The sequence below is a fragment of the Zonotrichia leucophrys genome, chromosome 2 (genome assembly GCF_028769735.1).
Source record: "Zonotrichia leucophrys gambelii isolate GWCS_2022_RI chromosome 2, RI_Zleu_2.0, whole genome shotgun sequence".
Lineage (NCBI taxonomy): Eukaryota > Metazoa > Chordata > Aves > Passeriformes > Passerellidae > Zonotrichia > Zonotrichia leucophrys.
In genome coordinates, this window is record NC_088171.1 from 42,200,800 (window position 1) to 42,270,507 (window position 69,708).

The 69,708-nt window shown below is 38.7% G+C and overlaps 1 long non-coding RNA gene across 2 annotated transcripts; it reads right to left on the bottom strand.

Moving 5' to 3' along the window:
* Positions 1–35,828: 35,828 nt before the first annotated feature.
* LOC135443108 (uncharacterized) lies at positions 35,829–58,947 on the bottom strand. 2 transcript variants are annotated; one of them, XR_010438821.1, is made up of 4 exons: positions 58,815–58,924; positions 44,180–44,259; positions 37,546–37,689; positions 35,829–35,938 (listed from the first exon to the last, which is right to left on the bottom strand). It is a non-coding gene; the product is annotated as an uncharacterized LOC135443108 (long non-coding RNA). The 2 variants fall into 2 exon arrangements; XR_010438820.1 differs by lacking the exons at positions 35,829–35,938; positions 37,546–37,689 and adding an exon at positions 42,871–43,216 and having other exon boundaries at positions 58,815–58,947.
* Positions 58,948–69,708: the final 10,761 nt, after the last annotated feature.

A 69,708-nucleotide genomic window follows, 5' to 3' on the forward strand; every position in this document is an offset into this window, starting at 1 on the left:
AGGAGGAAAGGGAAAAGATTCGAAGCATGGTTGTTTGTCTTCCCAGGTAACCTTTAGATGTGATGGACCCTGCTTTCCTGGGGATGGCTGAACCCCTACCTGCCCAGAGGAAGCAGTGGATTAATTCCTTGCTTTTCTTTGCTTGTGTGTGCACTTTTTCTTTACCTATTAAACTGTCTTCTTCTCAATCCATGAGTTTTCACACTCTTACTCTTCCAATTCTCTCCCCCATTCCACTGGGTGGGGGAAGAATTAGTAAGTGGCTGTGTGGCAGCAGGAACCACCTGAATCAATGGAGGATGAGCCATACAAGAAGTGCAAGTGCAGCAGTGACAGGACCCAGGCTGGCTCTGTTGCCCAATAACTCCATGCAACATTTCACTTCTCCTGTCCTGAATGACCACCATGAGCAGCAGACAACAGGAAAACAATGCTCACAGTCTACAGCATGCTACAGCAAGATATTGCTGTACTTACATGCAAGTGATAGGTAACAGACTATCTCTAACCCTCTAGTGCCTTGACAATCTCCAGCCCATCTCCTTTAGCTTTGGGATGGAAAAAGAACATGAAGGAATCTGCAATTAACAAGATTTTCCAAGTCTGGTGCTCTCTATCTTCTCCCCAAGACAGAAGAAGGGTGAAGATATTTTCCATAAGAAAGAACAAAGGTGAGGGAAGAGCCTCTCAAAAGTGCTGTTACAGGTGGATAATTCACCATGCACATTCTCTCCCACAATTTGTCTATGTTTTCAAATACATTGTATGTAGATATATAAAGATATTTCCTGACAACATAATGCAATACAAGATTTCGTACTAAGACCACATTAAGCAAGAGAGATACACAGGAATTTGCTACATTAAGTAATTCAGATGCCATGACTTCTCACAAATTTTAACAGAATATGAACTCAAGACACAAAGCAAAGATTTTTTGTTTGCTGCTTTTTTCAGTGCCAGGCCTGAAGGCCCACAGGACCTGTGGTTGTGGAGGCACTGGGCTCAGCAATGCAAAGGAGTATCTTCACTCATACTGTTCTTGCACTCCTTCATGGGAAGGGTTAAAACACAAGTTACTCACTACTGCCACAAAATCTGCCTCTGCAGGGCTGTGAAGCCAAAATGCAGCTGCCAAAGGTATACGAACAAGAATCAAAACTCAGTACAAGTCCTGGATGACACTGAAGCTCCTTTGTGTGAAAAAGTCATTCCTAGTTACCTTCTGCCTCCTTAGCAGTAGTTCCTATCTTCATACTTTAGTCAGCCTTAGCACTTTTCCCTATAACCTAAGGAAAACAGATCAGCTCCCCAAAGGGCCTAATCCCCTCAGCCACCAGCCTTCCTTCCTGCCTGTGCCTAAACACACTGGAGCTTCTGAGCCTTTTCTTCCATTGCCTTTCTAGATCTCAGATTTGCAAAGCTATCCACACAGCTTCTAAACAGATATTTTCCAGGCTTCCTCCTTCCATTAGAAATCATACCGGTCATGCACCTTCTCATAGCCCAGCAATCCTTTTTCAGCATCTCTTGTGACTGTATTTCCTTTATCCTCAGCTTTTCCATGTTCCATTAAAGATGCTAACTTCTTCCTGACTCTCCCTTTTCTCTTTTGCACTTATTGTAACTTACAATTTCATTTTCTTTTCATATATGGTTCAATATGCCCTTTTCTCCTCTCTCTCAGAGGCTGTGTATGCTTCTGTTCTCCAATCATCTACACTGTGATCTTTCTTTCTTACATTTGATTTTGAAGCTTCATTCCACAAAAACTAAACAAAAGGCAGAAAAGAGACCAAGCACTAGTAAAGCCCTGATCAGAGCTGCATACATCCTCCAGCAAAGTTCAGCCTCTAAGGAGGGCAAACAGAGCCCATTCAGGTAACACACCTGGAAGAGGAAATGACTGCACTCAGCTGTCTTGGCTCTCACATCACTGTCAGGCAGACACTGCTGTGCTCCACGAAGCCAGGCATTACTCTCAGTGTAGATTATAAACACCACATAAGCAGAAAAACCTTAACACGGGACAAAATGACTTACTTAATATTAGTAAAGCATCCTGGAAAATAAATTCCCAGGAGACTAATGCCCTTCCAGGTGTGTGGCCTGCAGCAGGAGCCCTTCAGGTATCCAGCTGAGGCAGTCAATAACCGCTTTGAAAGACGCTCCTGCCCATGGTGAATTATCGCTTAATTAGATGGAGCCACGATGTTCCATCACATGAGCAATGCCTCATGAATAAAATCAAGTATATCCTGCTTTCTAAGCATTCATCTCACTGCAGCACAAAACCTGGGAAGTGACAGTTTGCTACCAGGAGGAAATCTACCCAAAAGAGAGATATCTCTTATGTTTCAAAGAAGAGTGCAGCTATAAACAGCTCAAACAACTCAATAGTCTGCAGTGCTGTCAGTCATAAATGCTTATGTGGTGCAGGAGCAGAGAAAAGCTCCAGTCAATATCAGGGTCCCACTGTGATGGCTGTGTCAATGTGGGAAAACAACCTGGCCAGAGTTTCCCCACAACAGCAGCTCCATGGGCCCTCCCCTCCTGTGCTCACTTTAATGCCCCAGCAAGGAGACCTTTCTACTAATCCACTTCCAAACTAGCTCAAAGCAATTTCAGAAAGATCCTCTGTTTGGATTAAGAATGGCCACATGAGGAGCTGGTGCAAAAATAGCTGGCACGCTTCAAAGTCACATTCTAGATTGTTTTGAAACAGTTTTCACATACAAATGTATACTTTAAAATAAAATTTCTGCCTTGAAGGATTTATTATCCAAAAATCCAATCTTGCAAGCACTTATACACCTTCTCAGCTTGTGATATATAATTAAATCCTTCCTGTGTGTTTTAAGAAGCTTGCATAAAGTTTCATGATCAGAAATGCTATGAACAGTTTTTAATTTCTGAGTTAATTGGAGGTGATCTCCCTCATGTCAAACTCCTAACAACAGGTCAATAAATTCACTAGGAGGTCTTTTCAAGCAACATTTAAATTTCCAGTTCATAAGAGAAGACTCTAAAATCAGCATACACTTGAGTGAATATTGCACTTCTCAAGAGGATACTTCCCACATTTCAAATGCTTTGCTAGATCAAATACTATAAAGACACATGTTAACACTTTAATTATTTGGTTAGTCCAATAATTACTGAGAGCTTTCTATAAAAATTGGCACAACATTAATTCCCTGGATAATTTAACTCTTAAAAAGGTAGTGCAAAGGGTGAACAGGAGGATGAAGGAAGATTGTAACTAATACTACTGTTGAAAGGTTTAGTAACTTGTGCAACACAGGAAAAATCCTACAAATAACACGGATGGGATGGGATGGGAATCCCCATTCCTTGTCCTTCTGACCACACGTTTTTGGATGCAGGCCAGGATAGGATTGGCTTTCTGGGCAGCAAGCCCACATTCCCAGTTCATGTCCAGCCTCTCATCCACCAGCACATCCATGTCCTTCTCACTAGGGATATAGAATAAAGATGCTGATGGTGAAAAATTATGCCCACTTCATTCAGTACAGGGTTGAGAGCATCAAGTGCCACAAATGGGTGGCACCATCCACACAAGGAAGTAACCCAACTGAGAGCACAGATGGTGCACTAATTCCAGTGAGCAGCTCTATTGGTAGCTCTCTGCCAAAGATGCTGACTGGACAAAGCTGCTGTTCTCCAAAAGGAGGCCCTGAGCAAATGCAGTCAGAGGATCTCCAGGAATGAGTGGGAGATGGACTGTATGACAGGTACAGACACTAAAGGCAGATGTGGATGATGTGTACTGGACTATTTATCTTTCTATAGGAACTGTCACCACTGATGTGTCATGTGAAATCTCCTTTGAAAACTGGTAATATACTGGAGACCATGAATTTAGAGAACGCATGGTAATTCATCTCTTCTATAACACTAAATATGTGACATTAATAGCTCCCACAGGATGCTAAAATATAAATTCCTCAGCTCACCCTGGAGAAGAGAAGCTAGCCAGCCAGCTGCCCCCCCTGTCTGTCTCCAGATCCAGCCACCAAGCCCCCACATTTTTATTCCAAACCTCAATTCTCAATTATATAGACCATGGGGGATTGAAGACACTCAAGCCTTTGAAAAAGATGAGAGTAGATTAAGTTCCTGCAGGGAAGAGGATGAGAGTCCTATTTGCCAGTCAGTGCAAACTTTGAAGCTGAGGCAGTAAAAGTTAGTGCGGAGTGACAGTGGAGGGAGACTGTCCAGAACACAGACACATTTAGGCTCTGGTAGAGAAAAGACAAGTGTGGCTACCCACTTACTTAGACTAAGTGGATTGTCTGTGTGTCTGTTTATAACATTTCCTTCCATATTGGAAGAAAAATGTATGGCCTTAAGTTTTGCTTGGCCTTGTTTGGCTGTTTGAGTTTGTCTGAAGCTGTCTAAAGGTGGCATGGGGGAAACCCTCTGAACCGAGCAGATAGTAGAAATTTTAGTGTGACAATGACAATTGTGGACCTGAAGGCATTTTTAGGAGACCCAGTGCTGAAGGTACTTCTTGCTACACTGTTAATGACCCTGATTTGCAGTTGCTACCATTACTAGCAAGCCTTGGAAAATGTGTTCCCTGTGGCAAACACAAATCAGCATTTCTCTTGCAAAGAGCAGATGGATGAGCAGTATCCTGGGACTCTAGGCAAAGCCTGAGGCATTACATCTGGGAAATTTCCAGTTATTTTTCTTTTCCCTGCTTCTATAATTTAGGGACAACTTAAAAGAAGCCAGGCAAATACTGACATAACCTAAGTAACCTTTCTGAAAATCATGTGGTTACACTGCTTTACTAGTAACACTATAAACCAACCTTTTTTTGTTAATAGAAACAACTGTTGATACTTCTTGTTTCCCTTCAGTGGTGATAAATGCCTTTGTTTCTCAGCATACTAATTCATACTGAACCCTCCAGAGTACTGCAGATAAATCAGCTGAGATTGCAAGAAGAAAGAGGAGCAAGAGCTGCTGCTCTAGAGGCCACTGGATTTAGCATGGTAGTCTCTGTCCTGGTTTACATTGTGTGATCTTTCAACATTCCTATATACAGTGGGAGACACCCTGGACTAGCTGGTCATGAAAATAATTGAGGATTTTATCTCACAGTCTACAGCTGCTCATCTTGGATAGAGAGCCACCACTCTCCAAGTGAGCCTTACCTTAGAACAAGATTTTGTTATTTAGCATGTGTTGTTCCTCATCAGCTACCATCTAGGTTTCTTTGGGTTACAACAGCTCTGCCAGGCATGTGCTTTTCCTGGGAACTTTGTGCCAGCAGCCCCACAGAAACAGTCTGCATGAAAAATTCATTTGCATCAAATCTCTGCAGCATCTATTTTATCAAAGCAAGTGCTTGTATGCTCAACCAGCATAAGCCACAGATGGGAGGTTTTCGACAATCAGCTGCAAGATTAGGAAGAAAACCAAACACATATCTCCTGCTTATGCATTTCTGAATGAAAAAAAAAAATAAAATCCAGTAGCATAGGAATGGTAAGAAGCAGGTCACCAGTGTCCATCAACTATAATATCAACTTCAGGAACAGAATATGGATATTTATCTGGGATGAAAACACATTGCTATATAGTCTGCTTTGATTAATTCACCACATAAATCCTCTTTTACAGGAATTTTCAAGAGGTATTGAAAGCACTATTAGAAATGTCAAGGCTAGAACTGTCAGGAACTACAGTGTGGGGAACCTCAACTGAACAAGGCAGAGTGTAGCAAATTAAAAACCCACTGAATCAAAAGGTTTTTATTAATTTAACTTTCTTATAGGAAATCAGACCTCTAATTTGTTCCTAATCCCTCTCTTGCTGATCAGAAAAGCACCTTCCCTTTAGAACATTATTTTTATTTCATTTCTGGCTATGATTTCTCCAAGCACCTTTGCCAGTTGGATGTCTCAGGTCAGGTGGATTTTCAAGAATGACTGGACTGCTGATAAACTCATAGCTTCTTGTAGTGCTAATAGTATCTCAATAATTATATATCACTCACAGATCCAGAAATAAACATGATTTTTTCACAGAGGTGATAGCATACAAAAGATCCAAATCAATTTGCAGTCCTCTGGATTATGAAAGGATATCCCGCAGACTGAAGAAGCAGCAACAATGTTTTGGAGTTCCTAAGAAACCTACAAAGACTGTAGAAACACCAGGAATAGCCATTAGACCCTTGCAAGGAAAATTAATTTTATGTGTTGTTGCTACTAATAGACCAAAATAAAAATGAATAAAATTAGAAATAAAGTTTTGATAAGATGCTCTCAGTTTTTATTTCAAATTCCTTCCAGTTCCTAAACACAGTTTTTGTAAAGCTAATCTATATTTTAGCAGCTACACAGTGTTTTCATTAAACAATGTCCTGTCTTAAAAAATATTTACTTCATGTGCAAAATAAAACAAACATATCATAAAGCTGGAAAGGTCTCCATTTTTTGTTTATATATGAAAATATAACTCTTTTATGTGGTTGTTTTATTACAATACCCCATGGAAGCCATACACTGGTTGCTGAATGCTCTCATTCTCCCCCACACATTGTGCTCCCTAGCTGCATTTTCTCTTCCATCATTAAAGATCTTCTCTCACAAGGGATGAGACTGTCACAATCCCATTATGAGGAAAGGAAAATATGAGCCAACAGGGAAATATTTTTGAATCCAAAATATAACTGATTTGAATTAAATGTTCCATATTCAAGTGTTTTGACAAAACCTTTTTTTCAAGACAACATAAACAAACTAAAGCCTCCATAGAACTACACTCTAAAATTTTGTCAATAATGTATCTGGCAATGTATCAACAGTGTAAAGTATCTATAAACAAGGTGAAGTTTTGTCTGCCAGTATCTAAAGGTGGCTTGCCAAGAGGATGGAGCCAGGCTCTTCTTGGTGGTGCCAAGCAATAGGAAAAGAGGCAACAGCCAAAAAGTGATGCACAGAAAGTTCCACCTGAGCACAAGGAAGAACTCACTGCCTGCATGCACTGGAACAGGTTGCCCAGAAAGTTTGTGGAGTCTCCTCCACTGGAGATATTCCAGAACCACCTGGACACAATCCTGTTCCATGTGCTCTGGGATGGCCCTGCTCGACCCCACTTTGATCCTTTCCAACCTGACCCATCCTGTGACTCTGTGAATGGCAAACAATGAAACACCACCGTGTTTGCCCATATACATGTCATAAGCAAGCCAGAAATCCCCAAATTCAGTCATAATAGACCCAGATATTCCTGCAATATCAATGATACTACTGAAATTCTTACTGTTATAACCTAAATCATAGTAGTCATATTTAATTTATTCAAGATGAATTTGTTCTTCCCATAGGAACATCTGTGAGAGGGGCTGATGGAAAGAGACAAGTATCCCATTCCTTATTCTGTTTTCTTCTACTAAACCAAATGTATTTACCTAAGGTAGGTAAATATCAGCATAGTAAAATCAGAGAGCCACTGCAGCCAGGGAATGCTAAACTCTTTGCCTTCCCCAGAAAGAGAGCAAACAGGATCTGTGAAAAACAGCAAATGAATGACTCAGATTCTCCAGCATAAAGCAAATATGCCCCCTAAGTGTGTCCCACAAGTCTTTTGGGCACTAAAAGCTTTCTTCACCACAGCATTCCAATTGAGAAAAGGTGCAATACTGCAAAGAGGTAGAAGAATGGTAAATTTTGAAGGAATAATGTCATAATAACCCTACTAAAATTCCTTTCCTCTGTTAGTGCTACAACCACATGTTCTTAAAAAGAGGCATTTTTTATTCTCTTATGGTTTTTTAACATACATACTGCTTGTTTCTCTCTTCCCACACAGTTTGGCAGGTAGTTTCTTTTCCTCATTTTGTTTCTCTTTCATCTGTCGGCTTTCAGGAACAAGAACTGTGTTTGTGTTTTGAATTTATAGCACAGTAAGAACGTATTGAATTTAAAGCCATAATCTAAGGTAAAGACATTAAATCACCACAAAAAATAAAAGGCTGATATAAATTGTCCTAGACTACATAGCTGTAAATGCAAGAAATATGAGTCACGATTAAGTTGTAGTGGCATTTTGGCTGTCTCAATATAGACTAAAGAGAGATGGAACACCTGCTCTGATCTTCACAAATTGAATTTCAGCTCCTCTGAAGATTTTGAGCTCTCATCTGCATTAGCAAAGGACATCATAGTTAATGTAAACTGGACATTTATTCACATAGCAGAGTAGAAAATGTGCAATATGCCTGCACACAATTAGTGCAAGCAACTGTGCTACCAACAAGAAAACACAAAAGATACCCTAATTACAAGAAACTACTACTAAGTAACTTCCACATCAATGTTATATTTCTCATGGTTTGCATGCATTCAATGACACTACTTCAACACTTTTTTTCAGAAATTACCAATAATCCAGTAAGGGGGAAATACTAATTTTTCAAGTACAGAACAGTAGTGAGATGACAGTCATATCTCTCACACTGAGACAGTGGGAAAAGCAGAGATTGTTTGACCCTGTATTTCTGAAAGTAGCTCAGAGAGCCCTTGCACTCCAGCAGACCTAAACTGAAATCTTTTCACCGTCACAGATTGCTCACTATTCCCTGGCCACAGCAAATCCTTGTCCAACATCTGTACATGTACATATATGTCGTTGTGAACAGGTAGATAAGCCAATGTGAAATATATTAAAATTCCTGCAAAGCAATTCATCCAAAAGTAACAAATGCATACAGACTTCAAACACATCATGCAGGTTAGAATTGGCAGGGAGGCTCCGATGAGTGAGTGAAACAGTGAAAAAAATCTTTTCCAGAACAAAAACTTACCTTAAGATAACTTCAGAAGTATCTTTCATATCATCTTGAGATGAGACACGTTTCTTTACTCTCAATTTATTTCCCTGTGGTGGGTCCATTCTGAAGCTCAAGCAAAATAGCAGCCCCACCGAGAGAAAAGGAAAAAGAAAGGAAAAGTAAGTGTCTTATTCAAGGAACAGAGATACTTTAACAATGACCAGAGCATCTCTGAATGAATGTTGAAGGCGCTTTTTTGATCCAAGTTATTTAATCTTATTTAAGAAAGATTGATACAGCTATCAAAGTTATCATATATAATAACTGCCATTTTCATGGAAATAGTGTTCATCAAGTCATTTGACTCTGCCAGTCCTTCTTTACTCACAGTTAAAATGAGTAAGAACATGGTTTAACAAAGAAGAGAAGCCTCTCCCCACCTGCACCAGACTATTCTTCTCAAGCACCCCGACAGGTCTACACACACTTTTGTCTTTACACTTCAGCAATAACACAGCTGTTCCCCAAATGTGTTCAACAACTGTTCTCTAATGCCATCAGTTTCATAGTGTCAATGGATCCTAAAATAGCTGGAACATTATGTCCTTTACCATTCTATCTTCCCGCCTGGCTGCCGGATTGTTCTATTTCCCTTTTTTTTGATGGATTAAGTAGAATCACAGCTATTTGTTGATTTGAAAACTAAGCAACTGCTTTAAACTGTCTCTGTGCTCATGCACTGCTATCTCTGACTCTACCTGAATTCATTTTGGAGCCTGCACTACAAAAGCTTTATTCATGAGGGATTTGCATATGCAAGCAGTGTTGATGAATCCAATAAAATAGACTGATTTCACATCCAGAGACAACTTTGCAGATTTACTTTTGGTTTCAGCCGCTGACACTGACCCTCTTCACTTTTCTTCTTGCCTGTCTTTTTAGGGGCATGGACTGATTCTGCAAACATTTTATTTGTAAGGGATGTCCTTTCACACGTGGCCCTCTCGGTGGACTGTGCAGGAATGCCAGTAATTGCTCTAGCTTTGCACTCTTCCAAGCTCTGTCAGCAGCAATGGGGCTCTACTCAAGCTCCAGTGTGATTTCTCTTGAAATCAGCAAAGAAAATGGACCCTATTCCATTGCCAGAAACCAGGACAAAATTATTTAACAAGAGATTTGACACTAGAAAATCATTCTTCTCTGTGACTTACAAGCTCCCTTCTGCTCCATTGAGAGGTGTGTGGGACAACAAGCCAGCTGTTAAGATTTGTCTATGACAGTTTTCCAGTCAGGGGGCATAACTACAGTCGTGTTGCACTCTCTCGCACAGAAAGTTGAAGAAAACACAGGTTGGTTACCCCAGAACTGAAAATGAAATAAATATTGCACTGGGTACAGAAGGGAACATCAGCAAGGTCAGCTCACTCTGCCTCTTCCCCTCATTCACCAATAGATGGTGGCAAAGGCCCCCTCCGAAGCTGCCACTGGACTTGCACAGTTGCTTTTCAGTTCTTCTCATAACATAGAAAATGGGGAAGGCAGACAACTCCTTTGCAACAATCACCTATAAAGAAGTTAACAATTCTGCCTAACATACCTGTAATAATTACTCTGTTAATGCCAGCTTTCTTTATCTTCAGATAGGAACATATTTGTTTCTTCTTTTGCAAAGTAACAGCAGGGTTTCACTTTAATTTCATGCAACAGAGCATTGAGAGGAACATCAAAACAAGCTCTTCTAAAACAGGTTAAGAAATGGTGCTTGCTCCTAGGAACTCAGCACATATCTGCCTGAAAGGGAGGAGGGACTAGAGAAGAAAGAAAATTATTTCAAACTCTTGTTGCAGAATGCAGCATTTTGAAGAGCAGGGTGCTCTTTTCTAAACTGCCAACAGTCAAGGCAACTTCACATCACTTCAAGAGACTCCACAGAGCTGCCTGACACTTTTGGCCACCCGTGTCAGGCTCCACAGAGCTCTGATGGCTCAGGGGAGCCAAGTATCAGAGCCTTGCAAAGCAGTACTTGGTGGTAAAAGTAGCAAACACTATTTTATTTTGATTGCAAGGCTTTTTAATTACCATGCTTATGCTTCAGGCATTTGTGCAAGAAACCTTTCTCCACCTGACCCAGGAAGAGAGCAGGACAGGCAGAGCACTAAGGGTGGCTGCAGAGCACACATGTTACAGAGAGCAGGAGCTCTTGATGCCTGTAAAGCACCTGTCATGATACAACCTGAAGTAAACCAGGTGTGCTGGCCCAGTTATGTATCACACAATAATATCCTGCCTATCCCAGCATGACACTGTTTGCACTTCATGATGATATTCACCACCTCATCTCATGATCCTGTGTGAGCTTGCCAGCAAATGACTGTCACATTCCACATCAGCTCTTGAGAGATGGCCAAGGTTTTTTAATCTTTAATGTGAGAACAAAGACCTTTGAGTTCCTTGGGTTCAAATGAGTTTAAAAATTTAAAAAAAGTGATTTTAGTCTATTTGCTGTCAGGTTCACCTCTGAAAACCCTGTGCTAGTTTCTTTTATCACATACCTTTGTAGAGCACTTCACAAAGATTTTTCTGTATTTATATAATTCACAAAGATTCTTTTTAGTTTTTTGCTTATTTGCAGTAACTCATCTCCAAGCTGGAGATCTCTGATCAGCTTATTTGTTTAAGTACCAGTCTGTAAGTATAAATAACCCCTTGTGCATCAAGTTTTCCATCTTGAAAATAACAGCAAAAAAGATATTCACATATCATTTTCCTCCTTGCAAGCACAGTGTAACTTTCCCCAATATTTTGCCCAGTTAATAATATTTTGATTTTTGTATGGAGGCTCTAAACCAGTGTTTCTAAATTATAAAACTTTCCCTCCTGAGTTTGAAATATAGGTATACAGAGAATCCAAAAAGACATTCCTAGTGACCCATGAGGCTCTACTTCTTACCAAGAGATAAAAAAAGCAGATAAACCAGATATCTTTTGTATTGGATTAGAAAAGCTTCAGACATCCCTTAGAATCTAAGTTATTCTCCAAATCTATGACTCTGTAATTCATTCATTTATTAGTTTACACCTCTGGATTATTTATGAGAGAAGGATTATATTCCTAAGAAAGAGTAAATTCAAAACCGAACAGGTGGATAAGTAGTTCAATTGCAGTTCTTATCAGTCCTGAGCTGATATAAACATACCAACTTGTAAAATACTCAGGTTCCCAAAAGGCAGTACTGTGCAGGTACTAATATTTTGCCAGGAGATCATCACAGATAGCACACAAATCTCCCAACACTGAAAGCCTGGACAGATCCTTTTTCACCTCAGTAAGCTACTCCTGTCTTACTGAGTCTTCAGGGTGAGTTTTTCATTGTCTACATGAGATAAGGTGGCATCTCTACTAACTTAGAAAGTGGATGCTTAGCTGTAGGATACATTGCAGTGGCTTCATTCCTGCCCTCCAGAACCAGCTTATGCTCTTTGATATCATCATGCCTTTATCTGAGACAAGAGGATGCCAAGAATTGGAAGCAGGATTTTTCTATTGCTGTTAATATTGTCACTAGTGCTAGTAGCAGAAGTAGCACAGCAGGTTGGAGGGAATCCAGTTATGTTCCCAGCCACCATCTTATTTATTCTTCATAAGCTATTATTACAGATTTTTGAACAGATTTCTGATGATAAAATGTATTGCTGAGGGTTTCAATACATATCAAAATGGACAACAGTAGCAAAGAAAACTAACAATGGCCCGACCACTAGGGAAAAAAATCAAGTAAGGGTTCAAACAGTTGAGAAAAAAAAAAGACAGATTTGGGGCAGTGCACTGAATGCTGGTCACACTTTTTGCCACTGTAATTAAAAGAGATTCCTTGGGAAGTGTGGATTAGGGCAGTTTTGGGGACAAATAACAACAGCCTGAGGGCAAGAAGTGAAAACACACCTTCAGAAGTCCCATGGTTTCCAAAGCCACCAACTGTAATCCAGTAAGATGATTTGCAACAAAGACATCCTTTACACATGGTTTTCCCACCAGCAATGTTTTCTGGGTCCAGACTACTGCTTCAATCTAAAAAACTTCAACATCTGCCAGCTGGCTTGAGAGTAGTGGTGGGAGCACCCGGGCTTCAGTTCGTGTAGGTAGGAAGAAGGGATGCATTTTTTTTTTTTTGAAGTCAGGGCACACAACATTATTCTCACAGCATTCAGCCTGAAGAGAAATACTGGTAACTTCAGTACAGTGAGTATAATTATTTGTAAAAGCTCAGCATTCGAACCAATGCCTATTTAAGTCAATGGGCGTTTTTCATTGACTTGGGATGATAGATAAAATGGGCAATTAGTGCACTTTTTAAAAGCTCTGCTGAGCAAATACATCACTAGGTGTTTCAGGACTTTTTTATGCCTTGCTTTTTTTATGTCTTTAATGCCTTGCCTTCTCTCTCAAATAATGCATTTATTTCTAGTCTTGTCCTTTACTGCAGCTTGTATTGTCACACTTTCACCTGCACACAGGAGGAGAAGAATTCTCAGCCTCTTTTCGTCCTAGTCATAGCAGAGAATCTGCTCCATTAGTGGCCTCATACCACTGCAGCTCTGAATGGTAAGAAGCTTTATCAGAGTATACAAAGGTAGTTTAGAGAATATCCTCATACTGTATAATTTATGAGCTTTAAAATATTCCACTTTTTTTTCTTTAAAATTCTGATTAAACTGTTTTGCTACAGAATTTCAGTTACTCTCACTTTGAAGAACAGCAGGGTGAAACCAGTGGGCAATAACTCTGGATTCATCAAATGAAAAGTATTTGGAACTTTTCTACTCATGATGGACACTTCCCAGAGGAGGAAGAAGAGAAAAAGAAACAACTTTAGGAGAGTCATATGCATTATGCCAAATTGCCATTCCATTCAGCCTTCTAAAAAGGTCTTGTTATCTGATAGGTAATTACTAGATAATATCTAATCTGATATTATGATTTAATGGCTACAATTAGGTAAAAGTAGATACCATGGAGAAAACACAGAGCACACAGCAGCAATAAAATTTAGCAGCAATAAAATACAGCTGTGGGTTGTCATTTGCTGCCCACATACTGCCAATTTGTTGGTAACTCCATATGTGTTGAGCACCCCAGATTCAATTCACAGAGAAACAGAGCCAAAAAAAGCCACTGTCTCTAACTGTCTGGACCAGGAATGCCTCCCACCTGCAATGGCAATGACTTGTTTGCTTTTCAATTTTAAAATTTTCTGTTTACCTGAGATGCAAAACCATTGTCTATAGGAGGGAGCAGAGCATGAACAGACAGGTCAATGAGAAATGCAGTTTACCCACCTGTCACTACTGGGCTAGACTAACAAATACAGATTGCTGAAACCTGTTGATTTACTTGCCATTGCACCACTGGAATAGAAATGCTCCAAACTAAGCAGTCCTTCTGCAGCATCATTCCCCATAACAGCTGGAATTCCTGCAAAGAAAACATTATTATTTCTTAGTACACAGAAGAGGAAGGTCAGCATTTCCAGAAGCATCTTGGTTAGTTAAAAGCCTGTGTGCTGGTGAATACCATTTTTACTTGAAACACAATATGCAGCGCTTAAAAGGAAAACCTTTGAACTCAAGAATAATTTGATTTTCAGAAACATTGACTGAAATGTTACTGAAAACAAAATGTTGGAAATGAGAAATTTTGAGCTAACACTGCCTTTTGGCTCCCCTGTGTTTCACGAGGCAGCAGTGAGTCACAGCACAAAGACCTTAGTGACAAAGCAGCACTTGTTGACACAGCAGTATCACAATTCAAAAATGTGCAGCACCACATAATTAGAAAATTAATAGCTGCTGGTACTGCCATGGTGTCTCTATTCAGTGCTAACTGTGTTTCTGCCCCTGTTTTCTACCCATGTAAGCCTGGGGTAGTAGTGGCAGATCAGCAAACAGCTGGAGAAACTGGGGTGGCTCTGCCTCCCAGTTAACTGGATGCTCTCCTTTCCTCACCCAGGATGAACATCAGTGCTGCCACCCTTGTGAGCCTGGGAGGACCCACAGGTCTGGGGAAGAGAGGAAAGAGGAGAGGAGGGGGGGATCTAACACTTGTGAACCCTGTCCTGCAGCCTTCTGGCAGCCTGTGAATCTCTCTTATGACAAGTCCCATCTCACCAGTTTTTCCCCCCAGGCATACTAATTCCTAGACTGAAATCAACTGCATTGCAACAATTTGTGGCAGCATATTCCTTCTACTACCAGTATTATTACAGATTCACTAGGTAGGTGCTGCCCCTCCCTAAGCCACCTACTTCCTACACCAGTAGCAAACAAGCAAAAATGGAGAATGCAGGACTCCAGGAAGGGTGACAGCAGGTGGGACACACGCAGTGCAAAACACCATTTTTGTTATTAGTGGAATAGAATACTAATTCATCTTGAATTAAATAATGAGGCTTTCTATTTGCCTGAATCACAGCCTTTTGCTGATACCCTTTCTACTCACCATGTCAGAGTTTCTGATTTTCCATCTGGGAATTTAATAAACAACATAATTTGCTTCATAAATCTTTGTTAAGACTTTTTGAATGCTGGCTATATCCCCACACACAGGCACATAAATGCACTCCTATTTCTACAGTAGAGCACTGCATCTCACAGCAGGAGAATGAAGGAGGAGAAAACCAGCTGTAGCACACTCCTCAGAAAATGAATGTTACTAAAGCTGATATATATTCAGCTTTCCCATGAATTTTGTGGTTTCTCAGAATGAAGCCAGCTCTACCTTCCTTGTCAAGGAGCAAAAATAATATTTTTACAGGAAATTAAATATTTGAACTGTTCTGAGACCTCCCACTTTCAAAAATCCTTTGCTTGAAGTAGAAAGATAGGTGAGCGTGGGAGGGCTTGTAACAGCAACAAGAGGAAATCAAGGCATTACCCATTCTTATTTAAAAACTGTTGCAAGTTATTCCAGAACAGCCTGTGTTTGCTCCCTCCCTCAAGCCCCCTCCCCAGCTCCCATGCCATCATTACTGAAATCAATCACAACACACTCTTATCACAAAAGCTAAAACTCTGACCTTCATACTCTCCCCCACCAAGGACAAGCAGCTCTCAAGGCAAAACTGTCAGTGTACCCTTATAAGAGTCTATAAACAAACTAAGGATTACAAGCTCCTAATGAGGTCTTTGAGGCTTTGCAGACCAGACTTCTCAAATTGCTGTTCTCTGAACAAAGGGATCTTGCTAATCATTGGATTTGTGCTTTCCAATTTTCAGAAATTCACGAGTGTTGTTCAAATTATATTATCTGCTTTCAGGTTTCTTTCTTAAAGAGCTGAACAGAACTATCTGTCCCTTCTCTTGGCCCTGCTTCAGGAAAGTGTTTGGTCACATAGTAAGTCAGCTCTTATTCATAAATTCATAGGCACGAGTTTGAAAATATTGCATGCAAATCCCAATGGAATTTCAGTATACATTGCCTGAAAAGTAAATTTCCTCAACCAAGCTTTGAAAATGGATTCAGCAACTAAAAATAATTTTCTAGAATATGGAGAATTCTGCCTGCTGGACAAGCATCTAAGAAGGTGTTATTTTGACGGTTTTGTTCTTTCCCTGTGTTAAGTTTCCTTTCCTAAGTTTAGATATGCTGAGGTAGCAGGTCCCTATAATGCTGTCTAGAGAGTTGCAGAAATCTCTTACTCTTGCTGTGCTTTGACCTCATCTGATTTCATTTACATATTCTGCAGATTTTCAGCTTGGCCTGTCAAATTTGCTTGATATATGCCTAACACTCTCCCTGGGTTCTGTTCCATGGGTTTTATCACCTCTGTTTACTTCAGTGCACTATTTCTCAATAACAGTTTTGTTCTTACACAGGAAAAGAGCTCTTTCCTTGCCCCTCCTCTTCAGCCCAGCTGTCCTCCATAGATGTGGCTGCTCCCAATTGCACGGGAATTCGCCTTTGAGTAGATGAGGCTTTTTTACATCAACAAACACCACCAAGTGTGAATCAAACCCAAAGGGTGTTTGACTGAGAATTTAGAAAGTTAAACTGCTGAAATATGTAGTTTATAATTAAAGTACTGAGAAAGCCTTTACTGAAGAATCACTAGAGCAACACTGTAATTACGCTGTCCTTCACATCCTGCCATTAGCATTTCTAGAAGTGACATAATAATAATGTGGTCTTTTTCTCTTTAGGAACTGTCAGCTCTCTTTACAGGATTCAAGTAAGTTTATAAAGACTATAAAGTTCTTAAATAGAAAATGCAAATGATGATTTTTGTGTAGAGGACATGACAATCACATTAGGATGCTCATGAATATCATGCCCATATATGTTTCAAGTCTGTAGAGTATAATTCCTTTTTCCTTCTCCATTTTTTCCCTATCTATTCAGAGTTCAAGAAAATAAAAATTTAAAAAAACTAAGAATCTTTTTTGAGCTGTCCTGTTAGCTGTTCAAACCTTATAGTTTTGTAGGAACACAGACTGCCTGTACTTCCAGGAGCACAGAGAGAGAGCCCATTTCAATCAATTAGAATCACTGAATTATCAAGCTCAGAAAAGTCCATCTCAGATCATCTAATCCAAGCATGAGAAAGGGAGATCCTGATCCCAGATACCAAAAAGACTCTGTGTCAGGTAACAACCTGCTGAAAATAATAGAAACATTTTGGGGCATGTCCCAAGGACATCCTTTAGGCTGCAGCTGCCAGCAGACCACGTTTCTTCTCTCTCATAGCACAGAAAACGCTGCAGCAGCAGCTGCAGCTGGTGAGTGCCGGGGAGCCTAATTGGACACGTGTCCTCTGACCACTCCATCCCTCAGGAGATGGCATTTGATTGGCATTCCTACACTCTCAGAAGAGGTAAAAGGCAGTATATGGCCCTGTGTTACTGCTTTGGGGACTGCAGTGACCCCGCTGATTCTGAAGGAGAGCTGATACACATTCAAAGCACAAGCTCTCAGGAGTTGTGGCTCACATGAGGCCTTGGCAGCCAGTTCTGTTCTGTTGATTCCCAGTCAATTCTAAGTGTTGATACAAGAGAAACGTGTTTATGAAAAGTGCATTTTTTGTCAAGCAAGCAGCACAAGCATAATGGAGTTGAAATTAGATACTTGAACGTTTTAAATCTTTTCTGGAGTGTGAAAAGAAATAACTGCTAAAACAGATCTAAATGCATTCTCTAGTAGATTTTAATAACTGACTGCTTGAGAATAAATTATATTCAAAAATAAACTATGTCGTCTTGACTAAATTGTGTGAAATTATATGGTTAGGTTTTTTCAAGATCATCAGATGTTACATTGAGGGCAAATATATCTCATTATAGCAGTTCTGGGGGAAGGCAAGTGTTTTATGTCTGACACAGACAGACAGCATTTACCTGTTATATATGTACATATAACATTGACTTACTAGGATAAGCAAGATAAAGTAAAATAAGTGGGAAAATGTGAATTAGATGTGAACCAAATTTCCATTTACCAAGTTAGTGTAGCACCAAGCTCATACCACAAACTTTATGAAAGTCAGCGTAGACTTGTTTGAGTCTAGTACTACCTAAGCCTAGCTATATTTCCTTCATAAATCAGTTCTCACCAGATGAGAGCAGCAAAAGAAATAAGTCACAGCTGAAAAAACATGCCAGGAAAAATGCTGCCGACAAAACCTTGTCGGTTTTCCTCTGTTTAGAAGCCTGTGTAATGAAAGTGGCCAGGGGCTCTCACTCCCTTCCAGCCAAAGCTCCTTCTACCACAACAGAGGTAAAAGATGTTCTTCTGTGTAAGACTCTTTCAGGCTGTATAGAGTGGAAGAGATAATTTGTCTAAATTTCTCTTTAAATCTTTATACCACAAATTAATTTTCAGGTCAAAAATCTCCATTTTCTGTATATAACCAGAACTTCTCTTTTATCACATACGTGACAAAGGCTTTAAATTCAAGATAGTTGGCTTTTAAGACCAGGGAATTAGATCAAACCAGGAGAACTCAGTTCTCCATCCAGTCATTCTGGCTAAGGGCTAGTCTACATCAGCTGGGAGGGGAAAGAGTGAATATGTGGGTTGTTCTAGTGCTTACAGTTCTAAATCCCTGCAGCTTCATGATGGAGTTCTCCCAAATGAACTAGCAAGTTTCTGCCAACTGGAGAAACCCTTCCAAAAGGGCATCATGATGAGTTGAAGCAGGGGAAGGAAGAGTTCGCAGGGTTGTATCTGTATATATCAGATGTCATTTTTTAGATTTCATCAGTCTTCCCACTGCTGTGCTGACCTTTGGTGTGTCACACCATGTCAAGTTTGTCAGATTACCTACTGGCCCTGTAGAGCACCAGAGTCAAGCAGACCAGCTGCTCACTCACTCTTTTTAAAAGCTGGTATGCAAGTCCATGCACTCCACTGGTGTTCACACACTCCTAAAAGCTGATTATCCTACTCAACATCGCAGCAATCATGCACTGTGCAACTGTCTAGAATGACACACGGACCCCAGACTTCTCAGGCAGAATTTCTCAAGCATTATTTTCCTGAGAGAATAAATAAATTGCCTTTAAAAGCTGTCACTGCCGCACAAAATGCTGTGAAATACATGTAAATAAAGGTAGGACAGGGTATTTGCCTAGGACACATCTTAGGTAATGTCAAGAAGTGCTACTTTTAAAACAGCAGACGAGAGAAGGAGGTCTTCTGATAATTGTGCAGGTCCTCATCTTACCCCAGGTTGGGCATTATGGAAAACACTGAAAACCAGCATCGGAATTCTGACGAGTTAGAGATGAAAGCTAGAATAATTTGCTATGAAGGAGCCAAAACAACACAGAGAGAGGGAGAGAGTCCCAAACTCAACAGGATTGTGGAGGGGACCTGACAGTAGATGCTGCATTAAAGTGCTTGAATGGTTGATCTAAACAAAGACAGACCCCCTGTGCCTGAGAGAGGCTGACTTTCAGGCAGGTGTTAGTGAAAACCCTTTCTGAACCTATTTGGCTCTATCCTCATATTCTCACATGTGTGCTGGAAAATTCGCATCAGCAGCAATTATTTTCCTTCTGTTTTCAGATCCGCCAGCCCTCAGCAGCATTAGCACTTACCTCTCAGCTGTCTCCTTTCACTTGGCTGGCAGCCAGAGCACACTCCTTCTGCACTCCAAGTGCCCCGTGTAAGGCTTCCTATGACAAAGCAAGAGAGGATAAGTTGGAAAGCCCAGGATCAGTCATGGATTAATGAGCCTTTGGCAGACCTTTGTACCTTCTGTTTCAAGCGTGAGGCAAATACCTTTGATCTTCCCTTATCTGCATATTTGCGTAGAAGCATGTAGACTGAAAAAGAAAACAAATAAATAAAATCCCTCAGGTCCATCAAAATAAGAGACTTAATTGGAGAAGATTTGCCTCCTAGAAGAAGAACCTGACAATAAGTATGTGAGAGACAAGTAAGATATATGGCTTAATGCACTAATAGAAGGCTGTCATGTGCCACAGGGATGGGCACAGCCTAACAGCTTGGGAAAATGGAATCATCCTTAGTAGCAAAACTTTCAACATATACTACAGTCTGTATGTACATTATATATTTATAGATAGATAAAAATATGTTTGTTTCCTCCTTCTTCTTCATTAAAGGTATGATTTTACAAAATTGCCTGAGTGACTTTCCCACTTGAATGTAATTGAATTGCATAATTACTGAAGCTGACAGCATGAGGCCAAATGCTGCTTTTGAAATCATTGACTGCTCTGGGAATTCTGTGTGTTCAGAAGACCACAGACTTTTCCAGAGGCTGAATCTGCAATGTCTGCATAAATGTAACAGCCTGGGCTGGCCTTTTGGAGCCAGCCATCATTATTACACCTTCCCAGGGACTGTTGACAAAGCCTTGAACATATACAGCACTTGAAAAAAAACCACATCCTTTACAGAAATGCTCTATTCTCCAGGTATGTGTTCTGTGCTTTCACCCATCACTTCTCCGTGGTTGTCATGAACAGGGCAGGTGATCCACTGAAAAATAGCAGAATTTCTGATTCCTCTGCCTCTCCTGCAACAGTGCCATTTTCAAATCACAACCAAACACATTAGAGAAACACTGCCATGCTCTGTGGCTGTGCTAGTTCTAACAAAGACCACTGAACATTCCCCTCTGACCATGCATGTGGCTTTAACAGGTATCAGTCCAGAAGGCCTTTTTACGGGGAAAAAAGTGGATGCCTTGTAGACTTCCCCCAGGATTAATTTTTCCTGAGGTGGGAAAACTGGTTGGAAAAACATCAGCTTTTATTAGGAAAGGACAGTAACGTGGTCATGATAACAAAATCCAACAGAAAGAAAGAAACAAGCAGATTGTGCCTTGCTTGTGGAGGGTCCCCTGCACCTACTTTTTTATGCATTCCCTAACGTGCTTTGGCCACAATACCCACCTGAACATGAACAGTTTACATTGCAAATGTAGCTGGACAGGATTCATTTCGATAGAAGAGGGTTAGGCATTGCTGGCAGCCCTGAATGAGTGATACCATCTCACACCACAAAGGATGGTGATAAGCAGTTGTGGCATGAGCTTCTATTGGTATCTGCTTCCTACTGCAAGCAGAACACAGCACCTCTGTCTATGTTTAAGAGTTTTACCTGTTTAAAACTGGTAAAACAGTACTAATTATTTATTTTTATTTAATGCAATAGAGCACAAAACTGATGCCAGCACTCCCACGAGCCAGCAAGTAAGAGAATGAAGTGCAGAGACCCTTGGGTTACACTATATTCTTATATGCCACAAAGATGGGGGAAGGGATTCAAGCTGCGGAAGCATCTGGTAATAGCATTTGTGGAGTATGAATGGGGAACCAAATCCCAGCCTGTTTTACTCGTGTGAGTAGTTTTGTGCAGATCTGTTCTTAAAATAATCATCAATTCCCGCTCAGTGCTTCCCCCCATAAATTAGTTCCTATGATGTATAACAGCCACTAAAAGAAGAATTGAACAGGGGAAATTAACTTGCTTTTCAGTAGCAGAAATTTATCAAGGCCACACTTTTTACTGGGACAAAAACAATTCATTTAAGCCTTGTCAAGATTTCTAATTAAAAATCCTCTGCTCCCAACTGCAACTCACAAATACTGTGCTTAATTTGGAAGTTAATAATATTTCCATGCATTTCTGCTACACTCTGCTATTGCAGCTATGACTCTAGTCTGATAACAAGAGCATTGTACCCAAGCCAGCAGCAAATGACTTTCTTCATTTCTGTGTAAAAAAGAAGCTTACTTTGTAAAAGGGGGATGGGGAGATTTGAAGCTGTATTTATTGTCTGGGTTTCAGCTCTACTGTATGAGATAAGAAGGATTTGTCTCATTATGGGTAGGTTAATGCATCAGATATTGCAGATATGAAAAGATATGACTATTTATTGGGACCCAAGCATCTTACACCAAGCCACCTGCTGCCTGGCAGGTCTGCTACCCTGAAGTGTTTGTGTGAACAGCTTGGGCCACAGATCACAGCAACGGAAGACCAACTGGCCCATAAGTAGAGCTCAGCTCTGCTTTTCATTAGCTGTGAGTTGGAAGAGGTCTCCTCCTTCAAAGGCTTAGGTAGTGTAGGCCTTCATCATGTTCAAGGACCAATTTTCTGTTCAAGCAGAGTATGAGTAAGATTATTCTGTTCTGTGATGAATGACTACAATTTCATAGGTCAATTCAGGCCTATGAACCCTTTGACTGGGTTTTCAATAAGAACCACACTATGAACATGAAAGAAATAAAACTTTCAATCTTCACCACCATGTATCAGCTCATCTTAACTTCCTCAAATTCTAGTGGACTATTACACTGAAGAACTCAATCTGTGACAGATCTCCAATAAAGTCAAAACTCAACACCTGTCTTTCATGTCTTAGAAGTGCTTCACTTTGAAGCAATTCATATTGTGTTCATTATACATCAGTAACATCATGTGTCTACACCATCTCCTCTTTGCCTACCAGTTTTATCCTTGCTTATAATGTGAGACAGGAACACATACAAGAACATTTGCTGACCATACAATGAGAGCCACAAGCATTTATTTTCCTGTACATTAGCTCCTTATGTCTGCAGCCAGTATATTGCCAGAGGTCTTGGGGGATATTGCTTTAAAATAGACAGTTTTAAGGAGAGATATGAGAGAAAAACAGGAGGCATTTTCTGACATCTACAGAAAAGGGCTTTCTAATTATCAGAATCAAAAACAACAGGAGTCATGATCTTAAAAAAAAGTCAGACTAGACGTAGGGTAGGATGGGATTCCTGCATGACTACAAGGCCATCATTAAGTTTGACCCAAACCATACCTTCCAATATAAAAACAAGACTTCAATTTCCCAATGTTCAAAAAAAGAAGCATGAAAAAAGCCTCTTAAAAGGAGGACCAAACTTTCTGTTCTTAGTTTTATATAAGTTGGCTATAAATATATCCAACAGTCAAAAAGCAACTGAAGAAATGGCAGCTTAAACATTAAGGAGGAAAAGCCTCAGTACAATGATTTTGTCCCTTTTTTTAAGCCAAGTTTAAATATTATTATCTGTCCTTGATGTTTCAGAGAAATTTTGTTGTTTATCTTTCAGTTTAACAACCTTAGGAATCATTAAGAACTAAAATCAAGTTAGAACTAGTTATTAGTGAGAATTTTTTCTTCTGTAATCTGTGAAGACTGGCATACACACCAATTTTTGAACTCAGAGTTCCAATGTACATGTGACAGACAGGGGAGCTCAGTCCTTCCTAGCTAATGCTGCTAATTCTCTCTTTTAAAGTTATTAAGATACAAGATAAGAAAACTCCTCATGTTGTTATCACCTGGACTAAAGGCACCTGTGGTTTCCAATGGTTTCAGATCAGGCTGAAAATCCTGAGACAGCACCATCTCTTGAGTTTGATGAGCTATGACTCTTTATCACTTGTGGCAACATGCTGTCACTGTGAAAGTCACATCAACCATGAATTCCAGGCAGTCCTAGAAGCCAGCCTGCCTTTGGTGGCACAAGAGAAACTCCAATGGACCACGTGGCTCTTGCTGTTATCAGTTTGCTTTTAACGCACAGGGAAAGAGAGGAAAAGAATCAGTCTCACTTCTGCCACTCCACCTAATATTCTCTGGCTTTTTTTTCCTTCTTTCTTTTTTTCAAATTTAAATACTGTACACCTCATGTGATGGTTCTTTTTACTTATTAAAATTCCAAGATGTATTTCATTTTTCCACTCTGTAAAAGAAAAATATTAGGTGTCTTGGGCTACTGAGCTGATATTACTTGTGTAAATAGGTTCATGTTGGAAGACCACAGCTTGACATTCTGTGTGTTGCTATGTAGTTTTTAGGGATATAACTTTGTTAGGTAAAGCACAGCTAGACAGTTGTAATGAAAAAAGAATTATATCTGACAGAAATAGCAGCACTAATTTAGCCAAGAGCATTTACCCAGCAACTTACTAAAACATTGAAGGAGCAAAAGCTCACAACTGTCCTTCAGCCACAAACTTCAAACAATCTGGAAAATGCTCTCCACCTCATAACACTCATTCATCTCAGTCTAAAGAGGCTGCAGCACAACTGCTCCTCTGGGACAACCTGACCTTGAGCTCTGAGATCCTGCAGCCTGCCCCAGCACACTTAATTCCCTACTCCTCCTCTGGACAACTCCTGCTCAAGTAAGCAGCTAAACTGGAATTAAAAACAGTGCCATTTCTGTAACATTTTGTTATTTTCTATGCATTAAGAATCACTCTTTCACGTAGACAATGAATATCCAAATTTCTTCATACACTTCTAATTATTGCATAGTATTTGATGGATACCTGAGTTCCATCCATCCTGACGTAAACCATAATCACAGGAAATGCACTTTGAAACTCAATAGTCTAACAGATATTCATATTCATTCTGATGAGCATGAAAATAAGCAAGACTGTTGCAGAAGGTTCAGAAACTCTATAAAGGGTTTCATTATGTATTTCAGCTATTGTAAAACATTAAATTAATAATTGCAAACCTTCTTCCTACATATGAGATCCTATTAAAATGAGCTCCAAAATTTGTCACTTCCTCTCCTACTGCTATTTGTTGGGCAGCTGACGTCAGAAATTCAGTTGCTCTGGAGTTACAGGTTTCTCTTCTTGCCACAAATGAAAGACTTACTGATACTGAATCAGCTTTAAAAAAAAGAGTTTCATTCGAAACAATGAGCAAACTTACATATATAAAACCAGCCAAAATATCTAATTTCCAAAAATTTTGTGATGAAGATTATAATAGTAATAATACATTTTCTGCTTTTGGACTTAGATCTGTATCTAACCACTACTCAGAAGGGCACCTAATGCAAAGAACACATTTGCTCCATTTCTATATGAAACAGGTGGCTCCCTCCACCTTTCCTCTGAAACATCTGGTGCTGGCCACATTCAGAGACAAGTTTGCAGAGCAGATTGATATCAAGCCTAATTTGGTATGGTAAATCCTCTGAGACAAATTCCACCACAGCATGCAGATGTATCATGACTCTGAAGTCAACAATTTGGCATAATTTATATCATTATAGATTTGTCCCAGTTAGCTGGATATGGGGTTTGAGGCTTATTGCAGTCCTTGTCCTTTTTAAGTAGGACTTCATTGGGTTTTAATAAAAAAAAAAATACACAATTGTGTTTTCTTTAGCATATTAACTCCTGAATATACAAATAGGTTTTATGCATGGAGGGTGAATTCAAACAGGAGGAAAAATGCCCTGTTTTGAGATGGCCACATTAGTCATGTCAAGCAGTATGGTGCAGTACTATGGCCAGGAATCTTCTATATCTGTAAGTGCCTGCTCTCTAGATCTCACAGCACAGTTGTTTCCCCTTCACCAAGTGCTGCCATGACCTACAAACAAAACTGAGAAGTGTTGTCTCCAGCTGCATTGCTCAATGTAAAGAACACTTCATCACTGAGAATGTTTTTGACCACCTGCAGCCTTCCCCAAGACTCATAAATGCATCTTTTCCTTCCTTCATAATGCACAGAGAAGGGAATTTAAAGCAGAAGCTGTGATTTTTTTTTTACCTGGGAACAATTTCAGCACTTGTGACCTGTGTAGACAGGAAGTACACAGATGGTCCAGTAAGTCATGGGAACAAAGAAAGAAAGGAGAGGAATTAATAGCCTTGTCCTCATCCTCCTCTGTCTTTTGGGAAGGCACCCATAGATTCTGATATCTTTCCCAAATAGAGCTGATTTATTTTTATTTATTGCCTGCTAGGAAAGATAGAGTTCATGTTAGAATTAGCAAATACTTTTTTCTTTTATGAGAACTATAAGCCTGTTTCTCAAATTCCATTAAATTATTTGTTTTCTGGAATTTGGGAAATAACTAAGGGTCACACAATCATTTTGCTCTGCAGGCCTTTGCTTACATGTACAGCTGGCAATGATAACATCACAAAACAGCTGTCATACAAAGTCAAACTTAAAAATCAAAAGTTTGTATAGTTAAGCTCGTGACAGACCACTCAAAACTGAAACCAAGCCTCCGTGAATTCAATTGCAAGCTGTAGATACAATCAATCTATATTGTACTTTTGTTTCTGTATTAAAAATGGATTCCTCCATGCATCCTGCATACAGCAAATACCAAGTATTCATTACAATCAATAGAGTGTATTATATTGTGACCTCTCAGCTGTAGCAAGATCTTTCACCCAGCAGAAATCATTCTATGTGAAGGGCCCTTGAGCACAAATTAAATGAAAGTAGACTGCAATCGAGGGAAATTATAGACATAACTGCTGTAGAAACGAAGTCAACTGTTTCTCTGCATGATCACAGCAAACAGTGCAGATGCTCTCTACTATCAGCATTGATGTAGGTGCCAAAATTTCTTTCTGCTCAAAGAGTACTAATAAAAATTCCTTTTTCCTAAATGGATGTGTCATCAGCACTACACAAAGACAAAAACAAGCCTTGAAAATACAACAGGAGCCCAGGTACCAATTTTATCTACTATTGACTTTATATTACAAATTAGTGTCTAATGACAGACACTTCAGTTATGAATAAGAATTCACACATTGCCTGCCTAAGTGATATATGTGGAGTTGTATTAAATAAACTTAAAGGTCTTCTGCTCCAAGAAGTTTGACAGAATCACACTTTTAAAAACCCAAAACATGTGCTTGCTTAGAAAACTGAACTTTTTCCTTCCAACTGCTTTTTAAACACAGATTTTACAACTTTTTTTCTCTACAAAGCCAATAAAACTAAGTCAATCTGCAAGGCAATAAAACATCAGAATCCAAGCTAGCTTGACAATAGCCAAAAAGTTAAGAACAGATAACGGAATCCGCCAACAGTTACCAATTAAAAATACAAATTATTACTTATGGTCATGTTTATCAGAGAGGACTCACTAGCTGGTAAAACGTACCACAGTTCAGAAAGACTCATAAGGGCAGAGATACTGTTCTTTTGAGCAGAGACACCAGCTTCAGGGTTCTAAGCCTTTAAATAGACAACCCAGTTGAGTTGAGATTTTGAGCCATCTAGGAGAATAAATAGGTCCTTCACAAAGGTAGAAACCTCTCAGTTTTCCCAAAAAAAATGAATGAAATATGCACAGTTCCCCTCTAGGATCAAAGGCATTAACTGTAGATCACTGAAGGAGTATGGGCCACTTTATTTCAAAGACAGCAGTGAATAAGTTAAAAAAAATATAAACTTTAGAAAATCGTTAAAATCTATTTAAGGATATTTCCATTTTAAAAAATGTACTTCACAAACATATCAACTAAAAGAATCCTCCTTTAATGCTAACTCGCGGTACGTGTTAAAAATTAATTTACAGTGCTGACTTCCTGAAGAGAAAAATGCAAGTAAAAAGAAAACATGTTGTCTTAATTGAAGTGCTTGCAGGAAACATACCCATTTGCATCAATAAGAAACAGCATGCTCTGGGGACCAGGACAGATGGATGACAGGCAAATGGTGAGAAGTCTGAATTGATCATCTCTAACATCACTTTAGGATTCCCTTCTCTTTCCATTCTGAAATTATTAAAAACTGAGAAATGCAGAAAAATATTAGAGGAACGGAAACATGCTTTTGCCCATGGAAAAATAAATGCAAGAACGTACCATCTTTTTTATTTATGGCTCCATCTCTTTACTGATTCAGGAAATATTTGCATACATATATATATATTTTCCTATTAAAGATTTTGAAAAAATGTAAAGAAAATTCAATTTAGTATTTATCTTATCATGGCTGAGTCCCTTTCACAGGGAATCATCAATCTGCAGTAATTGGACCCAACAGTTGCATCCCACACATTTCCAAGCCAGCTGAATCTGGCAAGATTCCAAATACTGCCTTTACTCTGGGTCTCTCCAGAAAATTTCTGGATACAGAAGTCCTCTCTAAAGCTCTCTGAAAGGGATAATTTAGTCCTAGAGCTCAGGATCAGGAACCAGTGGTAAGTCTCAACTCAAGTCTGCTGATAGGCATGGTTTCCCAGAATTACACCTAGTTGTAGCTGTTCTGGTTCATGATAAAAATAAAAAAATAAATAAATAAACAATCATTCAATGGAATTTTCTACAAACACTTACTTCAATTTTAGTGCCAGAGCATTGCAACACTTGCAAAAAATACCCTACAAATACTCGAAAATACTTGAAAAACATCTTCCTTTTGCTATGAGTAGAAAAGCTGCCCATTTTTTTAAAAGGTTGCAGAGTTCACAGGTTGGGCCAGTTGCTGCCAGGGTGTTAGTTCTAACTGTTTGCTGTTGTAATCACCTGTCATTTTTGTTAACTGCCTGACCTTGATGGTTAAGAATTCCCCCTTTTGTCGAGGGGCACCCTGCTGCTTCCTGGAGGATGGCACCCGGAGGGTCAAGAGGAGGAGACCTCGGAGTTAGCAGGCAAACAACTTCAGAACGGGTCATGCAACGGGAGAAGCCCTTCACCAAACCTAGCCAAAAACCCCTGAAAACAATGAGCCAACACAAAATTGACAAATCAAAGTGATGACTAGATGTGAGGAACAGAATCTAGTATCTGCTAAGACCCTTTTTACCCCTTACCCTAACCAAAAGATGTCAGCTGGACAGAGGAAGTCAAATGTTGAACTGAAATCAAGAGACTTTCATGATGCTCTTGTGAGTCGAGAACTCCCAGCTCTGTCCACAGAGCAGTGGACAAAGCCGCACTCTTCCTCTTCCTACAAGTCACTCCTGGGAGCAGCAGCATGAGCATGGACATGTCTGTTCTCCCCACCAGAGCTGATCACTCTTAATAAAGGCATTAAAAAGAAGAAAAGTCTCCTACCCGTGCTTATTTCACTTTGAGCCCTTCCTTTGCAGAAGGATGTTGGACTAACCTTCTTTTCTTTTACAGGTATTTCTCCTTTACAGCATTGGAGCACTATCATTTTTCTTCATCATCTTACTTGAAATTCTCCCATGCTGTCCCTGTCTCTCCTTCTTTATCAGCAGCTGAGCAGGGATCACATAAAAATCAGTGATTCTGCTAGTAGCAGCCCTTCTATTCTACCACAACAGAAACATCTGCTGAGACCTTGATTGGCCTCTTACTGCTTCCTAGATGCATTCACCACTACCATAAAATAGATCCTTTTCCTCTACATTGAAGGTCACAGTCATAAATGATGCTCATAAAACAAAGAGAAGCTCTTGTCCTGACAGGGGCATGTTCCCCACACTATTGCTCCTGTCTTTCTGTACCACGGAATCAGCAGGCTCTGCTAAAGGAGAGCTCCTGCAGCAGGTTATAAATAGGCTCCCTGAGCAGAGCACAGGCCCTGTGTTACCCTAACAGCAACAGGCTGCTTCCAATCTCAGTGTCAGCCACCTGTGGCACCCCTGTGTGGTACTGCCCAGCTGCTTCTGGCCATCAAACTGCTGCTCCTCCCTGCTTTGGCTGATTGGAATTTAGGGGAGCAGGATGGGTGTGGCATGCAATTGCAGGAGCATCTCTACCTTTGGGCCTGCAGTCAAAAAAAAATCGTTTTGTGCTAGTGGTTCCTTACAAAGGGCATTGTCATACACAGTAATTCATCAGCACAGTAATATAAACATGAAATTAAGGCATAAGGAGCCTCTCTAATGCAATGATCCATGAAACAGATAACTTCACAAGATGTTGTCGAAGGGTTTTCAGGCTAGAGAACAGCAATATTCCTTCTTGAAACAAGAAGTCAATACTTATCCCTGGGCTCTTCATTTGTCAATTTCCTTCACAAATCTCTGTGCAGCCACAATGTGGGTCCCAGCTAATTTTAAAACACCTTGTAAACTGAACCTTGTCTGAAGCTGAGCTCTGCAGATCGGGTGCTGAGGTCAACTCACCAAACATCCAAGCCCCTAGCTATATCATCAATCATGAAGTCAGAATTTCAGGCTGTGGGTATTTTAAAGAGTGTTTTACTTAAAACAGTACTGAAACACTCTTAGCCACCTGACCTGCTGGTCCTAGTAATAAATAGATCCTCTCAGCCAAACCCTGCTGTCACAAAGAGATTAATTTAAATTAAAATAACCCCTTCTTCCTCTTCTCATCAGTTACTACCTAATAGATCAGCTTATAAGACATAAACCAAAGAGCAAGTCAGAAGCAATTAAGGAAGATTTTGTGCATGCTCAGAGGTGGCCACGTAGGAGACCTGAGAATAAAATTCTGAAAAATTGATCACACCACAACTCGCAAAACCTGTAATCTGATCACCACAATTTCTTTCCCCTCCCCACTAACAAATCATTTTTGCATTCTTAAGACTAGAGAATTATATCTTTGTCTATGAATTACATAGAAAATATTTGCACCCTCGATTTTCTGAGTTACACCTTGTTATTGGCTCCTTTCAGATTGCTCAATACCTGCACCAATTGCCTCCATTCCTTGCTGCTGACTCTCTTGACTCTTGCCATTAATTTGTTGCCTAAAGAAATCACTCTGGAAACCTCCTGAAATACCTCACTTTCTTGGTACATAAAATTAGGCACTTCTACTAAAAGGGCTGCAGCTTCATCAAACAGCCAAGTTCTAAACAGGATTACTTGAGTCTTGATTTGATGCCTTTAGGCTCTACACTGCCATGTAACGGAATCATTAATAAAGCAAGTGTAATTTTTACACCTAGAACAATTCACTCTTCAGTTGAGAAAAAAAGCATTCCAATTAATTCAAGCTAAATTCCCAAGAATCCCTGGGAAAAGGGCCAAGTAGTAAAAATAAAACCATTTCAGCGCAAGACCAAAGAAAGCAAAGTAGAACAGGTTTTGATCTTATCCTCTAGACAGCTGTTGACCTAGAGCAAAACAAATTATAATAACTTTTAACTAATCAGATTGCTGCCTTTTTCAGTCTTACTTTTTCTTTACCTCTGCAAATATAAGAATTAGGTGGAACACTGGATTCCTTACTGTGGTCACCTTGTCCCACAACTTCAGAAAAAAATGCAAGAGCATTATTTTCATAAGCAATCAACAAAACAGTATTATCTATGAATAAACTTTCACCTTTACCACAAGACAGGAGAAATTTCACTCTACCTTCTTCATAGTAGAATTATTAAATTGCTTCAGCTGAGAAGCTTTGTGACTGGAGGGCAGTTTGTAATTTGCTTAAATGGAGTACAAACTGAGGAGCAAGCTACCAAATAAGTGCACTTAACTAAGTATAAGTAAAGTATATCTGGAAGATGGGACATAGGAGGTGTCAGAGAGAGAAATCAAATATTCAAGTCTTAGTACTTCTTCACCTCAAGAAGCTATCAAAAGGATTCTGTTAATAAGTCAACATTTTTAGCTGGAATGAATTTCAGCCTCCTCTCTCTCCTGAAACGCTGTTGGGCTGGTTTTTTTCCTGGGGAATTGGAAGAACAGGTCTATAAAATTCCTTCCAGGCTGAACAGCAAGAACAGCAGCTGCAGGAGGTATGAGTGGCTTCTTGGCAGAAAAGCATTCTGTCATACATCAGACCCACACTCATTAGTATTAGTGAGCATTGCTGCAGTCAGAATTAACTGTTATGCCCAGGACTCACAGATATTTTAGCTCCAAACAATGAGAAAGCATATGTAATTTAACACTGAAAGCAATGGTGGCATCAGCTTAGCTGCACTCCTAATTCTTTTGAGCAGGATGCAAAACTAATGCCCTCCTGTTTGTTTAGCTGAAGACTTACAAAACATTTAATAGAAAATATAACACAGTCTTGTAATGGGGCAAAATAAAGAAAAACCTGATGTGAACAAAAAAGCAAAAAAACCCAAGATCATTATTGGGACCTGCTTCTGCACAGTACTGAGCACAGGCTGAACATTACTAAGCATTAAGGGGTGGTCTCATTACCATTCAGGTAACATCTAACAGAATCAGGCCTTTTACGAGGGGACAGTAGCTACAGAAAAGGTCATAGTAGCATTTTTAATCAGTACATCTCAAAGCACCACAAGAAAGATGCTGGCATCATTATGCCCGTTTTACAGATTAGGAAATTGAGGCAAAAAGCTTCGTCAAGATTTGACAAGCTACTATTAGAGCTAAAAACAGAACCCAGTTCTCTTAAATCCTCATTTAGTCTTGTCACGAGCTTTTCAGGAGAAAAAGGAGACAGTTGTTCTTGGACAATGATAAAGACCTGACTTCTCAGAGGTGCAGTCAGCAACTCAGACAGACACTTAAAGCCCACAGAAAAAAAACCACTTATTTTTCCCTTCTTACAGCCAACACAGTCACCAGATCAATAAGAAGCCTGGAGTGCTAGGACCGTGTTTCTTGGCCTGGATTCAGATGGCATCCCAGACAAACAAATCCAACTCTCCCCAGTGGGCTGTTCTGAAGCGAGTGGGATTCCCTTCAGACAGAAAAGTTGTATGCACAGGACAAGTTATAGGATCAAGACATAATAGCAAGATGAATTATTAATTTTAGAATGTTTAAAATTGCATCATCCCTTTAAATATAAACTATTTCCTACTTAGTCTTGACAGTACTCTCATTAAATGCTAATAGATGATTCTGTAATAAACAGAACCTTAAAAATTAATCACATTTATATACCTTGGGATGTCATGAGTAACAGTGTTTTGCAACTTAGGAGTGTACAGAATCTTCTTTTTATGATGCATTGACAACTCCTTCTTGGTGTCGAACACCACTCCATTATATTTCATGTCACAATTTTTTTTCTTTTGAAGCAAAATTTGCAGTTATTCAATAAATTTCAAATGTTAGTTATACAATTTTTCTTTATGAGGATCCAAGAAAATCTATTCAGATTGAGCTTTTTGTTGTACAGGCAGAGCAATCACTTCCATGTGAGCCATAACAATGATAAACCTGAGGTATTTTTTCTTTCGTGCTAAAGTGATATACCACTCCCTTAATTAGAAATGCAAATATGCAGGCTGAAGAGAAAAACTGTAAACAAGTAATGTTTTCAGAAGGTCACGGCCCACTCTAGGTGCACAGACCATAATTTACTTCAAGCAAAGATGCTGGTAAAAGCTGAGGTAGTGGTTAATTAAATATGTTGTTCAAAGATACTTTGAAATCCTTCGGTGAAAGGCACCATGCAATCTCAAAAACAATTACATCCAAAAATCACTGTTATCAGCTACTACAATAACAGAAATTACATTAACACAGACTGTAGACCTACCAGTGGAAACAAACTTGAATTTCAGAGTCCTAAAATGAGATTCTGGTGTTGGGACAGAGGCAGATGACTCAGCCATTAAAAATGCAGTACTGGCTCAGCTTTTCTTTCCTCTGGAGCAAAACCTTGGAGCCATACTATGGGGTACATCTCATTTCTGATACAAAAATAAAGAGCCTCAAAGAAGTCAACAACTGTTTATCACTGCTGTTCACACAGTTCCAAGCTCATCATAGTCACTTGCTAGGGAAACTGCATGATTTCTGCACATTCATGGTATTCAAGCTGGAAATAACAGCAGAGCAAAACAAAAGGTTTTACATGAGTTTTATATTTGAGATGCCAAGAGAAAGAAAACAAGATGAGAACCAGGTTACTGACCTAGGTGCAAGAGGATTTGTATTGAGATCCATTTATAGCAATAAGGTTAGTTATTACCCTCAGCTATAAAAAAAAGCAGACAAGCATATCATGGGAGCTCTGCAGTTTAATGGCAATCTTGATTTTACTATAACAATGATTAATTACCTGATTTAATTATTAGTAGTTACCTTGTATGCAGGGCTACAGCACAAACATGAACCAGAATTTCCAATCTCTTTACATCTACAGTCACTAATTCTGTGTACTGTGGGGTTTTACACAATGGTGACAGACAAGTGTTATTACAGCAGCTTTGACAATATGTGCATCAAATTACTTATTTATTTGCTCATTTAGATTTTAAAAACTGGCAAAACACAAGTTCTATAGTAACTATCAAACCAATTGCATCACTGCAAACTCCTAGAGGCATGTGCAAACACACAGCTTAAGGTGATGTAAAGCAAGAGGAGCATTTAGAGGTATTTTAGATTAATAAAAGATTAAAGCAGTGAAACCTAATTTGCGTACATGCATGTCAAAAGAAGAAAATAGATTCCATTTAATTTAGGCTAGCATTTTAAAGGAGTTTTAAAGGTACACAAAGAAAGCTGTCTGGAAACCCCCAGAAATTGCTACACAGACGAATTGCAGTAAGGGAACAGGCTATCGAGTATCAGCTGACCCATGGCCACAGTCCATGTCAGCTTTCTTAGACCACAGCAAATAGTGAGGTAATCAAAGGTAGCCTGGCCTTCTCTCTATGAAACCTAAGCTGATTCACATAATTTATCATTCTCCTTGGGCAGGTGCACAGTCACAGTACATCAGCTGATGCACAGTGTCTTGTCAAGGTGCGTCACTGGATGAGCAATGGGAGAACGGAGTAAATTTGTCTGGCCTTGCACAAGAAAAATAGCTAAATGACCAAGGTAAAATGGAATAAACTGCATTTTGTTCCAGCTGCTATGTTTTTCAGGGATCTGTGCTGGCATAAACCAAGTGGTACTGGTGCCAATTTTCTTCACCTAAATGAAAACCTACAGAGATGTCTATAAAATGTAGCACCAGTTTGATTAAGTGTGCATTATAAATTACTGCATGTGACTCAGTTCAGTCCACTACATTTAAAGCAGGATTGTTTTTATTTGCCTTAAACTCATTAGGAATATGTTTAAATTAAATCAGCATATTCTTAAATCAGAATACCACAACTCTGGTATAAACTTTTTCTATTTTAAAATAGTCTCTAGAGTTAAATACTTTTTAACATTCTCATCATACAGGCCAAAACTAACACTTCCATTTGTAGCCAAGTTTTTAACTCCAGTAGTTTTTTGCATCTACAAATGACCCAAAAGTGGAAATATTTTCATATGCAAAACTATTATAAATATCTGATTTACTCATAGCTGAAATTTAGTCCTACCTGAGGAAGTACTCTGAGGTAACTCAGAAACAGTTATTATCCTTGGAAGAAATGAAGTATTTCTACAGCTTCAAAAATCCAAATGGAAAATGTTAAACCTTTTGCTCCACAGATTCAAGTACTACAGCTAATTAGACTGAATTATAATGCTCCTTTAAAACCAATACATATTAAAAGAAGCATATTTAAGACTCGAAAAAAACCAGCTTAAAGTAACAAAACCAGTAAATTGTTCATGATTCTGCAAATCAGTATCAAAGGGTTTGCTGTCAGTCTCTTTTAAGATCAAACTATATAAAAGAGAATTTCTCTACATGTTTTGAAGCAGGAACATCTCAAAACAGTTTTATCAGGTTTATTGCTTTGGTTCTAAGTGCCAAAATACACAGAAAAAATATTACTGTCCAAGATGTCCAATTTGATTTCTAAATAAAACAAGTAATAGCCTGAATATCATCCATTACAGGAATCCCAATGGTTAGGGAATCAGACTAAAATTTCAGAGCAAAACATCTCAGCACACACAGGAATAAACAAGGCCTTGATCCAGGAAAATGCTGCCTGTTGAGACTACTTGAGATCAGTTAGACTCAGCATTGACATTGGACGTGGCTTATTCAGAGCAGTTCACAAGACTGAGGCTAAAAATCTAAAAGAGAACAGAAATTCCTCTCACTTAACAAAAAGCCCCTTCTGCATTTTTTCAATTTTTCATTTTAGTTGCACCTTCTAAAACTTACAGTAAGACATGAGGAAGACCAAGGTTTATTTAATTCTTAACATTTTTCAATAGTAAAAAAGGGGGCATTATAAAAGTACCAAAAAATCTAAAGAAATAATTTTACATGTATTGCTAATGTTCAGTAATTACTTCATAGGATGAAAGAATGTTTTGAACTGCCAAGAAATTTACTGTGGAGGTATTCCCCCGAAGTCAGCCCATAAATTCTTCTCCTCTCCTATCCTAGTGGCAAACTTCCAAATATCCTTCATTTTCATTAAAAAGTTTCTCAGCTCGTCCTTGTGGGTGCAGAGGATGTAAACTGCTGGTTATGGTGAAAGGTCATTCTGAGCTGTTGTGATTAGAGTGCTGGCACAGGTTCTAAAATAAAGCAACCTTCTCAGTGCTGTGATAAAGGCTGAGCCTTCAGCATTTTGAGTTTAGCTGCTATTGAAGCTATTGCTGATGCAGTTAGCTATTCTCAGCAATTCATACTTCCCTTGGAAAATTTGCAGGGCAAATTGAGAGAAGTCGCACTGTACTTAAAAATTCACACTGTATCTACAGTTTCCATCCATTAGCTTAATAGAATTTAATTCATTTAAAAAAAAAAAAGTTGCTCCACAACAGAGCTTGTATGCTTTTCCTATTTTCACTGCATTAAGTGAAAAGCAAAAGGCAGACACCCAGCAGGGAACAGACTGAGATACTTCATGGCTTTGTAAAGTTTTAAATCAAAGGATACCATGAGATCATGCCATCTGCTTAGGTTTCATCATAATCTATTATTATGTTTCATCTGGTCACCTCTGCACTGAGCCTCCCCTAACCTGTGTTTGTTGATTGACTGTCTACCCAAGTAGACACCAGGGGTTTTGTTTCAGTCATTATTAGCTCAACTGTGGCCCGTGCCACAGCTGCAAATTAATCCTGGGTGAATAAAACAGCGCAGTTTTGTGTGGCACTGTCTCCAGGGCACTTCCCACACACTGCAGTTCCTTGTGTTTACATGCTGTGGCAAGGCTGCTGTGAGGATGTCCCTCAGTTCATGGCACTTGAGGACTCTGACAGTAGGAGTGGCAGGTATGTCACGGTGTAGGGACAAAATCTGAAAGATACCTATTCCTACTCTGCTGGTGCAGATGGCATTGAGGGTGCCTGGCCATCAGACTATTTCCTGAAAGACAGGTGTGAGGAGTTCCAGGAGTATCAGCTTAAAAATGACCAGAGGGATGATAGAACCATAGCATCTGATCAGGCAGGAATCACTACAGAACAGGGTTTTACACACATCAGAGGGGTCCTTCATGCCTATGCAGATGTTTGAAACCAGGACACCAGTAAAGACATTTATCTGCACTGCAGCTCCTGCACACCTGAGACTAGCAGTTGGCTTCAGGTAAACATAGGATGTACTTCACTGTCTGCTCTTCCTCTGTCATTTGACCCATAACTAATAGGGCCCTTCCTTCCATTTGAACTTTCCTGCATCACTGACACAACTGGAGTCTGGATTAGGGAGTATATTAACATACTTGAAAACCTTTGAAGGCAGCCTCTGCACTTTTTCAATCCAGTTTGCAATTGATGTAATCGTGCCCAGCACGACAACACAGGTACAGCCATGAAGAGGAGTATGTTCATCAACAGCAGGTGAAAATGGATCCATAGAATCATGGCTGTCAAAAAAAAAAAAAAAAGGTGAATCAAAGGATTTCTGAAGAAGTTAGAAGAGCTTTAATAAGTGGATGTAGTCATCCCATCTTTTTATTCTTGAATGAGAACATGAGGAGACACAGCAGGGGCATACTTGTCAAGTGTGAAAAAAGTGAACTTCCATGGGGCTCAAGGAACTGAGAAGCCCTGATGCTGAATTAAAAAAGAGGTAAAAGCACAGATGTCCAGATAAAGAGTCCCATGTGATTCCTTCAACTAATTAATTCTTTCAGTAGTGAGAAGGAAAATAGCAATAAAGAAGAACCACGTTTCCATACAGTTTCACTTTCTAGTTCTCATCAGCAGCACCATGACTGCGCTGCCTGCAAACACAGCAAGGGGACCTCTCTTCCTCTTTACTTTTTTTCCTGCACTCAGCCATTTCTGACTTTCCTTGAGGTGTCACTGAATTCTAAAACTCAAGGAAGAAATTAGTCAGTGAGTGGGTAGGAGTGTAAAGGAAGGAAGGGGTAAGAAAAGGCAAACAAGTCAAACCAAACAAGCAAAGGAATCTATAGCATCAGTATCAAAGGAGCAAGAGTCACAATGGCTGAGAACCTGAGGCTGATGTGATTTACTTGCATGCCTTAGGACATTCAGTTCCACATAATCCACTGTCAAAGTAAATTATAAGTATTACAGTATCTGCTACTGGAACGGATCCAATTCATTCAGAAGGAAACATCAAATGCTGCCTGTGAGGTATAGGAGCACTTAATGACAAGGATTTAAACCAAGATACAATCAAAATGAACAAGCTGTACAAAAGAGCAAACCAAAGCTAGGTTGCTTGTATGTCTCTTTTTAATAGCTACATCTTATTTCTCAAGGGATTATTTTAAACTAACTTTCTTCAAACATAACAGCATTAGGAAACAAAGGAATAAATAATCTTTTTTCTAGCACTGGCCCATATAGTTACTTTCCTAAGCCCATATTCATATATCAAACCAGACATAATCATACAATTTTTCATAATTTTCATATAATCATTGGGTTTTTTCAGAATTTTCAGAGCCTGGAACCTTCAGCTGAAATCACTAACACCATCTATCTCTCACCACATGGCTTTACCACTCCTGCGAGGATGATCCACTCCTGACTGTGATGAAGTAGTGCTATTTGAAGGAGGAAACTGTGCTGGTAGGCAGAGAGAAATGCTTTGAAGAGTTTGAAATCAAAGTACAGTCTCTTATTTTCAAAGACATACAGGCAGAACTATTTATTTAGGACTGGAACTGCTCCATGGATCTTGCCCCATTTTTAGGGCAGATGACTGAATAACAATTTTTTCTGTATCTGCTTGACTCAGAAGCACCATCCCATTCTGGCAAAAGAGGACCTTGGCCACATTTATTTCTGTCTCTGACCTTCCTTGACTTGTGTACAATTTCCATGTACTTCAACACCAACCATCCAACATTTTGGAAATCCCAGATGGCACAGAGAAGAGCAGCATGCTCCCTCTGAAACATGTGCTGTGAGTGCATCCATTCCATTCTCCTCACCTGAAAGTCGCTTCTCAACAGGCAACAAATGAAGTTCTAGTTCTACCAGATGCCAGGGTGTCTAAAAGATCAACAAAACTTCCAAAATTTACATGATGCTTAACTCAATCCCATGATCCAAGCTGGCACTCTGGGAGCAATCCAAACCTCAGCACTCAAGTGCAGGCTGACTTTCTCTCACTTTCTCCCCTTTCTAGCATAAACACACGGCAGTAGGAATAGTCCCTATATTCTAACCTTAAATTCCATTGCACATACCTCATAATTCCTCAAGGAATTATGGGGTGTGCAGCACAGTCAGGTAGCTGGTGCCCTGACATGGGACCAGGAGGTATAAAGGACATACCAAGAGGTGACATGGGTGGGAAAGGAGTGAGGGCTTGTGGCATTCATATTTTCTGGGAAAATCCCTATGCCCGGGATTTTTCTCCTGGGAAGCCAAGAAGCCTCAGAGAAAAAGGAAAACAAATTCTTAACTCATTTTCTTCTCCTGTGTTGTGCTCACATGTGGAATGTGTTTGGAGATTGTTTATCCAACAGGTTCCATTGGTTTTTGCTGTGGGTTGTTTTCACTCATCGGCCAATTGAGGCCAACCTGTGTTGGGGCTCTGGAAAGAGTCACGAGTTTTCATTATCTTTTTAGCCTTCTGTTAGTATCCTTTCTGTATAGTTTACTATAGAATTCTTTGATATAGTATCATGAAATAATAAATAAGCCTTCTGAGAACATGAATTCAGATTCATCATTCCTTCCATTGTCTGGAGAACCCCACAAATACAACAGGGGCTTGCTTAGCATACCCTCACCCAGGGTACAAACTCAACAGAGGTAAGCAAGGCAAGCAGAGCTAATCAGCTGGACCTGATGATCTGAAATGTCCTCCTCCAACCTTAACAATTCCATGATTCTGTGGAAGTTTCTAGAAGGTGCACAGACGTGCATTCATTACAGAGAAGAATCATGCAATCCTACTGGAAAATCAGAAGGCAAAATAGGAGACTGGATCAGATTTTAATTTCTAACTTCCAACACCTCATGGATCCAGGCCTGGACAACGATGGTGCACTGGTGCAAGAGTGGCTCGTGGGAAGCAAGCTGATTTACTCGGTACAGTTTACTAGCAGGCAAACTGCCCGGGCAGGATCAGGGAAAACAAAGCCACAAGAACAGAAAGAATCCTCTAAGGTGATATTCCAAATAGCTGTGAATATCCCTTATGAAGAAATATAATTCTACTGTTCCTCTAGGAAACAGATGCAAGATTTTTTTTCCAGGGCTTTCATCTGACTTCTCCTGAATATGTCAACAATATATTCCTATATTTCTTACTTCCCTTCAGGAGGAGGATTTCACTGAGAATTGTGGATAGCAAAAGAGACTAGTTTTAGACCTTTTTACCACAGTAAAAATATTTCTACATTATATAAATTCTTTTGCTACAATAAATCATTATAAAGTCAGCTGAACTTCAAGATAACATATCTTAAGAACCTTAACAGAGGGAAAAAAAATGGTATCTACCTAATTATACATCAAAGAGTACTTTCGGAATAAATTTTGTTATCTGCAGAGTTAGAATTTTTTAAGCGTTCTACTTTAGTAATAAGAACAGTGCTGCTTGAATTAACTATTCTGCATAACTGTGCTCAGATATCAGGGGTGTCCAAATGTACTTTTACATGTCCACTCTATTATTATCACTAGTGATTCTCAGTCCATATTTCCCACAAAAAATATTCAATTCCTAATGCACAAGCACCTTTACTATGGTCCTTTTTAATAACATCATTCTTGCAACAGTTCAGCATAATATTTTATAAAGCTTCTTTTGAGTTAAAGGGCATGAAGTTTCAATAATAGAAGTAATGTATATTGAATTTGTATTTCGGTTTTCAATTATTTTCACATTTTTATTATAATTTTCTTTACAAAAATGTCTCCATGGGGGCAGTCTCATTTTCTACACAAGAATATATCTAATTCTGACATCCATCTGTCTGGAATTTTTTTTATTGTATTTGTCACAGCATATTTAGAGGTAAACTTACTCTGTGACATTTCAAGATATAACGGCATTTTCTCACACACACTAATGAATATCCTAAAATCTTCCTATACTATGTTGAGAATTTGCCCTAGATCAAAGATATTACGTTTTTCAATGCATTTTAAATCTGCATGTTAATTTTCCTTAAAAACACTTACTCAACCATGATCAGAGTTGACATTGGGAGGGAGATCATCTGGAGATTATCTCAACCAAGCCCCCAGCAAAATAGGGCTACCTACAGTTTGTTGCCCAGGCCCATATCCAGACAGCTTTTGAATATCTCCAACATGTGAGACTCCATAACATCTCTGGGCAACCTGTGCTGGTGCTGTCACCCTCACTGGGAAAAAGCGGTTTCTGATGTCCAGAGGGAAACTCCTGCAGTTCAGTTTGTGCCCATCAGCCTGTTCCTGTCACTGGGTACCACTGGAAAGAGCTTGCACCTGTCCTCTTTGCTCTCTCCTGTGATTATTTGTATACACTGGTGAGATCCCCCTGTCGCAGACATCTTTTATGGAAAATCCTTTCCTTAGGATTTTTCCTCCTGAGAAGCTGAGGCCTCAGGAACAAAATGTAAACAATGGTTATCTGCTGCTGTGGAATGCAACAGGTGGATCTGTGATTGGTCCATGCTGGATATTTCTAATTAATGGCCAATCACAGCCCAGCAGGCTCGGACAGAGAGTCCAAGACAGAGCCTTTGTTATCATTCCTTCTTATTCTATTCTTAGCTAGCCTTCTGAGGAAATCCCTTCTTCTATTCTTTTCATATAGTTTTAATGTAATATATATCATAAAATAATAAATCAAGCCTTCTGAAACATGGAGTAAGATTCTCGTCTCTTCCCTCAACCAAAAACCCCTGTGAACACCGTCACAATCCCCCTCAGCTTTCTCTTCTCTGAGCTGAACAGTCCCAGCTCTCTCAGCCTTTACTCACAGGAGAGATGCTCCTGTTTCTCAACAGTTTTCATGGCACTTCCTTGGACTCTCTCCATGTCTCTTGCAATGGGGAGCCCAGGACTGGACACAGCACTCTCGGGTGTGGCCTCAGCAAAGGATCACCTCCCTTGACCTGCCTAATGCATCCCAACAATAAAGCAGCTTTTCTGCTGCAAGGGCACATAGCTGGCTCATGTTCAATTTGGATACCATCAGCCCTCACAGGCCTTTTTTTCTTCCAAGCTGCTTGCCAGCTGGGTGGCCCCCAGCATTTGTTGGTGCAAGAGGTTGATCATCCCCATGTTCAACATAAGCCAGCAGTGTGCCCTTGCAGGGGGAAAAAAAAAGTAACATTTCCTTGGGCTGAATTAGTGAGCTGCCAGCAGGTCAAGAGAAAAATATAAACACTTCAAGGGAGGGTGTTGGATCCTTTTCAATCATTGGGACACATTGCTTGTTACTGTCCTCAAACTAGATTTTGTGCCACAGATCACAACCCTCAGGGCTTAGCTGTTCACTCAGTTTTCCATCCCCCTCATTGCCTGCTCCTGTAGCCCATACTTCAGTTCCTCAGTGAGTATCTCTGGGAAGTCAAGGTATACAGCATCTACTGCTCTTAAGTGTACCAGAGTCATGATTTCCTCTCACACTCTTTTATTGTTTATTTACACATCCATATTCCCAATGTGCTGTGGTTAACATTTGTAATAGAGACTAGGTTAGACATTTGGCATTTATCATTTAGTTCATTGCCCCTGAAATCAGTAATTCATTACTTCTTACACACTAGTCCAGGAATCAGCCTTTAATACTGGGAAGAGAGAGCAAGAAAAACAGAAGCAACCAAGATCATGCTTTCTTTTTAACTTTGTTAACCTTTTTCTTTATAAATTCACTTCTTTGAGGTATCCTTGAGGATGTGTCTATGAGATGTCTGAAAGAACAGAGACTTATGGGCTGGTAATTGGAATGTCCTGTACCCCACAGTCCTTGAAAAAAGAAACAAAAGAGCAGGACGTGAAAAGCTAAAATCACTAATAGAAAAAAAGAAGGAATGTTGACACAATAAAAGACCATTCAGAGACAACAGCCTCCATTGCTACTTAGCTTTGAATAAACCTCAGATCAGGATCATCTTGTTTAATGAATGAACCAAGGGGTCCTTTGGAAAAAACAAAAAAGGCAAAGTTTTGCTGACACAGAACTAGCTAAAAACAATGGAAACCATATATCAAATGAGAAGTCATTAAGAGCAACTTCAAACTGTATATTAATTACATATTTTATCCCAGTGCATTTCTTTCTTTCAGACAAACTTCATATTCAAATTTAGGTATGTATACAAATTACTCACCTCTTTACATGAACATACAAAAACTTCTAAATATCTTTAGAATAAGAGTTAAATTCCTCCTTTTTTTTAAGATGTTAATTTTCAAAGCAGGAGCGTCATAGGAGACAATTATGAAATCTCAAAGTAAAATCCATCTTTCAGCGGGTAAAAAGTAGTACAGTTACATAATTCAAAAGGTAGAGTAATAAAATAATAATAACACAGGCAACTTATTTCTCAAAATCTCAGAAAGCCATACAAATATTGATGTAGATGTAAGCATTATAATTTATCTGGAAAGAAGGAAACAGTTTCATTTTCATTTCAGAGATAAAAAAGGGCACACAAAGGTTAACTTTTAGCTCAGAGTCACTGTGCTAGGCCACTGTTTTCAAAACATAACTGAAAATTTTTCCTGAGTCAGATGCCTTGCTTGCTGGATTGTATTACATTGAGGAGTACTGTCTATCCAGAAAATAGATCACTTTGTGCCTTACATTGATAAACAAAATTAGTTTTAAATCTGTCAATACAGTACCTCAGTAATGGAATGCATATCATATACAATATGGAACAAATAAAAAGGTAAAGTTTTGAATTTTTTTTTTCATTTTCTTACCTGCTTTTGTACTGCAGACAAGTGTGAACAGGGTTGTGCAGAAAGACTTAATTCTTTGAAGAAATGCAGAACAGAATCACCTGGATAAAATTAAATTCTAGTTTAAAAATGTGGCTGATAATGAAGTGAGAGGAAGAAGGTGAATGCTTGCATGCACTAATTTTTAGTCAGTGCAGGACTGGATCCATTCTATAGCACTACATCCCAAGGTGAGAAGTAATCAGATTCTATCCCACATCTCCAATAATGGGGTAATCTACACACAGGGCAATACTGCAACACAATCAGCAACATCCTAGACTAGCTTCTCTAAAGAGAAACCATAAGAGAGTAATCCACTGGCATTATGCTGAGATATGTCATAGAAAAAAAGAAGAAATAAAAAAAGATTTTAAAAGATAGGTGAAACCCTTTGCTTAATATGGTATTAGTCACTGCTTTTATCTTTAAAATAGGATAAGGGATGAGGCACATCTAATGTTGGTTATTAACCTGTCTGTTACCATTACCCTGAATTTAGTAGTTTATTTAACAATCAAAGAATTTTAATTTCATTTGAATGTGACTCCTAAATCTAATGGCACTTGTGTGAATCCAATCTGTTGCTGAAGAAGCGCTGCTTGTTCAGGTGACATTTGTGTGGAAGTAGCTTTAAATTCACAATTCTGTTATTTCCAAAATGTCATGTATTTCTAAGCAACAAGAACAACACTAGATCCACGTGATTGTGCATTTTTTCCCAATTACCAGTCCAAAACACAGTGGGAAAAATAAGAGATGCTTGGCACAGCCTGAACACTGAATATCCCAGCACAACTTGGATGCTATTGCTTGAATGGTTTTACCTACCATCAATGATGAACACACAGTTCTTTCTAGCCCTATAGATCACGTGTTTTGGTAGCTACTTTGTATTGCAAAAAGCTAAGTAATATTAGAATGATTCAGTGGAAAATGCTTTGATTTGTTTGAAAGATAATGTAAAGTTTTGACAGGTCTCATAAACCAAAGCCAAAAGGGTCTGTATTTTAAAAAGCTTTACCAAACTTTCATTTGCACTAAAGTCAGTCTGTTAATCGTTATATCAATTCTTCATTTCAATAACACATGTAGAAGATTAACACACCCACATACATTCCTTTCTTATAATTTTTAGCCATTCACCTAACCAAAAAGACAGATCCTGAAGTGCACTGCAGTTGGAATTACATGGATCTTAACAGATCCAGGCACATATTTTGATGCCCAGATAATAAGAAATTAGAAAACAGAGCTACAAAGGCTGTCAATGTAGAAATTTGCAAACAGAGAAGCTTGGTTAAGGCTGTATCAGGAACTATGGGAGGGGAGAATAATTTTATTTTTTAATTTTCCTATATTAGAAGAGGTGAATTTGTATCTTAAAAAATAAACAGCAATTCAAGGTGCATTTTTAGAAGCACTAAATGATTTCCTTTGTGTGTCCTAAATGCTGTATGGATTCTCCATCATCCTGTGTTTTCTCAGTTCTCTTATTTATTCCTCAGCAGAACAATGTCAAGGCAAATCATATCAAGACACCTCCACAGAAAAAATGACCATGTATATTCAGAAGATATTAATAAATGTTACAACCTTGATTTATACAAGGCCATGGCAGGGGTTTTTTAGATCTTGCACACAAAAGAGGAGTTTATTATAAAAATTCCAACTTCTTTCCATCCTATGACAGCAAGACCTTTCTTATATTTTGAGAAAAACCTTAAACTAATATCTCAATGCATTCTTTTTTTATGAGCTTTTTGATAATGTCAAGGCAAGAATATTCTCATTTCAACACAAATGAAAAATAATTTGGATCATCTGAGACTCAAAGCCCACGCAATCTACTAGAGAGAAATCATATGAGAAAATGGAAAACAGGAAACAACTTCTGTATCAGAGCTAAAATAGCTGGTATTTAGAAACAGGAACAAATCAGGTGTTTTACTTCAGATGTCATAGAAGTGAGTATTTTTTCTGCACAAGTAACAACATCATTAATTTACACAATATTCAGAAGCCAGAATTCTGAAAGAGAAGCATGCAAGGAAAAGCACCTCCCAATCAACATCCTGCCAATTAAGGTAATAGAGCTTTTACTATAGCTTACAGCTCTATAGAGCTGATAATTAAACCAACTTATGTCCCTGAATTGTTAGTCTTTCATATCTCAGATAAGTGCCATCAACCGATGATGGGAGAGCTGAGTCTTTGTCTCTGCACCTGGAAAGCTTTCACCCAGCAGACACTTCATGAAAATGAGTGTGTTTCTGCAGAAAGTTCTAGTTTTACTAAGTGACCCCTTTTATTGCAAAAAAATGTTTCATCAGAGAATCATTACCCAAATTCTTGAGCATCCTTACAGAGGTATTTTTCCCTATACTATTTTTCATTAGGGTCCTTCCACAGAAAGATTTCAATATCTTCTTAATAAAACAGTTACCTGAGACAGACAGAAAGACAAACACTTTAGGGAACATGATAACAGTGCGCAAAGAGGACTTAGGAGCCTGCCTAGGAATCCATATTGAGCACTAATCAATCAGCCACAGTATGCATTACACAGTTTGTAGATGGAGAGTTAGGAGCAGTGCTTAATTTGGTCAACTATTGTCCCAAACCTGATCTCTCTGTTTTTTGAGTAGGCTACATGGACAAACAAATCTTGCAGACATGAAAAGTATATACTGAATCTGTCATAACTTTCTCATTGTCAAAGATCCAGCAGAGGCCTCCAAATCCTTTTTTGGCACCTAATTGGAATGGTTAAGATTATAATGTCATTTAACAAGTCCAGAGACTGTTCTCTGGCTGCACACCACACAGCATTTGACCCTGAGTCCCTCTGGGCCCCATAAACTGCCCCTCTGAGAACAAGACATAATCATTTTTTACTATGTTTATTTTTTGCTCAAACCACCTGAAATAACATGTGAGCTGTGAATACAGCACCTCCAGTTTTGGTTGCTCTCTGTCTGCATAATTCTAAATCTAAAAATAGGACTTAAATAATCCTTCCATGATGATATGTCACAGTGAAAGAGCAGGCAAAAGAATGAGTAGGTATTACCATGTACTACTGCTATGGCTGGTATCTGTACTGTAATTAAAAATTGTTAATGGTTCTATTATAAGTGTCTAATTCATAAATTTTATCATTTAATCTTAAAAGATAATGCCTTCATTTTAGTTCATTTACTTGAGTGAGTAATCCCAACTTGTGAAAAGAGTCCTCTTAATGAGTCACATCAATAAAGAATTGGTCCCAAAATGAGAATAACTTTAACAGTGTAAACTTCAGCTGAAAGCTACATTTCTTTCTTTCTTTTCCCCCTCTACCTCTAAAAACAAAAAGAACAGCATCATCTGAACCAAAACGAAAACACGTAGATGCTCTCAGTTAACACTGGATCTGTTTTCAGAATGAAACAGGAAATTTATCAAGTAAGCAGTCATTACAGACTTATGATTTCTTTTGAAACAAACCTTTGAAATGTAGTTCAGGCATTTATCTCTGCTCACAATCAGTGGTCATTGCTCTTCTAAAGCAAAATCCAAAAGATCTGATGGCTAATCTTGCTTGAGATGCTGAATTTATGCTCATAGGACACAAACCCACACTCACTTCAAATCCTGCAGTAATTAGTCACCAAAAGAAATGTTTGTTCCTGTATAATACCTGCATATCATGACTTCCTGTTGGCAAATATGAGGCTTGTACACCTGCTATGAATGCCTATTTGATCATCTAAGATCTAATCTTCTTCACAACTGTCAGTCTCTCTGACTACAAAAGAAATTCAGTTATTTTCGGGGAGATCTTATCTGTGTTTTCATGCTGTGGCATTTCCCAGATCCATGAGGTACCCCTTACACTTAACACTTTATGTTCTGTAACACTGCAGTTTTTCCCACAACATTATTATTATTATTTTGGTCACCATGTCACTATGCATGCCAGTGCACCAACAGGTCTTGTCATTTACCACAGCACCACAGGGAAATGCTAAATCACAGTGAAGAATGACGTTTCTTTGAGAGATATGAACTCCAGGCCAGCAAATGAAACAATCCAGTTTCTTCTGCTAAGGTGATCTGCTTCTGCTAACAAGAGATGTGTATCTATGTTGCAGGTGGTAGGAAAAGTGGTAGGTGGTCCACATCAATTCTGGTGACAGAATTCAAGGTACTAGCAGTGCTACAGAGCTAATGCAAAGGCAGCCAAGTCCATTAAGATTCTGATGGTTTACCTTTCTTTGAGCTGCTTATTTTAATAGGAATATTGAACTCATAAAACTAGAACAATAGTAAAGGCAGAGTTGGAGCCTGATGAGGTAAAATCCTGCCATGACAAGCCACGTCCCCCAGCTCAGTCCTTTTAGCAATGCAGGAAGCTGCTCTTATCTATACATCAATTTGAGACCACAAAGAACTTACAGGACAGAAATGAAACATTAAAAAAGCGCAAGAAACCGCAGACAACAGTTCAGCAGTAGAATACCACAGAAAATGACATGAAGGAAAGTTTGACTCAGAGCTCAGTGGAAGAGGCCAAGACAAGAATGAGCAAAAGTGCTTAGGTGTGCTAGCAGCTAAAGCCTTGCTCAAGACAGTAGACATGGACACATGGATTTTAAAAAAAGTAGGTTAGGCATGTCTTTGAAAAACCTCCTCACTATTTAAATTCCAACAAATTATTTTTAAAAAAATTAAAAATCAGGAGGCCTCTGGCTGAGACTCACAGGAACTGAGGATTTAATTTTATTTATATATGTATGTATGTATATGCACTGAGCACCAAAGAGGCTTTGACAAAAAGCTAAAGTGTGTTGGCTCAAATTATTGGAAGTTATTCCTGGGGCAAAGATTTTCTTCCAAGTCTTCAATTACAAAGAAACTGGCTGAAATGCTCCCAAAATTACCATATGATGAGACAATGCACCAGTGAGGTGGATCCTTTGGAACCGCCTTGAAAGTCCCCAAGATTAGCAGCTTCCCAGATTCGTGACATAGGGTGAAAAACAAGATTAATAGATCCAAAACTAATTTAATGCTTCCTCAGGCTACAGAAATGGCACTGAATTTGTCCTAGAGGCAAAGCTGGATATTGGGAACGCAAGTGTGGGATGGTACTGACCACAGAGGAGGTAGAAATAAAACTCAGGGGGTTTTCTGTAGCATCTACCAATTTCCAAGCTGCTATTCTGAAAGCCTTAGAACACGCATTCACACAAAAATTCTTTTAATAAATGTCTCAAGTTGTCATACAAACAGGTAACAGCATTTTTTCTGTTTATGGAGCAGTGAAACAGAAAAAGTGATCCAGTTACTGCACTGTGTGGACCTCAGTAGAACACAGTGCTTTCAAATAGATGACGCTGATAAGACAGAAATAAATACAAAATTAATTCAATGGTGGATAAGTCCAGCATTCCATCTTTTAAAGAGAACTGACATTAAAAGAAAATTCTTAGACATCATCTGTCCAGCCTACAGTAAAACAGCTGATACAGCTGTTTTTTGGGAAATTTGTGGGAAATTAATAAATAATGCTAGAGAAGAAAGAGGTAAAAGAGGAACTGGTAGATGGAATGGAAAAATGGAAATAGACTGTTGGTTAGCTGACAGTTTAAAAGGGGCATTTTGACAATGGAAGGGGCTTAATGGTACTTAATCATCAGTTCTGGGGTGAGTTGTTTTAAAATTTTCTTCCACGATTATGGTGTATAAGTAAGTGGTATGATGACTCAAAGAAGCATGGTCAATACAAAACAAAATTAATTCACTGCAGATTAAAATTTGAATGATCTGAGGACAGGAGTAATGGAAACAAGAGCTTGGACTAAAACACTATTTACATGACGACCTAATTGCAAGTGGGTTTGCCAGAAATTTAGGAAATTAATAGTGAAAAATAACTGAAGAAAAGGATCTATCTTGGCTATGAGGCACAGATTTACTAGAAAAACAGAATATCCTTCTTCTCTTGCACCACAATTTCTCTGAGGATAAATGTACAAGTACAGCACACACTCCCACTGCATGTGATGCAATTTCAGACATCCAGCTGAATAGACCCCCTCCAGCCTGTGACAAGAAGGAAGGCAAAATCAGGATGAATTTTTGAGGTATTTTCTGTGGACACAGAGAACCATGTGTGTCATTATTTGGCACACATGGTTCTCTGTGTCCACAGAAATTCTGTACTGCCATTAAATAAAAAGAAGATCAAGTGGAGAGAGGCCACTAGGAAAAGAGACTACTAGGAAGCAAGACCATGGTTGGTGTAAGAGCAGAGTTCAGAACCTAAAGTTGCAGATCTTGGCCAAACCCTGTTCCTTGGGCTGAATTGGGAACCTTTGTTAGTCTGTCTCTATTGGAAGCAAAGTGACAGTTCTGAACTAGAAGCAAAAATCTTGTGTTGTGATTTTGCTTTGCTGCTTTTTTTCAGGGTTTTGGGATTTTTGAGGTGGGTTTTTTTTTTGTCTCAGTAGAGCACAGATATCCTAACAGGCTTTTTCAGAAAAGCTTTGCATTTATATTTGCACGTTCATGCAGAACCAAGAATACAGACATAGAATATATATTAACAAAATTACTCTGTTTGCATGGTTTGTGTTTCATGTCACTGTAAAGGGTGCATTGTACCATTTTACACTCAAGGGAAGAACCATTAATTTCCAAATAGCTCACTGCTGCATTTTTACTGGTTTATACTTTAGTCTTTTTGCATTCAATCAAAGGAACCGTTTGTTAAAGTCTGTTATCCTCCATAGTAGCCATGGGCAGATAATTCATGCAACAGTTTAAATTTCATTCCTTAATAAGGAGCTGCTTGATACTATGCTGATGCATAAAGTTCCTTCCTCACCTCTGGTAGGTACAAGTTAGATTACAACCTGAGAACTTAGATCCCAGATAATAGCCATTCTTTGAATATTTCTAACACAAGCTATATTACTGTTGTCATACACTCAACATCACTGTCAACTGGCAATACTCATCTAGAAACATGGACTATATATGACTTGTGAAAAGTGATCAAGTCTGTCTACTCTGTTCTCTTATTTTTCCTGAGGCACAAGAGAGGAGGGAGCTGCCAGCCACCTGAAGAGCACTATGCCCAGTCTTCTTTTCCATCAGCCCAGCACATGCTAGTCAGAGAAAAATGAGAAAATGTCAGTGAAAGGCTTCTGTGAAAGCAAACAGCAGGGACTGGGATATATCAATGATTCTGGAGGTGGCATTGAAAAACAGCCAAAGCTTTCCTTGATAGATTCGGACAAACATATGCTGCATGAAGAATCAGGAACATTTCCATTGCTTCAGGGAAGCACCACTTCCTGCAAGTATACCCAACCTCATTGATTTGGGCATGTTCAGTAAGCCCAGATCCACAAGGACTAATCAAACTTAAGTGCAAATCCTCCAGTCCATTAGGTGCTGGACACGAGGCTGTGGGAAGCACTGTGACACATGACCCAAGTGCTTTCATAGGAAGATGTGCAGCCAGCTGTATCAGAACAACTGTGCATCATCAACATAAATAAATTATGGCAAAAATAAAGATTGTCCACATACTAAAGTACCAATCTAAAATTCAGTTTTGCTGTACATAAGATTCTGTCTATGGTCTAAGGCAAACCATCTAGTGTTGCCACAGTGCCAATTCCGTTCACTCGATTAAGTGGCGTGATAATATTTTTCTGCATTAGAAGCATTTTGTAAGGATCAATATGTTAAGGGTTCTTAAATATTCAGATCAAATGTTATTGGATGATCAACCCAATTCTCAAAAAATGTTGCTCATTTGTTTTCTGCCCCTTTTATTAATGCCACGAGGTTCACTGCCTCAGATCTTGAGGGAGTGATGCCACATTTGTGTAAAAAGGATTTTCTGCTATCAGTTTAAAACTGAAAGGCTGTGATTTTATTATGAACCCTTTGTTCTTGAGTTCTGAGACAGTTAAATCAGTGCACCTCCTTGACCTTCTTTAAACCATTAATAATTTATACACCTCTTTCATTTCACCTCTTATTCATCTCTGCTGTTACGTAAATACCCTAATCTTTTTAATCTCTGCATGTATGGAACTCTATCCATGCCTCTGATCGTTCTCATTACTATTCTCTATCTCCTGTTTCATTTCTGGCCTAAGTGAAATTAAGTGACCAAATTGAATGAATAATCCAAATGGAAGGTTACTATTGTTTCATGTAAGATATCTATAATACATTTGATTTGTTTCAGGATATTTTCTTTTTTTCCCCCTTGTGTATGTAGGTATTTTCAATAGGAAGGCCACAGTAAGAGTATAGTCTTTTCTCTGAATATAGCTGCTGATCATTTAGGATTTCTCAGGCTGAACAAGCAGGTCTAAAAATTTTTTTCACTGTCTGTTAATCTTTTCTTACTTTATCAGCTACTGTTGGAGTGTAGGCTCCAAACAATAGCTCTTTGCATTCTGCACCATGGTGTTCTCTCTATTTTGCTCTAATTTATTCTGTCTCTCCTATGTCAACACAGCTTTTTCCTAAGATTTGCTCCAAAACCCTGGGTTTTTTTCAATTTTATTTGTTACACAAATATTTAGGATCCCACCATATCTTGTATTATGCCATTGTTTTGCATTATGTACTGCCTTATGCCATTGTTTTGCATGAATCCAAACCTGACCATCTGGGCACAGCAAGAAGACCTTCACTCACCCATTTCACTGTTCTGTGTTTAGCTTTGCATTCCTTTATCTCTTGCTTATCTGTTAGGATCTTTTCCTGTCTGCCTTCCTTTCTGTTTTGCATTAAATCAACAGTCTCCTGCCTGTCTGTACAGCACACCAACTGTGCTGTACCATCATTTTGTGCTACCCATGAAGAAGGTGCCCTTGTGCTCCAAGTCCTGTTGATGCCAATTTAGTTAAATCCAGCTGTAGCTCAGTGTGGACTACTGTGTGAGTACAGTAATCTCAGGCCAAACACATACTTTGCAAAACACCCCTGGGGTGTTTTGCTCCCTAGGCAGAGCTCTTGCCTGTATGTCCTTCATCAGGCACTTCCCAGAAATGCGTGTCTTGTCTTATGGGTGACTGTTACCAGACGTAAAATCTATTCTCACCTTCTGCCAGAACTCAGATGGGTAAAAACTCTATCACATATTGTCTCTGAATTCATCATCCAGTAATATTCATGCCCTAAATTAGATATTCATGTCTGCCAAGCAGGCAGCTCTTTGAACAGACCTAGTGATGTCTCACATTTCATGTATGAACTGCTGTCCATTTCATGCCAACTCCTATGATTATGACTCAATTCTCTAGTAAAAAAGGTCCCCACCACACAGCACACCCATCATATCATGTAAGAAATAGTTTCATGTGATCCTCACAATCTGGTCAATGCCAAGTTACAAACTCTTTCATTCCTTAATCCCCACTTAGAGTATAGAATTATTTTGAGAGAGAGAGCACATACACATCTCAAGCAAAGAAGCAAATACAACACAATAGTCCATTGCTGGAATCCATCTCAGAGATGTGTGCATTTGTGTTCAGGAAAGCCAGTTCAGTGTCAGCTACTAACAGTGACTCTTGCTCCACACTACATAGTTCTGCAGTCTAGACAACACCCAACTTGGAATGCAGTTTTTGTGCTGGGATGTTCACAGCGCTGGCACATACAGGTGAGCTGGTGAAAACCTTTGTTTGCAAACAGCTTGGTCCACAACTCCTCTTAAAGCAAATTTTTTGTGTCTCTGGATGCTAACAACTTCTGCAAGCTAATACATTTAGTAACCACAGCATCCTTGCCTTTCAGCAGAACAAGTACTTTGGGCAAATACTTTGGCTATACTACTTTTATTCTTCAAATGTTTGTCCTTAGACACACAGTTCTTCTCACATTGGACTGCTACATATCAAAACCTGCATCAAAGGCTTTGATATAAGAGCATGCAGCATCTAGGAAACAGCTATTCATCCTTATTGCCCCCCCTCACATTCATCAATCTTCCATATTCCTAATAGCATCTCAGCCTGAAAATTATTCCCTAGAAATCTACAGAGCTCACATTCTTCTTGCCTTCTCCTTGACCAGGTTTTCATTGATATACTTTCCACAATATTCCCTCATAATTTGTTGCACCTTCATATTATGTGTTGCTTGTTCCTTGATGCCTCATTTACCTTCAAGAATGTCATCAGTCCTGCTCTTAAGATTTTTCTTGTGCATGTTTCAATTAACATTAGAATTCCTTCAAAGACAGACAGATACTTCAAGCTACTTGCAGTCAGCCCAATGCTAACGGTAAAGGCAATTGCCTTGCCTTATTATATCAAAACATGTACTTCACTTCGCCTAAAATGGTATTTTTATCCTTAAACAGATCCTATAACCACAGTCTTTGGATAAGGCTAATGATTTATTTTTAGTGTTACTTCCGTACAGGTTCTGATATTTTCTGAATATTACCTCCCTCATTTCTTGTGGAACTACATTACCACTGTAGCCTGCTGTAAATACTTATTGTACACAGTGTGGTAGTTGGTTTGCCAATTCCTTTCTATGGGGAGCTTAAAAACATTTCATTGTCTCATACAGTAAACATGGGAATATACTTCTAAAACAACCCTGCACTGTAGGTGTCCTTTTCCTTGAAATATATTTGCGTGCTGCTAGACAATTTTCATTTCTCTTTTCCATCAAGGACTCCATCGCTGTTCAACAGTGGGAGGTGCAGTCCCATTTGGGTTACTGGAAACTCTAAAAAATAACTTGTCATTGGAGGAGGGTGGGTTTTCATGGACAATATGTACTCACTTCACTGACTTCAGGAAGGTTTACTACCTTTGATCACTTTGCAAGCATTCTTCCTAAATCTAACCACTTTTCAGGCCCAGCTATCAGCTGGAATTACAAGGCAGCTGGAATGTAATTGGTTGCCAGTCTAATAACAGATCTTCAAACATTCTTTGACACGAATACATATACACACACATATATTAGTTTGGGGACCACATACACAGCAATCACTTCAAGAGGCTCCTTTCATTACTCACACTGTTGCTGACCACTATGATGTTAGTTTCAGCTTCAGGATAAGAACTATTTCCAGTCCTTATACCTGTCCACAGAGTGGGCACTTGTTTGGTTTTTTTTTTGTGCTGCTTTCTGACATCAGCCCTAAACCACAGTATCAGCCTCAATGTCTCCTAGTTCATCACTTTCTTTATTGTAAGCCAGTTGATTGGTTTGGGCTTTTTTCCTAGCAGCCTTTCCTAGTAGCAAACTTTGATACTTTCCCAGGAGAATGCCGTGGTTGTGGTTAGTGAAAATATTGCTGCTGCACAGGATATATGTTTCCTGACAGTCTTTCTCATAAGAAACTTGTCTGCCATATACAAATATGTCATTAACAAGGAATCTTTAATGTTTCCAGAGTTTCTGGGGCTAGAAGACTTCTCAGCTTGTGTTATAATTTCCTCTTCTGCTTGGGTTTGAGTAGAAAATAACAAGATGCACAACAGCCTCTTATACATGATCTCCTTCTGTGGGGTCACATTACTCAACAAGCACTTTTATCAGTCTTCCCAGTGTTTCAGACACAACAGCATCTTATTTGCTTCTCTTCCATCTTTTTTCAGAAAGATAGCAAAGAAAACCTTTACTGTCATTTTCTCATCTTTATTCCTTTGTGCACATGCTCAATTACATTTTTAACTGCTTCCTTGTTTGTGTAGCTAATTTTGTCTGGAAATCCACCATTAAATTTTTTTTAAGTCTCCCCAGACCACCTGTTTTTTTTTTTTTTCTAGTTTTTTTCTAGTTTTGTTTTCCATTTAATATTTGAAGGGGAAGGTGTGTCTCTCTGCAATTATTGTTGCTGACATATTTCTGCACCATGTACTGGACAATACTATCAGAAGACTCCATGCTTACAACACCAACCTGGCTTTCTAACAAGCTATTTACACAGATACTGAGGCTGCAATTAACAGCAAAGCCACATGCATGCAGATTAGCTTATGTGTGGTCTTTGAGAGCTCCCTGCAACCCATGTTCTTTCCCTGGTTTCACACTGCACTCAGTTATTTTTATTTACTTTCCCAGCCTAAGGAATTGTATGTGCTTTAACAGCAGCTAGAGAAGTCAGATGCTGAGCACTTATCAGTAGTGGTAGCAGCTGTTAGTCCAATAAATCTGTCTTTTCCAGCTTGGTTGGAAAATACCTTATATTTAGGTACTCACTTAAGCAAGACTGAAACTATGTTAAACAGAATTCCTTTCAAACAAGCCAATTTTAATTACTAGCTCTCACGACTTTATTTACTTCCTAGGAAACTACATTTTTAAAACATTGTACTCAGGTTGCATGTATAATACAAAAATAAACAGATAAAATAAGCAGATTTGAGAACTGATGAGCTTTACTTGAATCCATCACTGTCTTTATAGATCTTATCTCACTTGAACTGTGTCAACCATCAGGGACATCCAAAAAGACTGTGCCTGATAAAGCAGTATTTTATGCTGATAGAACAACCTTTAGCATGCTGAAATTTACTCTTTGATCATAGACTATGATGGTATCACCAAGAAAAGAATAAAAGGCACATTTAAAATTACTTTGGGTTAAATATTTATACATTACTATTTCTAAATTGAAATGCATATAGAGATGTTCTAAAACATATGACTTACTAAAAATAAACTCTAAGATCTTCCTCTAGTGTTTGACTCAAGCAGCTAAACATAGCAAAATATATCACAATATTTTGATAGAGCATTAAAACATGACCATGAAAAAGCATTCTCTACTGTGCAGGACTCTTTAGTTATTAATCTAGAAATGTCCCCTAATAATTCAGCCCAGTCTGAAATAATATGGCATTTTAGACTTTGTGCTTAAATCACTGTGTTACTCACTGTAAGCCAGAAATTAAAGATTCATTTCACATTAAAAAAAATAAACAGCTATAAATGTATGATACAGCACCAATTACAAAAGGAAGACCATATTGCCTTTTAAGAAAATGCAGCTGTTTTTCATTCATCCAAATATGTTCAATCTTACTTTAAAACTACTGTCTATGTAAGGGCATGTTGTATTTTTCCAGGAGAATAGACATAGCATGTTTCCTTACTTCACACTGCAGAAGCGGCCACATCTGCTTACCTCAGAAAGCATACGGATGTTCAAGCACTGTATCAAGGTATATATTTCAAGGAGAAAATTTAACTGCCTGGGTGTCACACTTTAATTCAGAATAGCAGAAGCAGGACAATGAGAATTTTTAAAAATTTTCCCAGTTAATTGATTGATGAATAACAGCTTCCAAGAGCAGACCTTAATTCATCTCATTTCATATACCCTTATCTGAAATTCACTTGGATTACCTCAGATCATAAAAAAATTATAAGTAAGGACACACTGAAGTGTGCACTACACACTTTCTATGCATTTTCTATTTTCTAGCATTTTTCTGGGATTTTAATTTACTGGAGATACATGACCAGACTGCCTATTTGTACAAAACTGCTTTTAGAGCTTGAGTCAAGAAGTATTAGAAGTATTTCCCTGCAGTGTTTCTGCGAAGGGCAGTAACAACCTCGTACTATTTCCCTCTCTCAGGAGAGAGAAATTTTTTACAGCTCTCCAACATAAACAAATGTGAAAGCTTCTCAGTTCCAACAGTAAAAATTTTATAAATATAGATATTGATACAAATATTTTCATTCTTTCTGCCAGATTAGCTTTCCTGCCCAAGAGCTTATACAATTCAAGAGGTGTTTTCTAAAATGATAGCTATATAGGTATAAACATCTTAGCAATAAAAGAGCACCAGCATGAAGTCTGAAACATGAAATCTATACATATCATAGCTTATTGTAGATCTATCCAATTTTATCACTGCTGAATGGTTTTAAAATGTTGAATTCCTTTCATTTGTGCAACTCCAGCAAGCATATACATGTCAGCTCTTTCAATTATAGATATCTAATACCAAGCAGCAAAATTGCCTAAATAGTAAAAAGGACATTTAAGAGATTGGGCTTTGAGATAGCAAGAGTCAATTAGAAACATAATGAAAACATAAAGATTTGGAACAGAGTTCAAAATTTATCTTCTTAAAGGATGAACTGCCATGCACCATATTCAGTAGCTGTGTAGCTTGCAGTGCACCTTGTCTGAACTGGGCAGAGCTCTGTCCAGAACAGAGGTGTTTTTCACAGGGACACACATGTTCTACACTGGGTAGGCATGACACACACTGACTACATTCAGCCCTTCACTAGGTAACCAATGGCAGACAAAGACACACAGCTTGAATGAGCAAACATTCAACCTGCGAATTACTAGAGGAAAAAAATTAATTCTCAGGGTTGTTTGCTTATCATAATCCTAAAATGTGTTCTATTGATACAGATTTTTATTTAAAAAGGAACAGCTGCTCCTCAAAAATAAATAAATATTTTGCAACAGAACTCCGTCATCATGCTGATCACAGTGTTTTCTTTTGTTGTGATAGCAAAGGAGTATGAGAGTTTTAAGCAGGCCATATCAGGGAAATACTATCAACATCCATATACATTCAGACATACAATTTTGTTTTCTTACTGATTTTGGTGTCCAACAGTGTTGCAGCATACACCACAGTTGAGACAGCGATAAAAGACTGAGCATCGCTATACAATTTCAGAAGGCTTTAAGGACCTGCCATACAGCATAACACCACTTCAGAAGGCTGCAACCTTTTATACCTTCATGTTCATGTATTGCACCTGTTTGCCCTCTGTTCCCTTTGGTGATAGGTCAGTGTCCCTGGGCACTCCATGGCTCCTTGCTTTCAATGCTGCTCACCTGCTTTTCACAGTTGTAGCCCATTAGGGATGAGGCTCAGCCACAGCCACACTCCCAATTACCACAAATTGTAACCTACACATTAGCTCTATGGATAGACCTTCTTTTTTGTCTTCTGGAATATCCATAACACTACTGGGAAATTGATCTCTGAATTATAAGCTAGGCAGGAACTTTTGTAATAAACAGTGGGTTTTAAAACCTCAGGTTATTGGAAGTCAGTTTTTAACACTAATGTGAACTGTCATGGCAAGGGGTTTGTTGGACATAGCTACAGCAAAGAGAACAAGCAAAGCACAGAACAATAACATTACAGAAGAGGACATTATTGAACAGACAGATAAAATGGAATGCAGAAAAAACATGGTGTGAGGAATCAAGGTTTAAGAAACTCTGAACTTCAAAATTACTTCTTTATTTATAGCTTGGAGAGAATAAATTGTCAGCTAACTGATAACATCTCAACAACTGTGTAGAAATAGCCTAAATCTCAGACTCAAGCTGAATTAGTCACTTCTTCACAGCACTTCCCTGCAAAAGCCTACTCAAGGGTCAGCTCTACAGCAACACGGCTAGTGCATCTAGCAGAGATACCCCGTGTATTTTTGAGAGCACATTAGCTTCCTTCAGGGATGTGCTGCAGGATACTGGGACTGATTTGCCCTCAGAATGCATCTTATCGTGGAGGTCAGCAAAATGAACATCTTCTGAGGCCCACTCAATCCTACTGCAGCTTGTAACAGAGACGTACAATTTCAAGGTTTCAAAGCATTCTGGGGTCATGCAGCTCACACGAAACGTGCAGGTACAGCCAGAAGCTATTAACAGCTGCAATATCTTTGTATCTACTTGCTAAGTTACATAAAGTATCTAATGAGAAGTTCACCTGGCCAAATATGGCTCTACTTGCTCTGATAACTGTTACCCACACATTTATCCTTTCTTAGCTTGTTGCTTTTCTTCATGGTCTGAAGTTGCGTCAGGGGAGGTTAAGGTTGGATATTAAGAAAACGTTTCTCACCCAGAGGGTGGCTGGGCACTGAACAGGCTCCCCAGGGAAGTGGTCACAGCACCAGCCTGACAGAGCTCAACAAGCATTTGGACATCACTCTCAGGCACATGGTGTGACTCTTGGGGATGCTGCTATCTTGGGCCAGGAGTAGGACTTGATGATCCTTGTGGGTCCCTTCCAATGCAACTCATTCTGTGATCAAGGATGCATTTTACAAAGAATTCCAAGGCCTTATTATGAGGATCCTATTAAATACTCAAGGTCTTGCATTCAAAACTGTTTGTAAAAGAAACAGTTTTGTGACATAGGTTTGTTATTGTCCAAGATTTGGTGGTATTTGAGTTTGTTGTAATTAAAAGCAAATAAAAACAAACAACAAAAAAAAAGGCAACACAAAACCAGTAGGTTACACCATCTACAAAATATTTCTTCCATGTATTAAACATGTGAGATTATTTAAAACTATCTAGTCTGTAGCTTTGGTCCCTATTCTTTTCATTTCTTCTGTTTTCTTCTCTGGAATTGGGAAGGTAGTCAGACATGAGTTCTTGCACATTTTAATCACATCTTCCCTTCAGAATCAACCAAACAGTCAGCACTATTGGCAAAGAAAAGAATATAGCATTTCAAGAGGCAGCAAGCTTACCTGCAAACCCTCATCAATCTAATTTCTCTTTCATTATTTTTCTGGAAAAAATACTTTTATGTCACCAGTATATCCTTTCAACAATTATTATCTTCAGCTGTCTTTACTTATTTCTGTAAACTAATGTTTTTTTATTAATAAATAAAAGTGGGATTGAATAAAAAATGCTGGCAAAGCTAGCAAAAAAAAAAAAAAGCCTTTGAAGAAAAATATTCTGGTGATCATTATCCTTAGACACCATATTAAAGGCTTTCTCTTTTATTCATCTTAACACTGTAGACAAGTGGTAACTGCTTCCAGAGAGCAGTGGAATGAAGGTGCCACAATATTAGCAGAATCACAGCAAGTAGCAGACAGGCTCTGGTGTGACAGAATAATAATAGAAAATACATCCATTTCAGGGAGGAAATATACTAATTTGTAGTCAACTCCACTCAGAGAGATGTTGAAAACAATTCCTTAAACTGGCTTCCTAAGAAAGATGGTAGGTTATTAGCTTACTGCCTCTTTCTCAAGAGGCACAAACAAGTCCATTACACAGAAGAATGACAAATGTTGTTTTGGAGAAGGGCAGTTAACTATCTCTTCCAATACTAATATCACTTGGCTCTTCATATCACCTGCATCTTACAGCACTTTGTGAAAGCTGCATTTTATAGTCCCTTTCAGCAAAAGAATTAAAAAACAAAGCTTTTATCAAAGTGGGGATGCCTCTGAGGTACCACAAAAGAGGAAAAAGCATGCCCAAAGTGTTTCTCTTCCTGACAAGAAGATTCATTTCCTTATCCTCATCCTTCCAAGCTCACATCTGGAGTAGGTTCCATATCAGAGTAATAGAGAGAAGGGTAAAGGCAAGTAGACTGACTGAAAGGAAGCAGTGAGGAAACAAGAAGGATCTGAAAACCTTGAAGAAAACACAATCTGATAGAACAGCATGTGTAAAGTTTGTGCAGTTTAGAGGGCCTAGACCCAGAGGCACAGACAGTTCACTAACATTTAGCTGACCTGTCAGCCACCTGTGGAAGAAAACCACAGATAGGACAACTCTACACTGCACTACATAGTTAACTCTAGTGGGGAATGGGCACCTGTTGCACAATGAGAAACATTCCACCACAGCCTAGGGGACAAAATAAAGAAGCACCTAACTGAAGCTACTGGGGAATTAAGTAGGCAACCAGTAATTCCCAACCCTGCAGACCAGGGTTTTCTTTTCCTACATCTGCTAAATGAGAAAAGGTGCCACTATTGGGCTCCCAGCAAGAGGAAGACAATTGTGATCCACCTGTTTACATCCAGAAGTGTATTTCTTTCCCTTATGTCATTACTCTTCTACAGAGGTTAAGGAATGCAAGAAAAACTCTCTCCCGAGCAATTCACTAGAGCAGAATACAGAGCTCCTCTTCTAAAAATCCTTTAAGGAATGCCTTTGCTAGCAGAGTCTATAATCTACCATACGGAGGTCACAGCAGACACTGCGTTGGCTCCATTTCAGCAATTATCTGGAAAACACTTTTTCAGCCACTAAATCAAGTTTGAAAAAAGCCAAATAATTCTCAGTAGTATGCCTCTGCACTCCTCAGTGTTTAGGCCTCATGGAAACAGTGATTGCATGTGTCACCCCAAAAACCTACTCACTCTTAGACAGCTCTTCACCAACCCTAGAGTCAGACTTCACACTTAAAATTCATCCCTCTGGATTTAGTCAGGATTTTAATATGAAACAGTGCCTCAGTTTTGCTTATTTGGTTCAGAATTCCTGTGAACCATAAATTACAAGGTTTGAGACAGAACTATTCGTGAATGTTTATCTGTATCATCTGATTCCAAGTTTGACCACAGATTTCCTTATTGCTGCTATGATATATTTCATGGGAATCCTTTTAATACAATTTAATTTCTCAGCTACCACTTCCTTCACACCAAGGGGAAAAGAAGTGAAAAAGATGAAAAAAACTGGTATGTGCCCTAGCAGTGCAATTTTCAGATAATCCCTCTGTTTAAATGAACAACAAGGACAAAAACATTTATTTCTGAGACCTTTAATTCCAGCCACCCTTGAGCCTTTCAAAATAAATTGCACACTAGAAATAAAGCAAAATACAGTAGATCAGTTCAATTTTCCTATAGTAAAGCTCTATTCTATGCAATACTCCTGCCTGTTTAGTAATGTGGGAAAGACTGCAATTTGCTGTTGTTCCAGTCACAAGGAACACAAATCCCTGCTGAGAACTGCAAGTCTGTTAAAAATCTCTTACAGAGATACATGCCCTTTAGAGAAATGGTGTGCAAGAGGCTTGAAGGGTTTAGTTACTACTCAGCCATGTAGAACATAGCACATAACTTTGAAAACAGTTGTCTTTTCACAAGACATTAATTCTATCACCTTGTATTAATTCTATCACTACATATTTAACTCTACCTGGCCAGGGTCCCCTATGTCTTAAGCCTGTACAAGTATTTGCACTTATTCTGTTTTGAAATAAAGAGCACATAAGGTGGCCATCCAACATGGATGGGACATATAACATCCTCTTTCTAATAGCACATGGTCTTATGCATCAAAGAATTGTTTAAAATCTCCAAATTCTTAAATATTTGTAAACTACCACCTAGACAATTTTATTAAAATTATAGCAAAAAAAAACCTACTACAAGACAAAAATTTTTGTCCTAGAAAATTGTAGATTTAATCTGGAAGAAGTATAAATCTTGCTGTTAAAAATAATCTCTCCAGAACCAACATAAACATCCAAATAAACTTCTGTGTAATTTTAGTATTGCTAAAGTGATTGCTAACAGTGATTGCTGTTGCCACCAAGAGACATAGTCATGGGCCATGAAGTCACATCATCTTAACTATTGAAAAGTTTATATTTACTACATAATTGAGTTTACTAGTGCATTGTCAAAGGTAATTTTTAAAGGCTTCAGGGCAGAAAACTGAACAGTTGATGCGATGAAAAATGAGATAAATGTCTAGTGTCTGCCCATAATACAGTAAAATACAGTGGCATTCTTCCACAGTTAACAATATTATGAAAAAACGAAACCATATTTGCCATAGAATTATGCTTTGTCTCCATATCATCACTTTTCTTATTTGCACACTTCTATTGCCTTGTATAAATGCACCATCTCTACATCTTCATTTTTCTAAGGAGAATATACTGGGCGTTTCTGCCTCCCCACCAAACCTGAACCGTCTTTAATTTGGTAGAGTTAAGATTCATGTGCAAAAAAAAAAAAGGAAAAAGTAAAGCCTCTGCATTTTTTACTGAAGTTAGTTTGACATGGCTACAGAACTGAGAAAAAAACATATCTTTAAATTGCATGTGCTATCATACTGTGACATTATATTACCAGGTGGTGATAAAACATGACTCTATGGGAAATGATGATACACCTTCACCAACACAGAATATGTTAGGTGCTTTGGAACAGTGTCACTTGCTGTTTTGAGAAAGAAAAATTCTAATTTATCAGGAAACTTCCAGGGTGGCTGCATCCAACACTGAAGAAAATTACTTGAAAATAGTTTCAACTTCACTGCCCAGAGCATACATTAAATGCATTATCTGTATTGAGCTCTGCTGCAGCTCTAAATTTAGTGAAATGTGGTTTTCACTGAGGCTAATGAAACTGGTAATCCCTATGGAGAGTGAAATTTCAGCATTTTCCTTATTCAGTGGCTTCTCATTTTCCAACCAGACCACCTCAGGCTATGATTTATCAGAGCTCAGATGCTAGGTTTGAGGGCCTTTTAAAATATGTGGGTAGGAAACCTTTTTGGAAAACTTGGTTCCCAAGGAAGAAACGATGATACTATTGTAAACTCAATTGGTACCTAGCCACCAAAACTGTCTTCTTTTGACCAAGACCTAAAATACAAGTGTAATTAGCAGAAGACTTTCAAAAGATTTTTGGGGTGCTGGTTTTCAGTTGCGGTTTTGCGGGTATTTTTCCCCACAAGAGGAAATGTCTGTACTCCTATTTCAGTGATCCCTAAAATTGGAGTGATACAGACCATCCATGGGCAATTGGCATAAGGTCAGCAGGAGCAAACCTAGTCTACCAAAAATTTTCAGAGAAGTCTAACTTAGCCATGTGAGTGGGATTGTTTTGTCCTGTGGCCAGGGTGTTTTCATCCAAGCTCTAAAGTGGAATTTACTCTATCATCATATTAGTGTTTGTACACAGATTCAAAAAGCCCCATTTGATGCTTAGTAAAAAGTCAGGACTTACCTCTAGATTTAGACATCTAAAAATCAGGTTCTACATGTGAGCTAGATGTTCTCACTCCCACTGCAGCTAGTGGAGAACTGATCAATGTGGTTTGTAGAATCCAAAAGCAATTCAGCTCAAAATTCTGTTCTCAATTTGGCAGCTCATAAAGCCAGCACAGTTAAAAGTACTGTTTCTGTGGCCAATTTTAAACAAATGATGGATGCATCTGTCCACCCACTTCATTACTTTCAACCACTCAACCCAAATGACCAGGGATGTATGCTGTTGTGGTGTAACCTCAGTCAGCAACTTAGACACATGTTCATTCCCCCCTGGTGGGATGGGGAAGAAAATCAGAAGACCAAAAGTGAGAAAATTTATGAGTTGAGATAAAGACAGATCAATAAGGTAAAGCAAAGACACACATACATGCAAGGAAAGCAAAACAAGCAATTAATTCACTGCTTCCCATGGACAGGCAAGTGCTACAGGTCTCCCCAGGAGAGCAGGGCTCCATTTCATCTAATGGTAACTTGGGAAGACAAACATCATCACTCCAAATGTCTCCCCCTTCCTTCTTCCCTTCTTTATATGCTGAGCGTGTCTCCATATGGTTTGAAAAATGCCTTTGGTCAGTGGGGGCAGCTGTTCCAGCCGCATCTTCCCAACTCCTTATGCACCCCCAGCCCTCTCACTGGCAGGGCAGTACAAGAGGCAAAAAAGGCCTTGACTCTGTACAAGCCCTTCTCAGCAATAACCAAAACATCTATTATCAATTCTGTTTTCATGGGGAATGCAAAGCAGAGCCCACAAGAGCCGTTGTGAAGAAGATCATCTCTATCCCAGCTCAAACCAGCCCACATGCATGGCAGGATCAATCATACAGTTTGACACAAGGCAGAAATTCACATCTCTACACACCACAAACACTACTCTACTTCAACAGTGTCATCACTATCCATCATTTTACTCATCTCCGTGTCTTTACTTCAAAGGTCCACTGTAAAGCAAACAAAGGAAAAGCATAGCAGTTCAGATTTTGTTTAAAAACATAGCTCAAGTGGTCTAATTTCCTACCAGCATTAAGTCCTTTTGAAGAAATATATAATGCCATAATCTACGCAAAGCACCTAAAATTACCTAAATGCCTGAGCTGCCTGCTGAAAACATACTGATCCTATACATTCCCTATGCATCCCTTGCTGACTGACACCCATGAAATCCAGTATGGAATTTAAATTGCCCCCTACACAGACTTCTCCATCTCTGTTCAACAATTGCACCTCGGCATTGCAGCGAGGTTCAAGCATCCTCTCAAGCATGACATTTAACTGAAAATGGTTCACCCCTCAGGGAAAGTCTGGATGAAGATGCTAAAGATATCCCCTGCAGATCAGCTTAAAAGCTTTTTAGCTTGGCTAATAGATGGAAGTCTCATTGTATTAGTATCAGCTAATTGATTTTGAGGAACAAAACCCTCTTGCTGTAGGTTTAGCCTGCCTTACAACTGCCCTATAGTTTGCTAGTAAAGCTGAATAGTCAGAGAAGAGTCTTACCAGATGCAGCAGAGACTGGAAATTGGATGTTTTCCAACAGAGCAATTGGTACAGACACTATCTGGATTATGCAGTCCCTTATTAAGTAGTGTCAAGGATTAGCCAGAACTAAAAACACTTGTGGGATTAGGGATTTATTTATATGAGGACAATCAGGAAAGTGAATTAACTAAAAATGTTACTTTAAAGAGAAGCTGTAAAACTACATTAATTCCTAATGTGGATGTTCTCCTTTAGAAACTACATTTGAATGATCTAACTTCACTGATGAAGTAAATTAAATTAAATTAGGACCACTTGAATTCTGGATAAGAAGGTCCTTAGGGGTTTTAATGACGTTTAACTGATCTATTTCTAAGTCACATCTTTAGTTGACTCACATTAATTTTCACGAATTGCTCCATGTAGATAAGTCTCAAGTTCTGAAATGAGGAAAGCCCATAAAAAGAAAAGTGACTGCTGAATTAATGGCAACAAAACATTCCTAAAAACAGTTGCAACACAGCTTGTTCATCTGCAAAGGCAATAGCAATCACAATGACTCTGGATCTGCATACCAAAGGACAAGATTTAGTAACAGGCTCTTAAATGAGTCTTCTTGTGACAATGCCCAACTGAGGCTTCTTCTATATTTCTCAGATTGAAAACTGCTTGCTCTGCAAGTCCTAAAACAAGACTTTAGATTTTTAGGAAACTCTAAACATTTTGGAAGGCATTTAGGCCAAACTTAAGATTTATAATTAAAGAGCTGGAAACTACTGGTGTGTGAAGAGAGTATCCTTATTTTATTTTTCATTCCAAGTTCAACTGCTGGAGGCAAAATGAACAAAAAAATCCCTCCTAACTCCACTCTTTTTTTTTCTTCTCCTGTAATCTATGCAATTCATGGTTGATAACTCATAACCAATCTATTTCTTGTATTGTATCAGAAAGCCAATGGGACAAATTGTATTACTGACCTTTCTTCTTTTTGTTCAATATCCTATTTCCAGAGTAGAAGGAACTACCTAGCTCCATTATATTACTGATATTTGAGTCAAATTGTACAACAATTCTTTTGTTGTAAATTCAGCTAATTAATCATCGTCATGCTTCTATTGTGCATCTAGAATTCCTTCTGTGATTTTTCTGCCTATAGAACAATTGCTATTACACATTCAGGGTGTACATAAAACTTCATTCCCTCATACAAGGTTTCTTTTTCCCCAAGAGAGCTAATACAAGAATATGCACTTAAATTTTAATACTGGGCATCATAAATAGTTTTCCTTACACAGAGATAATTTTTTGAATCCCTCCTGTTACATGTGCAGCAATGAGCATCTTAACAGTGGTAGGTGGGTTGTAGTTATTGCAATTCAGAGAGCATATCTATACTCAGAGGTAGAAAAAAGGCTGGAATCAGGCTAAAATATGCTCAGTCATTGGTTCAATTTCTCTTCTATTCACCACTGTCAGTTAGTAAAGGTAAAAGCTCCCATATTACGCCTCAAAAAAAAAATCACTTATTTTCCTTGTGCAGAGAACAATCTGTGAAAGCCTAACCTTTGTAGCTGATAGCAAACACATGTTTAGATTAAAATGCAGGTCTTAAAATACCCTGCTCTTGAACACATGCACTCACAAGGATGTTATGTCTAATTTTGGCCTTTTGGAAGGGTAACTATTTTCAGAATTCATTTTATTGAAGTCTTAGGATACTTGCAGAAATAAGGTACCACATGTTGATTCAGTAGAAACCAAGTTTCAAAAAGCAAGATTTATCTGGTGCTTTCTCCTCACTTAAAAGAATAAAAGAAAAATAGACTTTGTACCAAAAGCCAAAGATATTATATTATTTTCATTAATTATGGTCTAAAAACATTCAGAGATGTTCAAGGAGCAGAAAACCTAAAAAACTTACAGAAGAGCTTAGTTTGGTGCCTTTAATTTTTTCTTTTATGGAATGAAGACTTCAGAATTTTCATTACAAATTCCTGATGTTTTGCCATTTACATCATGATTTTCAATAGAAAAGAAACATAACCTGCTTATTTCAGAGCACTAAACAACCCAACAAAAGTGGGAAAGGTTATTTCAGAGCACTGAACAAACCAACAAAAGTCTTTACAAACAAGAATGGAATTTGTCTCTGAACTTTCTGGAAAACACAAGGGGCTAAAACCAGAGCGGTTAAGAGGAGGAAACTTTGCCAGTTTTAAAACTGGAGAAAGCCAGTTTAACCTTGACTTAGTGTTTGTGAAATCCTAGCATCCATGCAGACCTTTAAATGAAAAAAATAACCTTGTTTCTCAATTACACTGGGGTGATAGCAACTGCAGAAACTCTTTGGTTCTGGTATAAAATATCCCGCTTTTATTTTCCATCAGAAAAGATAAATTGTTTCATTCTCAGCTTTTGAACTCATAATGGCTTAAGCACACAAGTAATCCTTCTGGTTTATGAAACACTGTATGTTTTTCAGGACTGTGGTTGTTTGTTTGTTATGTGCACTCACTTTTTCATGACAAATATAACAAGTAAAATTGCAAAAGCCTGCTTAGTTCAGCAAAAACACCCTGTTTTCTGCTTACTTAATGAGCTGGATCCACTCATGAGTGGTTGAACAAGTAATAGTGGCTGTGAAAAAAAATTGGACCTTGGGGCAGAAGTAAGGAAAAGTGAAAGAGGAAGCAGGAATAACAGAACCTGAAATCCTCCTTTCAGCAGTGTCAAACTGCTGGATGTGCTCAGGGATCTCATCTCTTTGCTGGTTTAAAGACCCAAGTATGACATACAAAACCAAGGAAGCCTCTCTGCCCTTTTCGCTTCCCTTGCTTCCCAGGGGTACAGTTCTGCTAAAAAGAGCTGTTTGGTCTTGTAAGGTTTAAGAAACATTTCTTTTTAATTTATGTTCAAGCATTTCTAGCACCTCCACTGCATTGAACACAATCTAATAAGGAAAGACCTTCCTACTTAATAATAACTGCAATTCTTTCTCACGCTAGTCAGGAATATTGAGTCTCCTGACAAGACATTTTTCAATGGTTTATCAAAAGCAAAGGTTTTCTTGCTGTAAAAATTAGAACAATTTCTTTGCAGTTTCCATCCTCTCAAGAAACAGCTTGTGCAGTTAAACTTGAGTCCTTTCCAAGTACCTTTTTTTGACTTCACATCACAGTTCAAAATTTAAAAGAGAAAAGTTTTCCTTTATGAAAGTCAGCATTAAAA